Genomic DNA, 72,089 nt, shown 5'->3' on the forward strand with positions numbered 1-72,089 from the left:
TAACTAAATATTTACAAGGTTTATTTTTTCATTATCTTTCTTTCAAGAAAATAAAACTCACGAAATAAAAACATCACAAAGACAATATCAACAGAATCTGCAAGTTGTTTAAAGAAAGCATCCTTAATTAGAATATTTAACTTTTGGTTTACCTAATAGAAACATTGTTAATACTAAACCTGTAACATCTTTCCATAACCAAACATAAAACAAACGGCTGAGGCAAAGTCATTCTTTGAATAACAGTTGATATTACTGCTTTAATACCTGTTCAGGAGTTCTGATTTTTACAGAATATTTCCAAATAAAACAACTATCTGGACAAAAAAATGTTATTTTGATATTGCTTTAATTCTGTAGTATTTTTTCTAATTCCTGTTTTGTTCAGTTGCAGTTCTTTGCTTGACTTTCCCCTTTTAAGATCTGTTTGTTAGAGAAGAACCCTAAAGTACTCTGGACTCCATCCTATTTGGTTAATGTGATTAATGAGGTTTATCCTGGGGGATCTTAGTGTTTTTCTAAGTTGAAAAATTAGCTACTCTATAATAAATGCGGCTGAATCACACTCTCTTTGGATGCCTGTACTAGATAACATAAAAAGTTTGCTAACACAAAAGGCTGCAAAAACACTGAAGCTTTGCTACCTAGCTGTTTGATTTAGCCAATGCAAATCTCTTATCACATTTTAGGGCCCACTAGCACTTGAGAATCTATCCAGTTGTGAGGGATCTTGCTGACTTGGATCTTACAGAAACCAGGAATGGTTGCTGGTGGGCAGAGAGGTTGCTGAAGATCACGGTTACACACTACAGCCCTGTTGTTTAATGATGATTATTACTGACACTTCTTACTTTTGTGGAATGTTGATAAGGAAAAAAAAAATCTATGATCACAGCATTAAAAAACTTGTATTTGTGCTGCATTATTATTATTATTATTTTTTAATTTTAATTTATTATTTATTTATTTATCTATTCATGGCTGTGTTGGGTCTTCGTTTCTGTGCAAGGGCTTTCTCTAGTTACGGCAAATGGGGGCCACTCTTCATCACGGTGCGCAGGCTTCTCACCATCGTGGCCTCTCTTGTTGCGAAGCACTGGCTCCAGACGCGCAGGCTCAGCAATTGTGGCTCACAGGCCCAGCCGCTCCGCGGCATGTGGGATCTTCCCAGACCAGGGCTCGAACCCGCGTCCCCTGCATTGGCAGGCAGATTCTCAACCACTGCACCACCAGGGAAGCCCTGCATTATTTAAATTACTGAAATACAACTAAACTAATGGCATAAGCTAAAGACATTATTCCCTATTATTTGCTATAAAATCACTAAAAGAACCATTTAAATTGTAAAATACAAATACAAAAGAAATAATCTTGTGGAAAGGGCCCTTATGGAAAAAGGTGTTAAAAATGCATTAATTTCAATATAATGATCTAAAACTGCTTCAAACATAAATATTTTAAAAATCTCTACTCAAGGACAAACACTGAAAATATGTAAACCTAGTTCTCTATTAAAATATATTTTGCAAGTAAAAATTAGAAAATATTGAAGTTAAAGGAATTTGTCACATTAGACACAGAATGGTAAATTACATAAAGTGTCAGGAATTATAAAATTATTGGTTTAATGATCAATCTAAGTAAAAAAAAAATCCTACTTTAATCTAAGTCAAATGGCACAACACTACCATAAACAATGAATCAAAAAATATCAGAGACAAAAATCTTGTTTTGAAGATTTTACTACTATTGCTTACCCTTAATCATATTAAATGTTACATTTACTCTCCTTATTCCATTAGAATAATCCCAAAGGAAATCTTTATATAACTGTAATAGCTGTGATAGCAACATTTCAAAAAATAAATTTCACAGTATTGTTAATGTTTTTGAAGGCTAGGTAGGTACTGAAAAATAGCCTAGTACAGAGTCGCTAAAATAATCGCATGGAAATTATTTTGGTATTTTAGATGTCAGAAATTGATTTCCTATTGCATTATATGATACACTTTTGCATCTAAACATTTTATCAAGGGCTATAAGGTTTATAATTTACCACATTTACATTTATTTTTAAATGTTAAAATAAAAAAATATGTAAGTAAAAAATACTTGGAAAAACTTGTAAACCTCTTTTATTTCAGTAGACAAAAGAACTATCTTCAATGTCCTGGCTGAAAGGCTTCTTGATACCATGGAACTGGAAGAAAACAAAAAGCACAAAGATTTGAGATGAATTAATGAAGCAGACGGATGGTACGTAATACGATAGTGGAAAGAACCCAGTTAAGTTAGAGCCAAAGAGATCAGAGTTCAAACTGCACATCTGCTCTTTACTAGCCATGGGATCCCATGAAACTTAATAGTATTGCAGTATTTAAGGCTCTCCAAAGAGTAGTTTCCTCATCTGTAAAAGAGCAATCACATCCCTGCATCTCTCTCACGTATCTTGTGAGAATTAAACGGAATAAAGGATGTAATGTGGCCCGCACACAGGGCTCTCTCAACCCTTCCTTTAGTTCCATTATGGTGCTGAATACAAGTATCATGAGCACAACAGTAGGAAGTGGGTCATAGGGATTTTCATGTCTTCAGAAGGATGTAGTTCGTTGTAATACAACCAAAGAAATAATTAAAATTTCTGAGAATCAAAGCTGGATTTGATTCCAGATAGCTTTCTTAGCATCACAAACAGCTTAATTATTAAGAACACAAGAAAGCTCAAACCATGAGACCTTTATGAAACAATTTCACTCAAGATTTCCTATTTCAAAAATTAAAATGTCTTTAATTTGTAGGTTTGCCACATCTACTATGCTTGGTGTGTTTATCATTACAGCAGCTACAGCAATATATTAATCAAAAAGGAAAAAGCAGTCATATACCCTGCCCCCGCTTTCTCTCCTCCTTTATAGTTTTTCTTCAGGCTATGATTTAGATGAAAATTTTCCAGTCCTGTTTAAACTCATTTAGTGGGGCAGGGAGGGAAGGAAAAGATACATAGATAATTACACCACCACAAAATACTCATATGTGAGAAATGCACACAAAAATACTGTGGAAGTAGAAGAGGCATTCTCACATGAGAGAACAGTAAGAAGTTCAATGTGGCTTGAATACAGAGGTGGAAGTGGTGGGAAATGAGCCTGTCTATGCAGGGCTGTCAAGGGCCCTGTGTTCCAAGCTAAAGTATTTGAATTTTATCCCATAGCTTATAGGGCACCAGTGGCAACTCCAATGTAGAGATGCTGCTGTCAATAGGTTTCTCAATTAGAAATAGAACTATACTAACAGCCTGCTTCTTGTCCAATTCAGACTAAGGAACTAATTAATTCAATTAATTTTTTCTACTTATTAGTTTGTAAGATAACCCAGGACTGAGAAAGAACTTTTTAAAAAATACAATTCAGCACATTTATTGAACTCTCTAAATATTTTAATGAATACAAAACCTTGTTGGTTTTAATAGGTTTTCTTCCTTCTTTTATATTGCAGTTAACACCAAGTTGAGGCAAAAAGCCAAATCAAAGCTTTAAAAATATTTTTTGGCTGAAATTGCATGTGGTATTTTTCACCTTATATATCTACAGACACACACAACCTACAAAACTGATTTTCCTTGAGAAACAACTTTTCAATTTAAAGAAATTCCTTGCATTTCTCTGTTTAAGACATTAAGAGATGATTAAATTTATACACAGTACATTTTACCTCTGATGGTAGACTATTTGGGTGCTAATGTAGTTTTTGCAGAATTATTAGTAATTGTTTTAAAATTTTGCTTTAACTATGGTAAATATACATGTCAATTAAATTAAAAATTATATTCTAATCATGATATTCTATAAACAGAATTGTGTTTCAGAGAAAAAATTTCAAGTCCCCGTGGCAAACTACCAAGTTGTTCTACTAACACATTTCAATTAACTCCATTCACTTATGCCAAGATACTATATTAAAATACTGTTATTAGATACTATATTATCTGATTGAAGTTCCTTTTTTCCACTTATTTACTCTATTTTTTTCCTTCATTTATCGAAAAATGTATGTTCACAATAGGAAATCTAGAAAATAAGGAACAACACTCTCCACAAACTCCAAATTTTATCACTCACAGGGAGACAAGTTAAAATGTTAGTGTACTTTATTTCCGTATCTCTATGCATTTCTTTATTTACATAAGTAAATTTATACAATATAGTTTTTAAAATTGTCATTAAAAACTTTTATAAACCCTTCAATGGTTGCATCATATTTCAATAACTATAATTTACTTAACTATTATTCCTTGAAGTTGGGTTTTATTGAAGGACATATTTAGTGATATTACCAATTCTTTTTTTCTCAGTCTTTGACAACTAGTTTTCCACTGACAATGTAATTCAACTCTGCCTGATTTTAAACAATTCTACAAGTCTACACAGAAAAATGTGCCATCTATCACCACTTGTTGTAAATTCCACTAACATAAATGTACAAAGATAAAAGTGAAAACTCTACGAAGCAAGTACTAAACTTGTGAAACTCACCGTTAAGTCCAAGGAACTTCTGGAAGCACACCCAAATCAGGAGAGCAAGGGTATGCAGCGACCGATTGATGGGAAACATACTGTGAAAAAATTGGCTGCTGAAAATTGTAAACAGGCATTTGAGATGGAAAATGTCCACTCACTGGCACAAAGTCATTTGCTTGTCGTTCCCCAGCAAAGTAACCAAAATATTGAGAGTACAACAGATTAGAATGTGTATTTTGAACAGTACTTGTAACTGCAGTCAACATTCCGAAAGGAGGTGGCTGTACTTCATAGGATGTTATTCCCTGGTATGTCTGGGTAATGGAACTGCCATTGCTGCTGCTGTAACGATAAACACACCAAGCAAAGTAAGGATATGAAGTTCCAAATGACTGCTCAGAAGAATTATATACTGGGGCACATGCAGACTGTGGAATTTCATTCCAATATGTGGCAGCATTCTGAGTTAAAACTTTTGAATTCTATTGTTCAGAAAAAGAGTATTCTACTGTTTGATTCACATTAAGGGTCATGTTCTCAGATGCTTCAACAGGTGTTGTATTGGAACTCAATGTACCCTTCCTATATTTTTCTTTTGACTCAGTTTTTGCAGGTTGTGTTTTATTTGCAGAACAGGAATTTTGTTCTGGATACGTATGGGTTCTGGAGAACGGGTGCACGTAGAATTTTTAATGGATGAATTTAATATTTCATTATCTTGAGGTTCAAAGTCAGTGTCATTCATTTCTAAATTGGCATCGATATTCCTCACAAAATAGAAAATAGGCTTTGAGAGCACTAATGCATTAGGCAGAAGAGAAGCATCAGTTTCTGGTTTTATGTCTGAGGGACAAGATTTCTCTGCAGGATCTGAGGAATTCTTAAGAAATTTCTGAGAAGGTATCTCCTGGTCTTTTGAAAATGTGCCATCTACACGTTTTTGGTCAAAAATTGCCAAAGGAGAACAATCTTATCACTTTTTGTTTCAGCAACACTAAAATTTACATTTCTTTCCTTCATGTTATTTAAGTTTCCCTGTTGTCCACTGAAATCTTCTGAAGTAGCAGATGAAATATTAGTTAAATCTATTTTGCCCTTTAACTTTGACATACAAGTGTCTTTTAGGTTCTTTAAAGGTAAAAGTGAGCCAGGTAGTGATCGCTGAATTTCAACTTTTTTTGGAGAGACATGGTTTCTTTTCAGATTGTCAGATGAACTTGGTCCTATATCATTTTCACTTTCGGGATGAGATCTCATAGTCCTATTAAGTGTAACACACATACAAACAACTTTAAATATAGAGAGTCACAAAATTTCAATATAAATATATATTTGAAAATTTTATTTAGGAAAAGAATTCTTAAGATTCACATTTTCCTCTTTGTATTGGCACTATACAAGAAACATATTTCTCCAGTTTTCCTCCCTTGGTTTGAATTTAGATACTTTTCTTGCTGAAGGTGATATATTCCACGTTTCAAATATATTTCCAATACATCTGAAAATACAGAGTGCTGCCAATATTCTAATAAATTATTTTATGCTTTGGACACTTCCTGATTTCAATTTTTTTGCAGTAGTTTCTAATTCATATACCTCCAACCTATTGACAATCTTCTTTACTTGCAAATGGCCATATATAGCTGGTGAAACCACTAGCTGTGACCCCTACCCCCAAAAGACTATCTTGTCACAAAGTACTGAGATATTTTGTCTGTTCAAGGTCGAGAATAGGAAAAGCAGACTTCCAAAATTTCTTGCCAAGGGAATATCCTTGGCATTCCTATCTAAATTTAGACAGTCTCAATCAGGGTGAAGGAAGCATTCATTATTGAAGGTCTAGAGCCAGACAGTTAATACAAGTCTCCAGGGCAATTATATTTTTTGGTGTCTCATCAAATTCTTCGAATTAAAAGTGGAAAAGAACATGTTGAAAGAAAAAAGTAACCATTCCTCCACAGTCGAGAAAAATTAATCTTTGGCCTGGAATTTGCATATCCCACTCATGAAACTAAAAGCCCCTATTTTACTTAATCCAGCCTCCTTAAAAGGCACTTGAATGACAACCTACATCATCATCCAACCCAATATAATACTTTGACAGTTTCCAGAAAGGACAATTTTGACTCTATCACATTTCCAATGATGTTTCAGTGATGTCTCAACCTTATAGATTGACAGCTGCCTGTATGATCTGTCCTTTTACCCACTCTCTTAGAGGATGTTCTTCCATGACCATGGCACCTTATATTAACCTTATATTAGAATTCATTTTCCTGCTAAGTGAGGCACAGTTTGATTCTTTGAGCAGCAAATACTACCTCTACTTACAAAACTTAGTTTTGTAAACTAAGTAAAACAAATCATCTTAGTTACAAAACTAAGATGATTACAGAACTGGTTTATGTTATGCCTCTGATAGCCTATTCATCCTTATGCCACTACACAATTAAAGAGTCATCTGTGCCAGGAAAAAGATTCTAGAAATGTAGTAAATTAAAGATCATATTTAATTTTTTAAAAAATTAATTATTTATTTTTGGCTGTGTTGGGTCTTCGTTGCTGCGCACGGGCTTTCTCTAGTTGTGGAGAGCGGGGGCTACTCTTCGTTGTGGTGCGCGGGCTTCTCACTGTGGTGGCTTCTCTTGTTGCGGAGCATGGGCTCTAGGCGCACGGGCTTCAGTAGTTGTGGCTCGCAGGCTCTAGAGCGCAGGCTCAGTAGTTGTGGCGCACGGGCTTAGTTGCTCTGCGGCATGTGGGATCTTCCCGGACCAGGGCTCGAACCTGTGTCCCTTGCATTGGCAGGTGGATTCTTAACCACTGTGCCACCAGGGAAGCCCTAAAGATTATATTTAGAGAAGCAAAACCAAATAAGACAGAAATGAGAATGCTTATATTTTAGTTCATATTATCCATTTTCCTTCATAGGATGGAAAAAAGATGGTAAAAAATGAAGCTTGTCATAAATTGAAAATCTTACAGAGTTGAATGAAACAAGAGATGGTCAACAAGTCCAGTGGTGCCACTTCATGTCAAAATGAGAAAAACATAAATAAGGTAGTGGGTTTTTAATAAAAATAACTAATGCAAAAAGAATTTAAAGAACTAGCCTTTATCCTGAAATCATGTCCTTTCTACATTGTGGTGTTAACACATCCTTTCAGGAAACAGTAGTATACTTATAATATGTGAGTGTGTTTGACTAAGCTCCCACTTAGGAATGTAACTTGTCAATTTTTATCTCGTTAGCCAGTCTTGAAATTTGACAGGTCTATAAAATCCACAAGTTTAAAAAAATCTAATCACTTGCCCCATTCTATGCCCTTTTTAGTAATAAGCCAGTCACTAAGCCCCATCAATTCATTAAATAATGTCTGTCAAATATGACTTCTACCTTCTTATTCCGTAAAGCATCACTCTTTTCTAAGCCCTGGCTGACTTACTACTTTTAACTATACTTAGAATCTCCTTACCCTTTAAATCACTGTGAAAACGCATTTCACAGGATATTACCTTTCAATCCTTACAGAATGAAATTCAAACTCCTTAGGCCTTACCTAAGACACTGCATAATCTGAACCTTCTTCTCCCTCCTTAGCTAACTCTTCTCCCCTAAGTTACATATATAACCCAACAGAGGTAATAAATAAAGGTTTTAGTCTTGTTCCTTAATATGTGCTCAATTTTGTTTAGTTTTTCTTCAGACAGGGCTGATGGCAACTCCTACCTTGGATGCTTGAATGTTGCCTTTTCTCTGTTGATCTTTGTGACATCTTTCATGCTAACCTATGTTTAAAAAATACAGAGAAAACCTACATTGTTGATCGTTTAAAGTACAATATTTATTATTTTACTTTTCAGACATTAGCAATTGCTTGTTCTGTCATCATCTAAAATGCACTGTCTGAAACTATATTCATTAATGATCCTCGCCTTCAAAACTCAGTGACTCTGCTGGACTTCCCATATTTCATAAATGTTTGGAGAAACTTTTTAAAAAAGCAATCTGCAACATTCTTTTTACCCACATCTTACAACACGTCTATTTATGACTGCTTCCTATTTTATGCCCTTTTTAATCAACCAGTCACTCAGCGCCACTGTTAAGTAATGTCTGTCAAGTATGGATTTTCCTTTCCTATTCTGTAAAACAGCACCTTTTTCTAAGACCCAGATGACTTACTACTTCTAACTATACTCAAAATCTCTGCTCTTTAAAATCACTGAAAAAACACAGTTTACAGGACACTACCCTTCAATACGTACAGAACGAAGTTCACACTCTTCAGGTCTATATTTAGAACATTCTGTTATCTGAAACAATATGCTTCTCCATCTTTAGCTTACTTCTGTCCACTAAGTTAAAATGTTTGTTCCAGACTTAATTTTAAACTCATTTCTCAAATAATGTCAATAAGCATTGTGTCTTTGGTCACATTATTTTCCATAGCTTGGATACCCTCTTCATTTTTTTACCTTCATCTGATAACATTTTTTCCTTTAAGGCAAAGCTTTGATCTGTGTCCTTCTATGAAATCAATAATAAATCTCTATTTTAAAAAAATTTTGCTTTTCTTCTCTACACTTACAACACCTTTTTAGTAACACCCTCATTTTACTCTTGATGTGGAGTACACAACTTGTGTTGTTCTTGTGTTTTGGAAGTATGTTTATAAACTGGTTGTTAATTAAGCATTTTCCCACAAACACAGTGCAATAAATGATTTGTTTCCTAGTCTCTAGAACTAGAGTTTAACTAACGAATACAATTAGAGTAAGCTGAGAAAGAATCCTACTTTCCATTTTGCGTATAGGTCTCTCTTTCTTCACTTCTGAAATGAGAAATTCTCAAAAAAGTTTGAGTAGTCTCTGAGGGTTGAGTAGGGGCAATTATTAATATGGGCTCTGGAGCTAGACTGCCTTGTTTTATATCTAGGCGCTTCTGTTTACTAACTTTGTGACCTTAGGAAAGTTATTTAACCTTTCTATGCCTCAGTTTCTGTACTTTTTAATAAGATAATAACAGTGCCTACATCATAAGCATTCTGTGAAGAATAGAAAGAGTTAATGTTTGTACATTCATTAGAACGCTGCCAAGTATTTAATAAATGTTATATAAAATTTGTTAAATAAAATGTACTTATGCAGGACTAACTCCTTCACAATCGTCTATTTTAAAATATCTGTACTATTTCTCTGTGTGGATGATAATGGTCAAGAACACAGAATCCACTGTCAATTTTTAATATCCACAACATTAAGTATAGCCTCATTATATAGAAGCTACTCAATCAATACTTGGTCACTCGCTTAACTCACATTCATAATAGGGACTTTTCATTCACACCCTTCCAAGAAGTGTTTTCTAAATAAAATAATTAATTTGTAAGTTTAAAAGTAGACGTTCGCAAGGTTATCTCTCACATATACAAATCATTCATATCATTTTATAGATAATATGGATTGTTTAATCCAATAGTTCAGTTAGTAAATTCATTTTGCAAGGCAGTATTTAAAGCATTCTCAATTTTTACAATTCTGCAAACTACGTACTTGTTTGCTTAAAGAGTAGACTTGTTCTCAAAAAGAATACCTACATAGGTTTCGCTTAAAACATTTGTTACCTTTTGTTTTTTACAACTGGAAACGGTAGTATATTCCTCTTGCTCCTGAGGGTCTTCACATTTGTCTACAGTGAAAGGCCGTTTTTTAGAGGAATTTGAAACGTTTTTCATTATGCACTCTGAAATTGAGGGCACCTTCACACAAGTACTGGACTTGTTGATATTCTTCCTAGGTTCTACATGAATATTCATTTCTTCCTTTCTCTCCAGGTGGAAAGTCTTCTTTCTGTTATGTCGCATTTGGCACAGGATAAAGGAAATGGTTAATTTAGCATCTTTAGCACATATTATCTTCATATGTTCAATAGTTTTCATGACTTTCGTAATATGGGCCATTTTCCCTAAGTCCTTCCGAGGGACAGCCATTACATTTTTGAGCAGGGTGGAAAACTGATTGTAGTTGTATTCTAACTCTGTCACAGTGCTTCCGTAATTTATGGATGCTATACAGGGCACAAAGTCAATGTATGTGGAAACGGAATACTTAGACTCCTTTAGAAGTTTTTTTATTTCTGAAAGTTCTTCAAGTTCTCTTGAGAGCAAATGAAGAGCATAGGAGCAATTAACAGCTTCATTATATTTGTAGATAATATCCAGATCTTTCTTAAGTTCAGAAATAGCAGTCTCTATCACTTTCCAAAGACAATCTGTTGAATCATCTTTAAGAAATGAGAAAGAAGTCATTTTTTCTTGGCACTGAACCAGTTCAGGAAGAAGTGACAAATCAAACCAAAGCATACCTCGAAACCTCTGTTTGTCTAGTTTCTTTGCCATTGAGTTTTTAAGAAAGTGAACTGTTTCTGAGAGCATGACGATTTCAATATAGGTTTCAATGGCCGCAGGTTTTAAAATTACTGCCCCATGGTTCTGGTTTTTCACCATGTCCAAAACATTTTCTTGTGTGATAAAAATATTATCTATGTTATCTTCTTGCAGCAACTGAAAGTATTTTTTTAAAATTTCTAAGTGATCGGTACATCTCAAAGTGAGTTCCCGTAGTTTTTTAAAGTCTGCAAATTCAGCTTGATCCAATATTTCACTAATACAACAGATATCTGGATGTGAAAGCAAAGTACTGTTAAACCTAGAGTTTTCTATGCTAATTGTTGCTTTGTTTACTAGAGCATTTGACTTTCTGGAAGCAATCATAGTCTTCTCAAGCCCAGTACTGGAAATGCGTTCACTGCTTAAATCTTTAGACAACGTATCACATATCTTCTGCAACTTAGAAAAAGCATGTTGATTCATTTTGAGTAGTATTTCTTTGCTGTTCTTTCCTGAGTATTTTTTGCAGAAAGACTCTCTCTTTTCTTTCCAAACGAGACTTTTTGCAGCATCAAAAAAGATATGTTCCAGACCATAAAGAGATATTTTAATACCTACTGCCTCATTGCTCTTGATAAAATTAACTTTTGAGGAGATCATTTCTATAATAATCCATAGATGGTCTTGTTTTCCTGGACAGGAATCATTTTGGGGAGAGTCCCCATACATACTGATCAGATTTAATGTACTTTTTCTCAAGGATTCTAGGTCTCCTAAACTATCTCCAAAGTTAACTCCACAGGTAAACGGAACAGAAAGAGAAAAGTCAAAGCAATCAGAACAATGTTTCATTATTGCCTCACACTCATTAATCTGTCGTTTGTATTTTAAGAACATGTAGTATGAACTGTTTTCCCTTTTGGTTTCTTCAAACACTTCAACCAACTGATCATGATAGTTTTGCAACTCACAGAATGCATGATATTTTAACCTGCCTTGAAAAGCAGGATAGAAACTGGATTGTTGTTGAAACCCACGTGGTCTGCCAAGCAGCTCACTGTACAATGTCTCATCATACCAAAGCAAGCTTCGGAATGTTGGCTCACCTCCTAAGAGCCTTGTTTTGTTTTCAATGAACTGAATAGTTTCCATCATCATTTGGAGTTCTACCAAGGAGTCAACAGCACATGGTTTTAATTTGTGTCTGCAGTTATTCCACAGGTTTTGTTCTACCAACAGGTCTCTTGAAATCAAGATTTGTTTAAATGAACATTCTTGTTTTCTTTCAAAAGCTTCAACAAATAAAGGGAGAATATTTTGACAAACTTTAGTTTCTTCCTGTAGAATCTGCAAAGATGATGCTTCATCTGCCCTCTTCAAAATTTGAGCTATCTTAGCTATAGAAGCCAAATTATTAGTTGAGCAATGTTCTTCTTTTAATTCATTCATGTATGATGTAGGCATCTTCGGAGGAGGAGAGACGCTGGAGGTTTCAGAGTGGGCATGTAGAAGAGGCATATGATTCATTCCTGTAATGCCTGGTTTGGAATTACAGGCTCTTCCTGAGTGCATTGTGGAGTCAGACTGAGAGTCATGACTAACTTTTCCCTCCTCTTTCTCTCTTTTGTTAAGCTGATTAGAAGCAGTGTTACTCAAAGAGACTGCCTCAGTAGCATCTTTAATGCTTAAATGAGAATCAATCAAGTTGTTTTTAACTGTTTTCTCACTTAAGTAGGCGGATTCTTCTAATGTCTTATTCTTTTGATTTTTGTACTCAGTCTTAACACTTGATCCTTCAGTCATGTTTTTATGAAATGAATCTTTTGCTTTCTCTGCTTGTTTATCTTTCCACATTTTTCTGTCCTGAATGTCTTTCTTTGCAATACATTTTGGGGAAGAAGAACCCTTTATGTTATCTTTTAAGAGCAGAAAACTATCATTGGAAAATAGTTTCTTCATCATATTGTCCTTACTTTCTTCAGTTACTGATGTGAAATCCAACTCAGAATTCTCAATAACATTTGTTCCATTCCTGTCTATGTGGAAGCAATTACTTGAAGAGCAATGTTCTGTCTTTAGCAGCTGCTTTCCAGCACATCCTCGTTGACAGTGTGGTACAATGGTAGACATTGCTGAAGAATCTACAGCAAAAATGCTCTGTTTATTCAGGTAAGATTGTGAAGATTCTCCCTCACTGTCTGTCACTAGAGTGGCTGATAACAATTGAGGAATACTGTTACACTTTTTGCTTTTTATCAGAGTTAGATTTAATGGGTCCATAAGGAAGTTTTCTGTTATAATGCCTGGTTTGGAGCTCTCATTAGGAGGTGTCCATTTTTCTACAGGAAAATTTACTTCCAGGTTTCTTGTATAACCAGATAAAATAAGGCTTTTTGGCTTGTCGATATCAATGTTAAAAACATGCGTCACACTTGATTCTAAGACTGAAATAACTATATCAGTTTTCACCTTTGTGTGGGCTATACAAGTTGCATCATAATTTTTGTCCACGTTAAAATTTACGTTGCTTTCTTTTATGCAAGTTAAAGATACTGAATTCCTTTTACTTATTACTTCATTAGCTTCAGAATTGTTTTCTTTTGTTGTACCCTTAATATTACCATGTGCTGAATGGTTCTTAAGCTTTTCATATTTACTAACGTTAGATAAAAACTCTGCATCGATTTGATTTTCTTTTTTAGTTAGTTTCTCATCTGGGCAGTCTGGGGAAGAGAGACACCCAGTTTTTCTAGAAAAGGGCTGAAGTTCTGATGATCTGGGATTTCTCAAACTGCTAGTGCTATAAGCTGACTGACTTGCACTTTGGGCCGTGGAACAGAGGGCTAACTGTGATTCAGGATACTCTCGATCACAATATCCTCTCACGCGAATAGTGGTGGGACTTCTGGAGACACCGGACACATTTTTCTTAGAAAGGCAATTTGTGACTCTCTCGCCACTTGTTTTATAAGACTTGTGGTTTGATACATGAGTTAATGATTTATCAACTTCAAATCCCAAAGCCCTGTTCTTTCCAGGTTTGTCGTATTTTCTTTTTGACAAAAATTGCTTAGTGGAGTAATATCTTCTTTCAGACACAGAACTATAACCTTGAAGGTCACAACTTTCCCAGAAATTATTGCATATTACTGCATATGCTTTTGGTAAAGGGCCCTTTCTTTTTTCTCCCACTTTAGCTATAAGCTGCAAAGACGTGTGAACTCTTCTATGAGCTTTTTTTAAGTGAAGAACAGCTCTGTCAAGTTTTCTGGAAAGACATCTGCTTTTGCATAAAGATGCTTCGCTAGTTAGAATATCCAGGACACTCCTAATGTGTTTTTCTGACCGTGAAAAGGTTTCAATTCGTCCTTGGGATAACGAAGAAAAACGTTCCGACGAGTCCTGACTGGTTAGCCTCCCCCTCTTCCCACAAATTTCGTGATGTCTTAAATCTTTACGTGGTATATTCTGGTCCCTAAAAGGTGTATGTGGCTTTCTTTTGCTAATTCTTGATTCTGTGTCCTTTTTACTTCTAGTATCATTACAATCGGTTTTTGACTTTGTAAAGGAACGCCTGCTTTCGTTATTTACTGTTGTGACATCAGAAGGTTCAGTAAGCAAAGGTCCCTTGTTTTGCTTTTCAGACACATGATTCACGTGTGTATTATGACTCAAGTCAAAAGAAAGTGAGGTTTCAGATTTACTCACTAGTCCTGATTCTTGCCTTACATTACCAAATTCACCTTCAGATGCATGATGTGAATTTTCACCAGAACACTGGGAATGAATTTCAAATCGTGGAACTTCCTCCTCCTCCTCCTTTATTTCTGATTTTATGGCTTCAGTTCTATATTTGCAGAAATTATCTTTCAATGCAAGGGATTCAACAGCAGGACTGAATCCTTGCATAAATACATTAGTAATCCTAACTTCTAGATCAGGAAGTAAAATTGGGTTGAAGAGCTCTGCTTTGTTTTTTGCTGTAGAGAAATAAAAACTACTTTCCTCAGAGCAATGCTGATCGCTATTCTCCCTCCTTGTGGTGCTTTTCAAAACTTCTGTCTCCCCATTAGTGCTTCCTAACAGACCTTCCCAATCGATGCGAGACTTCAGAGCCTCGTATGAAGCCCCGAAGTCTTCATAGAGTACATTTCCATGGCTATGAGCGTCCTGTTGAAATAGAAAAGCATTGTCACTCCGTTCTGATCCTACTTCAATCTCATTATCCAATTTGACGCTTTGAAGAACTGAGTTGTCACTTACTGACTGACGAAATGAGTTGTGTAATTGATTTTTATCCATATCTGTTTCACAATCAGAAACCCTATATTTTACTAACAAACCAAAATCTGGACTCTCAGAAGAACAAGTTTCTTTAAACTGGTATCTTAGGTGATCTTTGAGATTTGTGCCTAACGCAGGCACTGGAGCATCAGCTATCTGAACTGCAGCATGTGAGGCTATATGCCCTGAAGAACCTGCAATTTTGGGAAATGTTGTGGAAACCAAATGCTCTACAGTCCTTCCAGTATTTTGAATATCTTTTTCTTTTATGGCAGTTACAATATCTTCATTTTCTAATAATGTAGATTCTGTGGACACATATTTTTTTCCCCAAGTCAAATTAAATGTAGTAGAAAATTCTTCAGAACTCAGAATTTCTATGCTATTGTAATCTTTATTCTCCCTCCTTTCATCTACAGTGGTAAAATTTTTGTTTGCATGAAAACTCTGCTTCTCATCTCCACGTATATCCCTTATGTTGTTTTCCGTAGACAAAGCAATGTCTTCCACTTCAGCCTCATTCTGGTTTTCTTTATCATTATCTCTCTGTTCTCTGCAATCAATATTCAGGTGCACATCACTGTTCAACTGTGAATTACAGAACTGAGTGTGATCTTGACCTTTATTGTTAACTTGAGAATTTTCTTTGCAGTCTCTTTCACTGTTCTCTAAGGACACTGGATCATTTCCATTTCTCCTTTTAACACATATATGTTCTCTAGCTATGCTGCAATTTGCATTATGAGCTGTTTTAATGTCATGAGATGAAGTAACAGCCGGCAGTTGTTTGGCCTGGAGAATGTCTTTTGCTTCCTGGAAAGCATCAGTCATAACACTAACACAGTTTTGACCTGGTTTTTCCAATTTCAGTTCCATTAGTTTTTGAGAAATGGTAAAACTTGTATGAATGTTATCTTTGTACTCTAAAGAGTGCTGAGGATGCTTTTGTGGAAGGTTCTCCAGTCTTGGAGTAAGATGATTTTGTATTCCCAATACTAGATGATCTAGCTCATACTTCTCCTCTGTGGTAGATGAGAAAGATTTTGGCTTTTCTAACCCTTGAGTAATTAATATTTGATCACAATTTTCCACCAAATAATCAAGATTCTCATTCTCTTTGTACTCTTGATGCAAAGAAATGTAACTATCTACTGGACTGATTTTTGTTTTATTAGTAAAAGAATTATCACTTTCTTTCCATAAATTTTGCTTTTCTTCATGTTTGGAATCGTCTTCTGGCCCAGTGAAGTTTCTCATCTTTCCAATATCTTGAATGTACTCACGTATGCTTTCTTTGCTTTGGAGTGGAAAAAGTGTAGGCATCTGGTGACCAGTCTGATATACAGTTTTAAAATTAGAAGACTGTGATTCTGGAGAGATGTGACTATTACACCCTTTGGTACAAGTATTCACTGATTCGTAAGAGTCATGTGGCTCACTATTTTGTTCAATTAAAAGTGGAATGTTGCTTCTCTGCTGGGATCTCTGAGCTTTTTCTCCACTGTGTTTTTGGGTTTCAACTTCTGAGACTACATTTGGCACACACATTGGGAAGGAAAAATTATCCTGGCTCTTACACTGTTCTGCCATGGTAATTTTATTGGGAGCTGTACAATCATAGGTCTTAGAGCCCATGTTGTGAGCCTGGGTTTGTGAATCATTCAAAGAAATTTTGAAGCAAGGGGCATCCAAATAATTAGTAAGAACAGTCTGATCACCAGGCATGACTTCAGATGACGAGGCAGGACTAGTTGGCATAGATGATAGGTTTATTTCTGAATTAGCAAAATCTAAACTCTTCTCAAATGGCAAAATCTCATTTAAACCTGTAATAGTATTATGTTTTCCCATGCTTTCTTCTCTCTTCATCAGTCTTGGGTCTTTGATGAGTTTTGAAGTAATAACTGTGCTTGAGCCAATATTGTTATGAAGGGGAAAAGCAGCAGCCAAACCACTTAAAACATCTTTAAGATGTGTCAAATTTAAGAGGTCACCATTATTAACACTTTCTCTGGTATCACTGGGAATAAATGAAAGACCTGAATCATATGCATGTACTTGAGAAGTGTCTCTACATTCTGCTGAATTGTGCTCCATCTGTCCCCTGTATGCTTCAAGCACAGAAATGTTTTCATTTTGCACATTTCCATAGGAGTTAGAAATATTTGAGTTGTAAGGATTTATCTCTGAATTTAGTGCACTGCATGAACAGTTTTCCTGAACAAATGGATCTATAGGTTTCCCGAAACGCTCAAAGGTGACAGTAGCATCTTTTCCTTTTCCAATTCTTTTGGCCACTGTACAGTTTTTCAGAGACCATGTTCTTTCTGTGGAAATAATAAGAAAATAAGGAAAAACAGGAACAAAAAGTGCTTCTTCAGGCAACTCTATTAATGCAAGTAAACTATGTCATGAGCGGTTTTAACTGAAAGTCCATCAAATAACCTAATGATGATTAAAGTATGTTCTCAGCAGAAAAAGCAAGAAGAGAAGAGGATGAGTAACCGACCAATAGAGTATAAATGACGTAGCATGAAATTCTGCCCTATAGACCCATTATAAGTATTTGCCATAAAAAATTTGAATTTTGACAAATACTAAGAAATAGAAAAATTAAATAGGAATAAAACCATGTTGCTCACAGACTAGGTATTTCTTATATTAATTTCCTATATGCAGATATTTAATAATAGAATCTATATATTATTAGGTAAAATTGTCTCCCTCCAACTACTGTTACCTTGCTTCTTTTCCCTCTACCACAGGAGAACAAAAATGGAAAGGAAAGAGGAATAAGGTAAAGAAACGGCGGGGGAAAGATCAAAAAGGGTGCACAAAATCCTTCCCAGGAGCCAAAGCAAACCACTACCCCTGCTCCATTATGAAATAAATATTCTGGCAAATAATAAATATAAATAAAAACCTGGAAAATAGAAGCAAATTTTCTTTTTATAATTTATAGAGATTTATTCCTAAAATTTCATAAACCACTTCATGTAATAACAAAGGAACATATAAAAACACATATTTAGCAAGTAAAATGTTCACAAAGCATTCATAGCTAAGTAATACCATGAAAATACCATTGTTAAAACAGATTATTAATGAGAGGTTGCTCATGAACAATATATGAAGTTATAATCATATCACTGGGAACGTACCATGAAGTTCTTTTTCACAGAATGTTAAAAAATAGCTCTGTTGAAGATTTCTAAATTATGTAACTATTGTGATTATCCTTTTAATTACAGTAAGCTATAGTGGAAATATGTTTGAAAATAGAGATGTGGGACTTCCCTGGTGGTGCAGTGGTTGGGAATCTGCCTGCCAATGCAGGGGACACGGGTTCGAGCCCTGGTCCGGGAAGATCCCACATGCCGCAGAGCAACTAAGCCCATGCGCCACAACTACTGAGCCTGCACTCTAGAGCCCGCGAGCCACAACTACTGAGCCCACGTGCCACAACTACTGAAGCCTGCATGCCTAGATCCCGTGCTCCGCAACAAGTGAAGCCACCGCAGTGAGAAGCCCGTGCACCGCAACGAAGAGTAGCCCCCGCTCGCCTCAACTAGAGAAAGCCCGCGCGCAGCAACGAAGACCCAAGGCAGCCAAAAATAAACAAATAAAAAGTAAAATTAAAAAACAAAAAAGAAAATATAGAGATGTAGTGCTTAAGCTGGAGTGGACAGAAAAAAAGGGAAGGTGGATCCCTATACCTCCTTATACTGAAATAAAACAAAATTCATTAAAAATTAAAGCCATAAAAATACTGGAAGAAAACATGGAGGGATAGTTTTATAATCCTGGGGGTAGGAAAGCACTTTTTAAGCATGGATGGAAGCCAGAAAACCAAAAATGAAAAATGATGTCAATTACATACAAATTAAATATTTTAATAGGTCAAACCCATGATAAAACTTAGAAAAATAAACTGGTAAAAAGAATATTCTGAATGAGACAAACTTAGTACATAATTACACATATATTGGAATACATAAAGAATATACAGATATCTTCAAAAGATTAATAAAAAGACTATGCAATAGATAGTTGGGCAAAGTACTTAAACAAGAAAATCACAGGTTAAGTAAAACTTGTCAACAAACACAAAAAGATGTCCAACCCCACTAAATACACAAGAAGATTCATATTAAAAAACCTTTTAGATGGCAAAGATTCTGAAGGATAAGTAATTACCCTTTTCAAGATAAAAACACTCAACAAACTAGGAATAGAAGGGAACTTCCTCAGCAGGGTAAAGGACATAAAAAACCCCACAGCTAACATCATATTTACTGGGGAAAGATGAACACTTTCCCCCGAGGTTCAGGAACAAGCTATATACCTAAGAGCAAAGAAAACACATGTCTACACCAAAACTTGTTCAAGAATGTTCTTAGCATAATTATTCATAATTGCCAAAAGGTGGAAGTGACCCACATGGTCAACTGATGAATGGATAAACACAATGTAATGTATCCATGTAACAGAATATTTTTCCATAAAAAGGAATGAGGTACTGATACATGCTGCAACATGCAAGAAGTCTGAAAACACTGTTAAGTGAAAGTCACCAGTCATGAAAGGCTACTATTTATGACTTCACTTAATGAAATGGCCAGGCCAGGATAGGCTAATATATAGAGACAGAAAGCAGATTAGTGACTGTGTAGGGGTAGTGGGGGGCTTAGGGGAAAAGGGACATGAGAGCTTTTAATGGGTAAAGAGTCTCTTTTTTTGAGGTGATAATGGTAACATATCACACTCACTAGGCTGGCAGAAACATTTTTTAAATTTAATTTTTATTTTATACTATAGTTGATTTACAATATTGTGTTAGTTTCAGGTGTACAGCAAAGTGATTCAGTTATACATATAAATATATCCATTCTTTTTCAGATTCTTTTCCCACATAGGTTATCACAGAATATCGAGTAGAGCTCCCTGTGCTATACAGTAGGTCCTTGTTTATTATCTGTTTTATATATAGTAGTCTGTATATGTTAATCCCAAACTCCTAACTTATCCCTCCCCCTTACCTTTCCCCTTTGGTAATCATACATTTGTTTTTGAAGTCTGTGAGTCTGGCAGAAACATTTTTTTAAAAGTATATGGGGGCTTCCCAGGTGGCACAGTGGTTAAGAATCTGCCTGCCAATGCAGGGGACACGGGTTTGAGCCCTGGTCTGGGAAGATCCCACATGCCGCGGAGGAGCTAAGCCCGTGCGCCACAACTACTGAGCCTGCGCTCTAGAGCCCGTGAGCCACAACTACTGAGCCCGTGTGCCACAACTACTGAAGCCCGAGCGCCTAGAGCCCGTGCTCTGCAACAAGAGAAGCCACCGCAAATGAGAAGCCTGTGCACCGCAATGACGAGTAGCCCCCGCTCACCGCAACTAGAGAAAGTCCACCTGCAACAACAAAGACCCAATGCAACCAAAAATAATAAATAAATAAATAAATTTATTAAAAAAAAAAAAAGAAGTATATGTACTGGCAATGATGTAGAGTAATTAGGTAACCTGACACAACCACTTTTGAAAACTGTTTGACAATGTCTTTGGATTAAGTTGCACATTCCTGATGTATATGTATACGCTATAGAAAAACTCTTGCACATATGCACTGAGACACGTACATGAACGTTTAAAACAGCAATATTTGGAATATGAAGAAAACTACAAAATGTCAAAACATCCCCAGAGGAATAGTGTATAGTCACAAAATTGAATAACGTGTGTGTGTGTGTGTGTGTGTGTGTGTGTGTGTGTGTATACAAATATATGAGTGAAAATGAAGAAACTACAGTTATACATATCAGTGTGGAAGAATCACACAAACATAACACTGAGCTAAAGAAGTAACAAAAATAGCTGCAGTGTAATTCTAGATACATAAAATCGAAAACGGGTACAGAACAACTATTTTGCTTAGATATTCATAATGTATTAGAAAATCATATTCAGAAGTTGTAAGACCAGCACAAATGCTATTGAAGTAGAAAAATATATGTATCTTACCAGCCCTCTTAGGAAATCCTGTTGAGAGGAATCTCAAAGATGTCATAAGGTGTCCATTATCTACTTTTTGACCAATAAATTTTACTGTTACTATTGCATATGGAAGACACTGCCTAGGTTTATCTACTGGCTTTGAAAGATCATCATATTCATAGAGGTATACCTAAAAGATAAAGAAAGAAGAGAACATTTTTATGCTGATTAATTTTTTCAGACTTGAATAAGCTCCTATTTTAAAAAATCTAGATAACTGCATGTTGTTATTTATTAATCAGCTTCCATACAGCCCCACTCTCCCTGCCTTCTTCAACCCTAGTTTTCCTGAAGAGGAATTTTTTTCCTCACAGCATATTTTTTCCTTGATAGGCTTCCAATATCAGCAGAAACAGACACAATCTGTTTTTAAATAAAAAAGTATTTTTTCATTAAAACTTCAATGTTTTGCTTATGCTGGGAACCACTATATTTTATTTGGGAGGAAAAGTCAATTAGAAAAATAACAATAGCTTAATATATCTTACATGTGGGAGCATATATATATTTCTAAAATATTTATCCTCATTTAATCATATATATGATTATATATAGTATGTATTACATAATTTAATCTTCTATAAAAGATTAAAGGTCTACTAAGTGTCTCAGTAACATATGACAGAAAATTACTGTGTAGGAATTAGTCTACCATGTAATGACTAATACATAAGCCTTTTCTCCTTTTGCGAAGATCAATAACATGTCAAAGTAGCCTTGTTTGTTTTGCAAGTTAGGAATTAATCTATGAAACATCTAAATAAAAGCAGCCACTGTACTTAGAACGAAGTTAAATGTAAATCTGGAAGCCTCTTTATTAATGTTCCCAGATCACAAATATTAAAACAACTTTTACTATCTATTTATTTAGGTCATATTATGGTGAATGAAGTAAGAGATTTCCCTTTAATATTTTGGGCAGTTGTTTTAAGGCTTGTATCATACAGTGTGAGGCATGCGACTTTCAAGTTGTCAAATGAACCAAGAAGTTAACATACTGCTGAACTGTAGGCTTGTAGTTCAATGGTATCTTTCAAAGAGGGTATACTTCTTGACATATGGCAGTCAAAGTTAGGAGAAGGATCCAAAGAAACTTTGTTTTTATCCACTGAAGGCTGAATTTTCTTCACTTTTCCAAAAAGAACCTGGAAAAAAAAAAAGGCAAAAAGAAGGTAAATAAAAATATTCCAAAACGCTTTAAACTCTCATACTAGGAAAGTAAAGCTAGCTTTTTTTTTAAGGAAAGAAATTCGAATGGAGAGATAATCCATGTCCCAGATGAATGGCATGACTTATTGTAATTATGTCAATTCCCCCTTAAATTAAACTCAAAGACTATAGTAATTCCAATAAAAATTTCAGAAAATCCATTTGTAGAAATGAGTTTTAGTTTAAAAACTTCCCTGGAAGACTAAACAAGAATAACGTATAAAATTTTGGAAATAATTTTTTGAAAAAAAATTTGGGTCAGAAATAGAGAATGATGGAACAGGAAAGGTGACATACACTTCCAGATATTAAATACTTTTTAAAAGAACGGTACTACCACAAAAAAGGCAGAGGGGAAAAAAGCCGCACAAAATAAAAAGCCCAGATAAGTCCAAGCATCTATAAAAATATAGTATGATATTAAAAGCATCATTTGAAATAAATGAAGCAAAACCAGATTACTCAGTAAATGGTGTGGACTTGAAAAAAACTAAATTCCTCTCAACCTATAAACCAAAATAAATACCAAACAAGGTAAACATTTAAGTAATATAAACACTGTAGAAAGAAATACAAGCAAATATTTATCTAACCTCCAAGTGAGGATTCTTTTCTAAGCATATTGCCAAAAAACCATGAACTAAAAACAAACTTCACTGTAAAATATTCCAAAGCTTCTGTACATCAAAAACAAATGAGTATAAAAATTTAAAAAACCATGAACTAATTAAGTGATAAAAGGTGGGGAAAAAGTGCAATTAATATGAAAACAACTACAAATTTTATTTAAGTCAGCAATTCTATTACTTTTATTTTTTAATATGCTAATAATTCATTCAAAATTGAAAACAATACTAAATGTAACGTGGTACCCTGTACTTGGATACTGGAAGAGAAAAAAAACATTAGTGGAAAAACTGGCAAAAGCTGAATAGTCTGTAGTAAACAGTACTGTACCAATGTTAGTTTCTTTTCATTTTATTTTATTATTATTTTTTAAATTGAGATATAATTGACATACACACTGTTAGTTTCAGTTTCTTAGTTTTAACAGAGGTGCCATAGTTATATGAAATGTTAACATTAGGGGAAGCTGGCTAAATTGTATACAGGACCTTTCTGTACTACCTTCATAATTTCTCTGTAAATTTAAATTTATTACAAAATAAAATGTTTATTTAAAAAAGAAAACAATAAGTGATAAAACATTATACACAGAAAAGCCTAGCTCTGAACATTCACTTTAATGAATTGATAATGCTTATGAATCAACTAGAAACAAAGAAAGGAAAATCCAAGAATCTAGCAAAGGATATTAATAGGCAGTTCACTAAATACTGTCAATGAATATACGCAGAATGTTAAGCTCAGCAATAACTATGAAAAAGAATAAAAAACTGAACCAACAATGAGAAACTATCACATATTAAGACTGGCAAATATTTTTAAAAAAATATAATACACAGAGTTAGTGATGGTGTGAGATAAGAGACATCCCCCACAGGCTGTGGAAAGGAATGTCAATTAGTACAACCTTTCTCAGGACAACTGGGCGTTACATATCGAAAGCTGTGAAAGTGTACACATACCTCTGACTCCTAATTTGACACATAGGAATTAATTAATTCTTAGCAAATAATCACAGGTGTGTGTAAAATGTACCTACATGAATAATCAAAGTAGTATTTAAAAGTACAAAAATAAGAAAACCAAGTAATTTATATCCCAACATTAAAAAATGTGTTGCACAAATTTATGGTAGAGTTGTACAGTGGAATACTATGTAGTCGTTCAAAAGGATATTACAGAAGAATATTTATTTAATGACATGGAAAATGTTGATTTTATAATCAATGAAAAAAGCAAGTTACATAATATATAAAGAATGTATTTTAATGACCATTATACAATGCATATCCATATATATGAGCAGGAGACTAAGTATAGGTATACAAAAAAATTGTGTCGTTATTAATGGGCTTTTTGGAGCTTCTTGGTATGTTCCAAATTTTCTAAAATCAGTATGTATTATTTTTTAATATAAAAATAAAAATAAATTATGCTTTATGAATTTGATAATACCTGAGGTCTAAAAATAATTAAATTATACCAAATGAACCGTTGGCTTTATGTGAATGTACAAACATCCTAAGTTACACAACTGAGGATCCTGCCTACTTACTGTGATTTTAGTAGTCCTGGCAAAGCTGCAATTAACAAAAAAGTATATCTTACCCAGTTTGTTGATGCTTACAATTCGACTGTAAGATTTTTTTTTTTTTCAATTTTGAGTAATTTTAGACTTTAAGAAAAGTTACAAAACAGTTCAGAGATCCCATATACTCTCTACCGTGTTTTTCCTAATGTTAACATCTTATATAAGCATGGCAAAATTATCAAAACAAAGAAATTAATATTGTATAACACTATTAAGTAAAATAAACAGTAAGAGTGTAGCAACTTTAGCTTAAGTCAGAATTATTAATACCAATGTTTTGAGGAAAGACACTTAGAACACTCTGGTATTAATTATAGTCTGAACAAAAGAGAGAAAGATAAGAGGGTCAGTTAGGAGAGAAAAAATATACATTAGGAAAACCAATATGATAAAGGCTGCCTTTGTTTACTTGAAGACTTTTATGCTGCACACCCACTAGAGTCAAAAATAGGGGAAAATTTCAGATGATGATAGTAATAAATAATTATTATTTATTTTATACAATGCAACTTTAAAACATCAATAATTCATATTGAAAGTAAAATACATTTAGGTCAATTTAAAGCAAACTGAATATAATATTTAGTATTTGTTTTGTGCTACCAACCTTAAAAACTGTAATACTTTCTACAGTAATGCTTCTACTATGAGCAAAATTCAAGGCCACATCAACATGTCTAAATATATAAACTCCAAGAAGAGGGTTGCCTAGTATCTTCAATGTAGATGTTTTGGTACTTATTCCATTCTGATATATCTCAGCCACATCACTCTGAGGAAGTGCTAAAAAGCAGAAATGTTCTTCAAGTTCTCTGCCGTGTCTTCCACTCCCACGCATCTCTGACCTAAAGCAAACAGCGTGTAATTAAGTGAGAACATCAACAGAATTTTCAAGGAGAAGATGAATACTTGAGCTAGCTTGCTACAGTTATGGTAACTATCCTATGGTAACAAGTTAGGCTGAAAAATCATCTAAGGAAAGAATTCAGGAAATAGTTCAATAACTACTTGTGTAGGATTATGGTCTACATTCCGTATAGGCCAATGGAAATAAGGGCTAACATTTCCTGAATGCTAATGTCCCCAGCACTGTTAAGACTTAACCGTTATATGCCTTTTGTCATTTTGTTCTCAAATCCCCAAGAATTGAACTACTGCTGTTATTATTACTTATTATTGTCATTGTTGTTACACACATTTTTCAAATGAGAAATATGAGGTTCAGAGGGTTAAAACTTGCCAAAATAGTAAAGTGACAGAGTCGGAAATATATATGCCAATTCCTGTCCGTTAAGTTCTGGAGCTAAAGTTCTTATTTGTGTTACAGAGCGAAGGACATGCATTTCTTAAATATACACAGAGAGAGACACATACACAATACACTTATATATGGTCAGTTATTAGGGCCATTCTCTATTCTCCAGGGATCTAGGTCACAGCTGGGAGAAGCAAGCTAGAATTTGATTACAGGTTCCTATCTTGGCACTATGAAAATTATGAATCATTCTCAGAAAAGGTTATAATCTAAAGTTGAACTTTTACCTACATTCCACGAGAATCACTGCAACATATAAAACACCCATCCTTCTCCTCCAGTTGGTGGACCGGGGAAGGGAGTCCTACGTGGCCTGCTCAGGAGCAGCAGCGGCGGCAGCAACTGCCACAGCAGGTGATAACGACAGAGAGCTTCAATCACCGTGACAGAAGTGTGATTCCAAAAGACTATCAGCAGTGGAGAAGCTACAGAACCTAGAAAGTAATGTGCATACCACAAAAGGAAAACTGCTCTTGAAAACCACATGCTACCTATATTTGTTATTTCCTGGAACACCACTCAAAAGAATTTGTATAAGTATACTATGCACATTAGTGTATTAATATTTACTTGCAAAAATAATTCACCTTCAACAGTAGACAGGCCCATGGCAACAAAACACACGGCAACAATAACAAGCAAGACTAACCAATGAGATCATGACCATTTCTCTCAGTTCTGGAAATGTCAGCCTTAACTTTCAACTCCACCGTCATCATTTCCTGCTCTTGTTTTTAGCTTGACGTCAGACTCTGTAAACCACTAAGATCTCTATGTTGATTGTTAAGGTTTAATGCTCACAGAAGAATTACAATACTTTTTTCTGTTTTCCTAATTTCTCATGTGGTTTTTCTTAGGATCTGGAAGAACTCCCACAACAATAGCACAAAGCATGAGAGGGAGGGAGGAAATCAAAATATATTGTTGTAAGGTTCTTACAGCACACATGAATCACATTATGTGAAGATGTGTTGTGATAAAGATGTATACAGGTATACCTTGTTTTATTGTACTTCACTGCATTGGGCTTCACAGATATTGCATTTTTTATGAACTGAAGGTTTGTGGCAACCTTGCGTCAAGCAAGTCTATTGGCAGCATTTTTCCAACAGCATTTGTTCACTTTGTGTCCCTGTGTCACATCTGGATAATTCTCACAGTATTTCAAACTTCTTCATTATTATTATATTTGTTATGGTGATCTGTGATCTGTGATATTTGATGTTACTACTATGATTCACTGAAGGCTCAGATGATGGTTAGTATTTTTTAGCAATAATGCATTTTTAAATTAAGGTGTGTACACTGTTTTTTTTAATGCTGTTGCACACTTACACTATAATGTAAACATAACTTTATATGCACTGGGAAGCCAAAAAATTTGTGTGAATCTCTTTATTGTGGTCTGGAACTGAAGCTGTGATACCTCCGAGGTATGCCTGTAATGTAAACCCTAGAGCAGTGGTGCCGTTGACATTCTGGACCAAATAATTCTTTGTGTTACCTAGTCATCTTATTGGCTGAACATTATATCCTGTTAATGGACTGAGTAGAATGAAAAAAATACAACTTAATAAAGATCCGATCCAGGGCTCCAAAAACCTGTATAAATTCAAGTAAAAAATATTCCCTGGAGGTTTCTGTTAGTAATAATACTGTTAAAAACTTTGTACTTTTCAATGTATATTCAGAATTACGCTTGAAAAAAATTTAGGACTAAATATGATTTACATAATCAAAATTACCAATTAAAAATTAGCCTTTAGAACTATTTCTAGGTCTAAAAAGGTTTGTAAAAGGTTGACTTTCAAAGTTATTCAGACACTAGGATCTATGTTAACTCGTTAAATGACAGCAGCTCTGAGCTTCAACAATTCCATTTCAGAGACGATAGGTAAAATGAATCCAAATAGTCTTTTGTCTTTTTTTTTTTTTTTTTTGGCCATGCCACCGTGCGTGCCTTACAGGATCTTAGTTCCCCGACCAGGTACTGAACCTGCACCCTCGGCAGTGAAAGCACGAAGTCCTAACCACTGGACTGCCAGGGAATTCCCGTACACAGAATATTTTCAATAAATATACAGTTGGCTCTCTGTATCGGTTGGTTCTGCATCCATGGATTCAACCAACCATGGACTGCAAACTTAACTTACAATCCATGATTGGTTGAATCTGAGGATGCAGAACTCGTGGATATGGAGAACCAACTATGGGACCTGAGCATCCGCAGATTTTGGTATTTGGGGCAGGTCCTGGAACCAATCTCCCATGGGTACCAAGGGACAACTGTAAATGTAAAAGACTTAGATAAAACTCATATTGATGAGAAGTTATACAAGTTAGCAAAGCACAATGAATGAGTGGTAGAGCTGTGCACTTACACCTGTCACCAACCTAAATTCCTATGTGTGCACCATGGCAAGACCCTGCTGATAACCAAGGCTCTACAGCAGCATGTAGGCCCAGCCCTGTCTTCTCTCACTGGCCTGCACCACTAGGCTCACCTGCAGCTAGCCCTTCCACAGTGATGGATACCCCTGGCCTCCATCAGGCCTCCAAAGCTACATGTCCATGGCAAGATCCAGCAGTCACAGTAGTGCACACCAACAGCCAGGACCCCCCCAAAGCTGTCAGTGCACCTGCCATTGGCACTTGCCTTGACATCTGCCCTCGCCCCCATTGTTACATGTGTGTTTATTTGATTTTTTTTTAATCATAGAATTCTAAGTATTTAATCACATTTTGAGATAATTGTCTAGTTACAGTAAATACTTTTTGCTTCCATTTTCCTTTCTTTATTTTATTCACTGTAAGCTATCTTATTGTTCCCGAGAGTATAACTTTAAAATGAGTTAACATGTTACATTACATTTTCCTAACATGAAATTTAATTATATTGCATTTAATTCACGTAAGTGTTCATCTAACAAGTGGATTCTTAAATATTTTTTGAGTTACTAGAAACAGAAATTCTCTTTTTCCTCCGTTTTCTCTTTTCCTTTCCTTTTGCTCCTCTTCTTCCTTATTCCTCTTTTTTCTCAAATAAATTCCTCAGCATTGTCTTCTGCTCGCAGATTCACAAAGCTGAGCCCACCAGAGCTGGAAGAGGCTGTAACGATCCTCCTGTCCATGAGTTCCTGACCTGGGGTTCACTTACACAGGAAAAGTCCCAGGTTGGCTACTGTGGGGAGCCCAAAAACCTTAGAATTCTGAGCAAAGCTCTGTGTTCATGTGCACTTCCCTGGGAAGAGGGGCTATAGCTTCATCAAATTCTCAGAGGGGTCCCTGACCCCAAAGGTTAAATAAGTATCACTGGTGAGAAAAACAATGGCCAAGATGTCAAAATAGCTCATCCAGGATCACGTAAGTATGTAGTGGCAGAACCAGGAGTAGAAATTAGGTCTCTGGCTTCTAGTACAAGGCTTTTTCTGCTACACTAAGAAAGCGGGCCTAGCTTCAATTTTTATGGGGTTGTTGATACACAGTTTATGTCTTCTTTTTTTAAAATTTTCTTTCTTTTTTAAAAATTTTTAACAGAAAAAACCTAAATGTCCATCAATAGAGGAATGGGGGCTTCCTTGGTGGTGCAGTGGTTGAGAATCTGCCTGCCAATGCAGGGACACGGGTTCAAGCCCTGGTCTGGGAAGATCCCACACGCCACGGAGCAACTAGGCCCGTGAGCCACAATTACTGAGCCTGCGCGTCTGGAGCCTGTGCTCCATAACAAGAGAGGCCGCAATAATGAGAGGCCCACGCACCACGATGAAGAGTGGCCCCCACTTGCTGCAACTAGAGAAAGCCCTCACACAGAAACGAAGACCCAACACAGCCATAAAAATAAATAAATAAATAAATAAACCCAAAGTTTAAAAAAAAACAAAAAGCACAGTATCTTCTGCTTATATTTAAAAAAAAAAAAATAGAGGAATGGATAAAGAAGATGTGGTACATATACACATGGAATATCACTCAGCCGTAAAAAGGAACGAAACTGGGTCCTTTGTAGAGACGTGGATGGACCTAGAGATTGTCATACAGAGTGAAGGGAGTCAGAAAGAGAAAAACAAGTATCGTATATTTGTAGAATATACGATAATGCATATATGTGGAATCTGAAAATACTCGTATAGACGACCTTATTTACAAAGCAGAAATAGAGACACAGATGTAGCGAACAAACATATGGATACCAAGGGGGAAAGGAGGGGTGGGATGAATTGGGAGATTGGGATTGACATATATACACTGTTGACACTATGCATAAAATAGATAACTAATGAGGACCTACTGTATAGCACAGGGAACTCCACTCAATGCTCTGTGGTGACCTAAATGAGAAGGAAATCCAAAAAAGAGGGGATATATGTACACATATAGCCGATTCACTTTGCTGTACAGGAGAAACTAACACAACATTGTAAAGCAACTATACATGTGTGTTTATAACCAGCCCTGTCACAACTCAGGCACCTGCAACTGGCCCGCACAGCCAAGTGTGTGCATACAAACAAGCTTGGCCACTACTGCTGCTTACTCTGGTCCTCTCCCTAGTTTATGGACCTGGAGGTGCTGCTGAGAACCCCAACAGCCATTGTAACCTCTGCAGACCCCTGGCAGTGCTTGCCAAAGACCACACAAATTGTCGATGTTGTGGATCCCAGTGGCCTGATCTACTGAGTTACACCACACTCCCCAAGACATGGAGCCACCACATGCCCCTCCACTTGGCACCCTGCAGCACTAACCCAGGGTCACAGCACTCTCTGGCATGTCCCCACCCCAGGTGAAGGTCTTTTCTTAGCAAAGTTAGTCCATAAAGTCTCTTCTTTAAATGTGCAGACACCTATGCAAGGCTAAAGGACCATGAAGAATCAGGGAAACGTGACTCCACCAAAGAAATACAGTAAACCTCCAGTAAATGGCCCCCCAAAAATGGAGATACAGGATTTGCTCTACAAAGAATTCAAAATTGTTCTAAAGATGCTCAGGGAGCTATATGAAAACACAGATAAATACTTTAACAATATCAGGAAAAGAATATAAGAACAAAATGAGGAAAGAAAGAGAAAGAGAACATAAAAAAGAACCAAAGAGGAATTTTGAAGGTAAAGAATACAATGACTGAACTGAAGAATTCAACAGAGAGCTTCAACAGCAGACTAGACCAAGCAGAAGAAAAAAATCAGTGAGCTCAAAGACAGATTGTTTAAAATTATCCAGTCAGAAGAGCAAAAAGAAAAAAGAAAAGACTGAAGAAAGCCTACATATCTTATGGGACACCATTAATAAAACAATCTATACGTTGTTGGATTCCCATAAGAAGGATAGAAGGAGAAAAGTGAAGAAAGCTTATTTAAAGAAATAATGGCTGAGAACTTCCCAAACCTCAGGAGATATCCAAGTTCATGAAGCTAACAGGTCACCCCAAAATTTCAATCTAAAAATGATCTTCTCTAAGACACTATAATTTTATTTAAAAATTTTTAAATAAAAATTTTATTAAAATTAAAATTTTTTTTAGACAGTTTTATTAAAAACTGTCTAAAATCAGAGACAAAGAGAAGATTTTAAAAGCAGCGAGAGAAATTTTTTTCTCTCATTCAAGGGAACCCCCAATAAAGCTATAATCAGATTTCTCAGCAGAGATCTTGCAGACCAGAAGAGAATGGAATGATATACTCAAAGTACTGAAAGAAAGAAAGTGCCAACCAAGAATACTTAACCCAGTCAAGCTGTCTTTCAGAAATGAAGGCAAAATAAAAAGTTTCCCAAACAAAAGCTGAGGGGGTTTATCACCACTAGACCTGCCTTATGAGAAACTCAAAACGGACTTACTCAAGGTGAAATGAAAGGGCTGTAACTGTTAACATAAAATGTATGAAAATAAACAACACACTAGTAAAGGTAGATATATAGTCAGATTCAGAATACTTTAATACTGTAATTTGGTGGTGTTAACTCTAGATAAAAGGTGAAGTACAAAAGTATTAAAGATAGCTATAGCTATGATAATTTGTTAATGGATACACAATATAAAAAGATGTAAAGTGTGACGTCAAAAACATAAAATGGAGGAAATAAAAAGGTAGAGTTTTTGCATGCAATTGAAGTTAAACTGTCATAAGCTTAAGATAGACTACTATACCTACACAATGTTTCAAGTAAGCCTCAGGGTAAACACAAAGCAAAAACCTACAGTAGATACACACAACATAGAGAAGAAGGAATCAAAGTGTACCACTACAGAAAATCATCAATTCACAAAGGAATATAGCAAGAGAGGAAGAAAGGAACAAGAGAACTACAAAACAGCCAGAAAACAACAAGATGGCAATAGTTGGTTTTTACCTATCAATAATTACTTTAAATGTACATTGTCAAAAAGCACAGAGTGGGTAAAAGGATAGAAAAACAAGATACAACTATATGCTACTTATAAGAGACTCACTTCCAGGACACAAATAGACTCAAAGTGAAGAGATGAGAAAACATCCCATGCAAATGGAAACCAAAAGATAGCAAGGGTAGCTACACCTATAATCAGACAAAACAGACTTTAAATCTAAAACATTAACAAAAAACAATTATAAATTATAAATATATAATTAACAAGAAACAATTATATAATTATAAATTATAAATGATAAAGGGGTCAATTCACCAAAAGGACATAACAACTGTAAATAAATATGCACACAATATCAGAGCACCTAAATATATTACGCAAATACTAATAGAGCTGAAGGGAGCAATAGAGAACAATACAATAATAGTGGGGGATTTTCAAACCCAAGTCTCAACAATGCATAGATCATCCAGACAGAAAATCAATAAGGGAACATTGGACTTGAACTATATTTTATATCAAGTGGATCTGACATATACAGAACATTCCATCCGACAGCAGCAGAGTACACATTCTTCTCAAGGGCACATGGAACATTTTTCAGGACAGATCATATGTTAGGCCACAAAACAAGTCTCAGAGAATTTTAAATCACTGAAATTATTACACCAACGATCTTTTCTGATCACAATAGTATGAAACTAGAAATCAGTAACAGGATGAAAACTGAAAAATTCACAAATATGAGGATATTGTACAATACGTACCTGAACAACTGATGGGTCAAAGATGAAATCAAAAGGGAAATAAAAAAACATCCTGAAATAAAGGAAAATGGAAACACCACATGCCAAACCTTAAGACATGCAACAAAAGCAGTACTAAGAGGTAATTTTACAGTGATAAATTCCTACATTTGGAAAAAAGACCTCAAATAAACAACCTAACTTTATACCTCAAGGAACTAGAAAAAGAACTAAGCCCAAAGTTAGCAGAGGGAAGGCAGATAACAAAGTTAAGAGTAGAAACAAATGAAATAGAGAATAGAAAAACAATAGGAAAGGTCAATGAAACAAAGAGTTGTTTTTTGAAAAGATAAGCAAAATTGACTTTAGCTAAACTTACCAAGAAATAGAGAGGACTCAAATAATTGAAATTATAAATGAAACAGCTGACATTACAACTGATATCACAGAAATACAAAGGATCATAAGAGACTATTATGAACAATTATATGCCAACAAATTAGATAACCTAGGAGAAATGTATAAATTCCTAGAAAAAACAACATACGAAGTCTGAATCATAAAGAAAAAATCTGAACACACCAATAACAAGTAAGGACATTGAAACAGTAATCAAATATCTTCCAACAAAGAAAAGCCCAGGACCAGATGGGTTCATGGGTGAATTCTACCAAACATTTAAAGAAGAATTAATGCCAATTCTTCTCAAACTCTTCCAAAAAACTGATGAGGAGGGAACACTCCCAAACTCATTTTATGAGGCCAGCATTACCTTGATATCAGGGCCAGGTAAGGATACTATAAGAAAACTAAAGCCCAATATCTCTGATGAAAATAGATGCAAAAATTATTAACAAAATACTAGGAAACCAAACTCAACAACACACTAAAAGGATCATACACCAAAATCAAGTGGGAATTATTCCTGGAATGCAAGGATGGATCAACATATGCAAATCAAGAAATGTGATACACATTCATAGAATGAAACATAAAAATCAAATGATCATCTCAAAAGACACACAAAAAAAGCATTTGACAAAACTCCACATCATTTCATGATAAAAACTGTCAATAAATTGAGTATAGGAGGAACATACCTCAACATAATAAAGGACATTTTGACAGACTAACAACTAATGTCATACTCAGTGGTGAAAAATTGAAAGCTTTTCCCCTAAGATCAGGAATGAGACAAGAATGCCCACCATCACCATTTTTATTCAACAGAGTACTGAAAGTCCTAGCCAGAGTAAGAAGGCAAGCAAAAGAAATAGAAGGCATCCAAATCAGAAAGGAAGAAGTAAAATGGTCTCTGTTTGCAGATGACAGGATCTTATATATAGAAAGTCCTAAAGTCTCTACCAAAAAAACTATTAGACCTAACAAACCAATTCAGTGATGTTTCAGGATACAAATCAACATAAAAAAATCACTGCATTTCTACACACCAACAGTGAATTATCTGAAAAAGATGTAAAGAAAACAATTCCATTTACAATAACATCAAAAACAAAATACTTAGGAATAAATTTAAGCAAGGAAGGGAAAGAGCTATACACCTAAAACTATAAGACACTAATTGAAGAAACTGAAGAAGACACAAAAAATAGAAAGATATCCCTTGTTCACGGATTGGAAGAGTTAACATTGTTAAAATGTCAATACTACCCAAAGCCATCTACAGATTCAATGCAATTTCTATCAAAATTCCAATGGCATTTTTCACAGAAACAGGAAAAATGATCCTAAAATTTAAATGGAACCACAAAAGACCCCAAGAGCCAAAACAATCTTGAGAAAGAAGAACAAAGCTGGGGCATCACACTTCCTGATTTCAAAGTATATCCCAAAGCTACAGAAATCAAAACAGTATGGTACTGGCATTTAAAAACCATATAGACCAATGGAACAGAATATCAAGAGCCCAGAAATAAACCCACGCATATATGGTCAAATAATATTTAACAAGGGGGCAAAGAAAACTCAATGAGGAAAGGACAGTCTCTTCAACAAATGCTGGGAAAAATGGATATTCACATGCAAAAAAGTGAAACTGGACTCCTATCTTACACCACTCACAAAAACTTAACTCAAAATGGATTAAGGACTTAGAGGTAACACCTGAAGCAATAAAACTCCTGTAAAAAAACACAGGGAAAAAGTCCTCCTTGACAGTGGTCTTGGCAATGATTTTTTTGGATATGACATCAAAAGCACAAGCAATAAAGAAAAATCAACAATGAGATGACCTCAAACTAAAATGCTTCTGCATGGCAAAAAGAAAGAGTCAAGAAAAGGAAAAGAGAACCTACAGAATGGGAGAAACTATTTGCAAACTATACATCTGGTAAAGGGTTAATATTCAAAATACAGAAGGAATTCATAAACTCAACAGCAAAAACAATCTGATTAAAAAATGCAAAGAAGACTTGAAGAAACATTTTTCCAAAGAAAATGTACAAATGGCCAAGTACTTAATAAGGTGCTACATATCACTACTCATCAGGGAAATGCAATTCAAAATCACAGTAAGGTATCATCTCACACGTGTTAGACTGGCTATTCTCAAAAGACAAGATAACAAGTGCTGGTGAGGACGTGGAGAAAAGGGAACCTGGTGCATTCTTGGTGGGAATGTAAACTGGTACAGCCACTATGGAGAACAGTATAGAGATCCCTCAAAAAATTGAATATAGAGCCACCATATGACCCAGCACTCCCACTCCTGGGTGATGTCTGAAGGAGACGAAGTCATTGTGTCTCAGAGATGCCAGCACCCCCACACCCACTGCAGCGCCATGCACAACCGCCAAGACGTGGACGCAACTAAGTTCGACAGATGAATGGATAAATGTGGCATATATACACAATGGGATACTATTCAGCCACAAAAAGAAGGAAATCCTTCCATTTGCAAAACACAGATTAATCTAGAGGACATTATGCTACGTGAAATAAGTCAGAGAGAGAAATACCAGATGATCTCGCTTACATGTGGAATCTAAAAACATCAAGCTGATAGAAACAGAGCAGAATGGTGGTTTCCAGTGTCTGGGGAGTGCGGGAAATGGGGAGGTGGTGGTCAAAGGGTAAAAACTTTCAGTTATAAGATAAGTAAGTTCCAGGGATCTAAGGTACAGAGTGGTGACTATAGTTTATAATACTGTATCATATGCTTGCAAGGTGCTGTAAGAGTAGAGTTTTAATCTTCTCACTGTAACAACGACAACATGGTAATTGTGTGAGGTGAAGGATGTGTTAACTAACCTTACTATGGTAAACATTTCCCTATATATGTGTATCAAATAATCACGTTGTACGCCTTAAACATACACAGTGTTATATGTCAAACATATTTTAACAAAACTGGAGGGAAAAAAAGATATTTTCTAACTCACACAAAAGTCCAGAGATAAGGCAGTATATAGCTGCTCTAAGAAATTACCGCACACTTAGTGGATTAAAACAAATCAAGTTTATTATCTTACAGTTATGTAGGTCATAAGTCTGACATGGGTCTCATGGGGCTAAAATCAAGGTGTCATCTAGACTGCGTTTCTTTCTTAGGCTCTAGGGGAGGATCTCTTTCCTTGTTGGCAGAATTCAATCACCTGCAGTTGGAGGACTTAGATCCCACTTCCTTGCTGGCTGTTAGCCAAAAGCGATCCCCAAATTCCAGACAATACCTGCGTTCATAACACCTTTCCTGCATCTTTAAAGCCAGCAAAGGCAAGCTAAATCCCTCTCATACTTTTCTTTCTTCCTTCAGTCTCTCACTCTTCTGTCTTCCTCTTAAATTTTTAAGATTAAGAGCTCATATCATTAAATTGGGCTCACCCAGATTACCCAGAATAATCACCCAAACTCAAGGTCTGTGACCTCAATCACATTTGCAAAGTCCTTTTTGTTAGGTAAAGGTTGTGGGGATCGGAGTGTGGGCATCTTTGGGGGAGCATTATGCTGGCTACCACAGGAAGAATCTGAACTTATTTAGTCCCTCAACAATATTAGGAACTCAAGTTTCTTTTCCTTGACTCTCTACACTGCTGTCCATAGCTTTATCTTTATCTCTGCCTGGCTCCTCTTGTGGTCGTAAGAGAGCTGCCAGCAGCAACTAGGCCTACCTGCTCCCTTGCCCACAGACACCAATAGAGACACTGACTTCACCTTCCCAGGATTTCCAAGAAAGCCTCATACTGTGTTATACTGAACCATATTGACTATGCTTGTACATCATTAAACCAACAAAGGCAAGGGGAATGGGACAAAGAACAGTTTAGACTAATTATATGAGACAATCTAGAACTATTAGGGAGACTGCAGTCTACTCGTTTGGTTCCCCTTTAGACACACCCTTCTTCCAACACTTATACTTTCAAAAATGCTCATGCTCACACCGAGCAAGGTCAATCCACCTCACAAAAAGGGAACAATCCAGTCTCATCGAGTTACTGCATCTAACTTCAGATCAATGATGTAATACGCTTTCCCTTAAAGTGGGTCTGGAGGTAGACTCATACAGTCAAACATCCATTTAGGCAGCATATGGTTACAAGGTTAAGTTACCTACACGAAAAATAAATTGGTGAAGAAAACGTAGGTAACCACAATTAAATTTAGAGAAGTGAAGAATGACACAATGGTCAGTGTTAACTGGCCCTTAGCACAAAGTATATCCTTCTAGAAAGAAACAGCTAGGATTCTTGGCCCTCAAAATTCCGAAGGCTAGGAACCATAGCATGATCTTGTTTAGACAATGGTTGCTATTAGGAATTTCAGTCTCCTGGCAACAAGCCTCTGAGACCCTCCCATTTCCCAAGGCCCTGAATTTAGAATGGTCTTTACCCACTGCATTACAATTTGAAACTATCCATTTCTTTCCCCAGACTGCATTTAAAATATATCTTTATTGCATGAAGTTGAGTAGTTCCATTTACCAGGTAGAAAATGCTTAAAAGGAGGTATCTGGGAAAGGTTGAAGGCAACAGATTTGTGCTTCATACTTACTTCAGATTTGCCTCATACTTATCTCTCGTTAAATCTCCTTTCTTTTAAACCCATATTCACACTAACTTTGGAAAAGATGAATTCTTTACTTCACGCTAATCTTGCAAAGCTGATCTGTGAAACTAGGCCATAAGTACAAAGGATTTTTTTTTTTTACCAAATCTAAATTTTAAAGGCCTCTTGGATCTAAGCAGGAAATGGGCAGGGCACTTCAATATCCTGAATTTTTTTTGTACAAGTTCCCCCCAAACCACAGCCTCATAAAATATATGGTCTGTGCCCCCACGTATCACCAACTTCCCATTTAGGAACAGTGAGGGGTCCTTATTGCCCTCTTTCCAAGTTAAATCCATATCTTAGAATCTTCCACTAGCAAGTGGAAGTACCAAGTTCAACACCAGTACCAAGTTCCTAGTACCAAGTTCAATACCAGTTTAAAGGCTATCGACTTCAAGTATGGAAAACCATTCAAACTGGCTTAAAATTGAGTTAACTTCTTCTTTTTTTTATAAATTTATTTATTTATTTACTTATTTTTGGCTGCGTTGAGTCTTCGTTGCTGCGCGCGGGCTTTCTCTAGTTGCGGCGAGCGGGGGCTACTCTTCGTTGTGGTGCGCGGGCTTCTCATTGCGGTGGCTCCTCTTGTTGTGGAGCACGGGCTCTAGGCTCATGGGCTTCAGCAGCTGTGGCACGCAGACTCAGTAGCTGCGGTGCACGGGCTTAGTTGTTCCGCGGCATGTGGGATCTTTCCAGACCAGGGCTCAAACCCATGTCCCCTGCATTGGCAGGCAGATTCTTAACCACTGCGCCACCAGGGAAGTCCCGAGTTAACTTCTTACAACAAGAAATTCAGAAGTCAGGCAGCCTTTATCAGTTGACCTATTCCACAGCTCCAGATGTTTTCAAGGATTCAGGTTTTTTCCATCTCTCTGTTTTGCTGTCATCACCTCGAGGGTCATCCAACTGGTGTCGTCATTATTCCAAGAGTGCTGCCATCAACAGGTTGAGCAACATGCTTCCTTGTTCACAGCAGATTGGCTTCTCTTTTCCAGAGACTCCCCCCCCCACCCACAAGCCAATCTGTCCTCAGTGTGTCACTGGCCCAAACTGATTTAGTTCTGCACCCTCTCCCCAAACCAATCATTGATAAAAGTAGATGAAATTAAGCATGGATGGCTCAGTCTACTCATCTGGGGTAGAATGTAAACTGAGATGCCAAGTACAAATTTAACCACAGTGTCAAGATAGATACTGACAATTTTTAAATTTCACATAAATTTGAAATGTTTAAAGGTAAGTTATCTTAAAACAAAACGAAAAAGGGTCAAACTGATACAAATAGCACAATATACTTAAGAAGAAGTGAATTCAGTTCTCTTTTACCCATTAAGACCAGCTCAAGTTCTTAACTCTTCAGAACATCTCTCAAGACTCTTACGAAGAATACTCAATCCCTCATCTATGCACCTACCTCTTACTATAACATTATTTTATATTTAGCTGTATGTCTTCTCCACTGGAATGTAAACTCTTTAAGGCTGAGGAGAAAACATTCCTTTTTCTCTGAGGGTATCAAATACAACATCTGACACAGTAGGCACTCAAATGTTCAATGAATGACTTAATACACAGATGTTTAGATGATTAATGTGTTTTTGCTGATTTCACACTTAAGAAGTGGTAGATGCAATGTGGATAAAAAGTGGAGACTGGGGAGTTCCCTGGTGGCCTAGTGGTTAGGATTCTGGGCTCTCACTGCGTGGCCCGGGCTCAGTCCCTGGTTGGGGAACTGAGATCCCGCAAGCTGTGCAGCATGGCCAACACAACAACAACAACAAAGAAGTGGAGATTGGTATCTTTTTGGAGCTACTTTCTTTTGCTGAGATCACAGATTTATAAACTACTCTAAGGGGAACAATAAAAAGAAAAACTAGAGGCAGTCAATGTTATTAATACTTTCTCTTTTCATCTCTCCATCCTATTTTTCTCTTCTGCTAACCAATTCTGATTTTTCCTTTTATTTTTTTTTACCTGTGCCTTAAGGTTACTTAAGGGTACTTTCTACCTTCATTGATTTAAAACAATGAAATAAAAATGTAACTTAATTTAACAGTTAAGTGCCCACTGTGTTGCCAGACTCGGTTCCATACTATGGACACAAAAAACAAATAAGATAAAACTCATAATGTAGTAAGGGAATCAGACAAAACCAACATAGTGTGGTAAGTCGTGTAAAACGAGTATAAAGTACTATGGGAGATAAATGAGTTTGTCTAATTGGGCAAATACCTAAGAAACCAATAAATCCTATACACATTAGTCATTCAGAATGTTCTATCAAGTCTTGTATTGTTGGGTAGTTGTTCTAACTTTTCTGTAATGTTAACAGGGAGAAATAAATGGGTGAAAGTTAAGTGTCAGGGGGCATTATGAAAAAGGATACAATTTAAAAATGCCTAATATAACCAAAATCAAGGAACAATGCAGGAATTCATTTTTGATCAAACTACTATTTCAATCTGGAAGGGGCAGTGTACAGCCAGTCCATTCTACTTTTGTTCAAAACTGTGATTTTTAGATGAAAAAATATGCCATCAACTAATTCTGTCATTCTCACCAATTCTCCCCAACAGACAACAAGTGGGGTAGCATGTCTGAGTCAAGAGGAATTGATTCGAAAACAAAAAAAAAAGAGACCAAAAACATTCCAAAATGAGTTCTAAGTGTGGGTCCATCAAACTATAGTTATGTTCTAAGTTAAAAATGCAAAATGGTGAAGGAGGCAAGTTCAGAAGATGAAAATGCTAAAACTGTGTTCACACAAGATCCAAACGTATTAAATACAAAATGTTTACAATGAGAACTCTGCATGTGCTCTTATTTTTTCTTACTAAGATAACATAATGGGGCTTCCCTGGTGGCGCAGTGGTTAAGTATCTGCCTCCCAATGCAGGGGACATGGGTTCGAGCCCTGGTCCGGGAAGATCCCACATGCCGCGGAGCAACTAAGCCCGTGCGCCACAACTACTGAGCCTGCGCTCTAGAGCCCGCAAGCCACAATTACTGAGTCCGTGTGCCACAACTACTGAAGCTCACGTGCCTAGAGCCTGTGCTCCACAACAAGAGAAGCCACCACAATGAGGAGCCTGTGCACCACAACGAAGAGTAGCCCCCGCTCACTGCAACTAGAGAAAGCCTGCACGCAGCATCGAAGACCCAACACAGCCAAAAATAATTCATAAATTAATTAATTAATTAATTAACATAATGGAATGTGCCTTCCCAAAAACCAGAAGGGGTACTTTTTAAAAGTTAAGTGTCAGAAATTGTGGCTCTAGTGGAGTAGTTGGAAATAGCCAGATACAACTCCGCCAAATTAAAACATCAACTCAGTCTCTGAAGGATTGAGTCAAGAAAAAAAATTCCATTCTAGGGGCTTCCCTGGTGGCGCAGTGGTTGAGAATCTGCCTGCCAATGCAGGGGACACGGGTTCGAGCCCTGGTCTGGGAGGATCCCACATGCCGCGGAGCAGCTAGGCCCGTGAGCCACAACTACTGAGCCTGCGCGTCTGGAGCCTGTGCTCCGCAACAAGGGAGGCTGCGACGGTGAGAGGCCCGCGCATCGCGATGAAGAGTGGCCCCCGCTTGCCACAACTAGAGAAAGCCCTCGCACAGAAACGAAGACCCAACACAGCCATAAAATAAAAAAAATTAAAAAATTAAAAAAATAAATAAATTAAAAAAAGAATAATTAAAAAAAAATTCCGTTCTAAATACTTTAAGTGCCATTTTATATTATGCAGGAGGCACAAGGATCTACAAAATAGCTCCTTAATAAATGTGCTGATGTATGCTTCTGAAAAACTTACAAAGATTAAAAAAATTAGAAGGGAGTGTCTGAAGTCTGGCTACATTAATGTGCAGGACTTACTAACCAAATCTCACACTTAGCTTTTTACTATTACAAAAGGCTATGAGATGGCAACAAAATAAGGAATAAAACACCTCTGTACTTATTTTCTTAGTAATACTTATCAAAGCTCAAATGGCAGAAATAACAGATTCGTATAAAACCTCAGAGCAAAAACAAACAAAATCTCAAACTTCCTTAGGTCACAGTAACTTACCTCTTAGAAGCAAAATTTTTTTCCAGCTCCTCATTGTGAATCAGTTTTGTATCACCAAACTGCCATGAAGACTGTAGATCACAGCTTACATCAAGCCGGCACTGATTAAGAGTATCGTGTATGAAACTATACTCTCTAGTATTGGTGCAACAAGGTGACAAGTAAACTAAAAATAAAGAAAAGGGCAAGTGGTTATTTGTGTTTAAAACGACATCGTTGGGACTTCCCTGGTGGCGCAGTGGTTAAGAATCTGCCTGCCAATGCAGGCAACACCGGTTCGAGCCCTGATCCTGGAAGATCCCACATGCCACGGAGCTACTGAGCCCGTGCGCCACAACTACTGCAGCCTGCGTGCCTAGAGCCTGTGCTCCGCAACAAAGAGAAGCCACCGTAATGAGAAGCCCGCTCGCCGCAACTAGAGAAAGCCCGTGCACAGCAACGAAGACCCAATGCAGCCAAATAAATAAATAAAATAATAAAATAAAATGACGTTATTGTACATCTGCACAATGACAACTGTGTATCAATATAAGACACAAAATAAACAAATATTTGGAATTTTCTTTAACCATCTGGAGGCATTTATATTTAAGATTCTATAACAGTAATACAGACTTCCTATACCTGGTATAAATGAAAATATGAACCTTGTTTTTCTCCACATACCTATTGGGAGTTCTTAAAAGTTGACGCAGATATACTAGGTAGTACTAGAATTCAGGTGACTTGTTTTCAACTTAAGATGTACAGACTCTATAACATACAGTGCTACACAAACCTGGTAGCTACTGTTAGCGCATGAATATTTCTTGAATTTCCCCCAAATAAGGCAACCTATATACTAGTAAACTGGTTATTTTGACTTGCAAAAATACCAGAACATCTCTGTAAACTCTTGGCTGACAGGGTGGCATGACTAAGAGGCACACTTTGAGAAGACAATAAGCAGTGTTTTAAGCATTGCTATATTAAGTAGATGCATAAAAGAATAAAACCCTCAAGGAAGAGGACTCGGAGGAAACTGGGGAATACAGTTGATTCTTGTTATTTGTGGAAGGTATAATCTATTAAAGTTGCTGCCAAGAGTGAATTAGTGAATACTGAACTATTAATCTTAGGAGAAATACAGGGTTAGGTTCCTGTCAGCCTCTGGTCATTTTTGACAACTGGAATGCCACCTGCAGTAACTTTGTTTGCCAACATCCCGGTAAAACAAGCCAGTCTCATCAGGGATGGAAACTTGCCACATAACCTTTTCCTGTATAACACTTAGCAGGTGTCTTTAAAATTCTCCCCCAGCCTCCTGTTCTGCAGAACCTGCCTACCTGCATCCCTTATCACCTTTTGAAATGTGTGAGTCAGCCAGCACTAGCCAAGAGGGACCTAACATTTTCCTGGCCCTGGGGACCATGACTGTAAGTCTCTTTGGCTTTTTGCCTCTCAACAGTGCTGCCCACAAGGTTTTGTTTTTTAAAATAATTAATTAATTAATCTATTTATTTATTTATTTATTTTTGGGTGTGTTGTGTCTTCGTTTCTGTGCGAGGGCTTTCTCTAGTTGCGGCGAGCGGGGGGCCACTCTTCATCGCGGTGCGCGGGCCTCTCACTGTCGCGGCCTCTCTTGTTGCGGAGCACAGGCTCCAGACGCGCAGGCTCAGTAGTTGTGGCTCACGGGCCTAGCTGCTCCACGGCATGTGGGATCCTCCCAAACCAGGGCTCGAACCCGTGTCCCCTGCATTGGCAGGCAGATTCTCAACCACTGCGCCACCAGAGAAGCCCGTCACAAGCTTTTTATTGGTGGTCATATCATGAATCTATAAATGTAGATTCCATCCTTTCCATAGGAAAGGAACCACAGATGTTCCTTTAACACTTTCTGGAGAGGCTTGATGTACAAACTGGCAAATTTCCTCTTCCTTTTCCTGAAGGTTCCATACTGTTGGTCAACAGCACTATAACTTACCTTACAGTGTAGCTTATGTGACACATAGTTTCTCTGTAAGGCACATCATAGACTACTTGAGCTTAGGAACACTACACAGCATTTCAGCATGACATGGTGGAGACCATTTTAAACGGAGACATCACCGACAAAAATGCAAACAACACAGCACTAAGTAGATGACGAAAGGGACACTTATTTATAATGAGAGCTGGAACAAGATGCAGAGCTCCGTCTCATCTGGCCTCATCTGGGAACGTGTGCATCAAGTGACTCAAATTTTTCACCACTCACACGTGTCTGCAAATGACTATGAAAGCACTGCTGCTGAGTACTGACGCTGGGGTTACAAGCAAATTTTAGCAAGTAGGAGAATTTGCAAATATGGAATCTGTGAATAATGAGGATCAACGATATATATAATTTAAGCCAATTTCCATGTATATGAATCTAATTAACATAAACAATAGTCCTTTGTATTTAACAATCAACAGAATAAGTTACAACAATGGCAAAACTAATACAAAATATTACAATCCTGTTTATCCAAAAAAACTCATTCTTCATCCCCTTCCCATCTTAAATTCTATTATTAAATTAAAATAAAATTAATCCAAGTAAAACTAATTTTCGCTTTAATATTTGTAACAATTTAATTGTTACAAAGTTTGATCATTTCATAAGATATGAGATACGATTTTGTGCATGTGTGCCTGTGTTTAACTTCTTATTTTGAAGTGAATATAGATCACACAACATTCTTATAGAGGCCCTGTATACCCTTAACCCAAACTCCCCAGTGGAAACATTTCACATAATTATAATAAAATATCAAAACCAGAAAAATGACACTGGTATAATCCATAGACCTCATTAACATTGTACCAGTTTTATGCGCAGTTATGTGTGTGTGGGTAGTTCCATGCAACTTTATCACATGTGTAGATTCATGTAACAACCACTATAATCAAGATACACAACTTTTCCACCTCTCATGCTACTCCTTTACATACAGTCATACTGGTAACCCCATACCTCTTCTCTTCCTCTCAATCCTGGAAACTACCAATCTGTTCTCCATCTCTATACCTTTATCATTTCAAAAATGTTTTGTAAATGGAATTTTGTACTTGCAACCTGTGGAGACTGGCTTTTTTCATTCAGCATATTCCCTCTGAGATCCAACCAAGCTGTTGTTGTTCCAGTAACTCATTTTTTAAAACTGCTGATAAGTATCCCATGGTATGGATGCATCATACTTTAACCACTCACTCACTGGAAATCAGGGTGATTACCAATTTCTGGCTATTACAAATAAAGGTGTTATAAACATTTTTGTTTGGGTTTTTGTGTGGACTTAAGTTTTCATTTCTCTGGGATAAATGTCCAAAAGTGCAATTGCTGGGTCATATGGTAGTTGCATGTTTAGTCTTTTATGAAACCATCACACTGTTCTTCAAAAAGTGGCTCAGCTATCTTACCTGACCATCGGTTGCATGACTGATTTGGCTTCTCCATATTCTTCCTAGCTTTTGGCATTGCTATTCTTATTTTAGCTGTTTTAACAAGCATGAAGTGACACCTCGCTGTGGTTCTGATTAGCATTTCCTTAATGGCTATGATGTTGAGCATCTTTTTGTGTGCTTATTTGCCATCCATACCTCCTCTTTAGTGAAATGGCTGTTCATGTCTTTTTCCTGTTTTCTGCTTGGATATAACACTCTCTTTTCTCTTACTATTGAGTTTTGAAGGTGCTTTATATGTTCTAGATGAGAGTTCTTGGTTACATTTATGATTTGTAAACGTTTCCCCCCGCTTGTAGCTTGTCTTTTCACCTTCCTAACAGAGTCTTTCACAGAATAAAAGTTTTAAGTTTTGATGGAGTCCAATTTACCACATTTTTTTTTGGATTGTGCTTGTGGCATCATGCTAAGGACTCTTCATCTAACCCTAGATCCTGGAGATGTTTTCTTCTAAAAGTCTTACAGTTTCACATTTTCCATTTAAACCCGGGATTCATTTTGAATTAATTTTTGTGTGAAGTTAGGGTGAAATTCTTTTTTCTTTTTGCCTATGGATAGCTTTCAATTGCTCCAGTGACATCTGATGAAAAGACTACCTTTCCTCCACTCAATATACCCTTGTTAAAAATCAACTGAAAGGAAACCAATTGAGCATATTTGTGTAGGTCTATTTCTGGAATCTCCATTCTGTCCCACTGATTTAAGTGTCTATCCCTTTGTCAATGCCACAGTGTCTTGATTACTGTAGCTACACAGTAAGCCTTAGTATTGGCTACAGTAATTCTAAACACTTCTATTTCAAAATTGTTTTCGCTATTCTAGTTTCTTTGTCTTCTCATGTAAAATTTTTTAATTAATTAATTAATTAATTTATTTTTGGCTGCACTGGGTCTTCGTTGCTGCGTGTGGGCTTTCTCTAGTTGCAGTGAGCGGGGGCTACTCTTCCTTGTGGTGCATGGGCTTCTCATTGCAGTGGCTTCTCTTGTTGCAGAGCATGGGCTCTAGGCGCGCAGGCTTCAGTAGTTGTGGCTCGCAGGCTCAGTAGTTGTGGCTCGTGGGTTCTAGAGCACAGGCTCAGTAGTTGTGGCACAGGGGCTTAGTTGCTCCGCAGCATGTGGGAATCTTCCCAGACCAGGGCTTAAACCTGTGTCCCTTGCATTGGCAGGAGGATTCTTAACCACTGGGCCACCAGGGAAGCCCCTTCTCATGTAAATTTGAGAACAAGCTTATTTATTTACAAAAGGTCTTGCTGGGATTTTGATAGAAACTGCAATAAATCTACAGATAAATTTGTGGAGGACTGACATCTTCATTATGTTGAGTCTTCTAATCAATAAGCACAGTATACCTCTCCAGTAACTTAGAATTTCTTTGCTTTCTTTCATCAGCACTTTGTGGTTTAAAGCATAAAAACCCTGTATATATTTTATTAGTTTTATACATAAGTATTTCATGTTTTGAGCTATTAGAAATGGTATTATCATTTTGATTTTCATGGGTTCTTTGCTAGTATATAGAAATTCAATTTATTTTTGTATTTTGATTTTGTATTCAGTGACCCTGCTGAACTTGTTAGTTCCAGGGTTTTCTTTTCTTTTTTTGTAGGTCCCTTGGGATTGTCTATGTAGACCATTGTGTAACCTTCAAATAGGAACAGTCTTATTTCTTCCTTTCTAATTTCTATGCTCTATGCTTTTTATTTCATTTCCCTGACTTTTTGTGCTGGTTAGAATTTCCAGTACTATGTTGATAATAAGAGTGGTGAAAGAGAACATTCTTGCCTTCTTTCCCTACAGAGAAAACATTCAGTTGTTCATCATTAAGCATGATGTTAGCTATGGGTATTTTTTATATACTTTTTATCAAGCTGAGGAAGTTCTCTATTCCTAGTTTGCTGAGTCTTTATCATGAATGATTTTTGTCAAATGCTTTTTCTGCAAAAATTGATATGATCATGTGATTACTATTATTTATCCTGTGAATACAGACTGACTTTCAAATACCAAACCAGCCTTGCATCCCTTGAATAAAACTCTCTTGGTTATAGTATATAATTGATTTTATACATTGCTAAATACAATTTCCTTATATTTTGTATAGGATTTCTGTGTCAAGGTTCATGATGTATATCGGTCTGTAGTTTTTTTTTTTTATATTACATTTATTTAGCTTTGGTACCAGGGTAATACTGTCCTGATAAAATTATTCTCTCCTCTGCTATTTTGTGGAAGAAATTGTAAAGAATTTGTGTTAGCTCTTTTCTTTAATGTTGAGTAGAATTTTCCACAGAAACCATCTGGGCCTGGAGATTTCTTTTCCAACAGTTCCTGTGGGTTACTTGAACATTTTTAAAATGGCATTTTGATTTATTTATCGTGTTTTTATAAAAAACTTTTAATTCTGAGATAACTGCAGATTCAATATGAAGTTGAATATGAACTTCACAATATGAAGTTGTGATGTATAATAGAGAGAGATCCTATATCCTATTCACCCAGTTCCCTTCAATGGTAACATCTCACTTTATAATTGCCTTAAATACCTCCTCTACATATACTGAGAATCACATTGAAGAATGTCATAATTTTTGTTCCAACTGTCAAACATAATTAAAACACTCAAGAGGAGGACTGTCTATTATATTTCCCTATATTTTTACTCTCCTTCGTTCTTCCTTCATTACAAATGTTCCCAGCTTCTTTCTTTTGTCATTTTCTATTTGGAGAACTTTGTTTAGCCATTCTAAACTAAGATCTACCAATAAAAAATTCTTAGTTTTACTTCATCTGAGAATGTCTACTTCAGTTCTATTCCTGAAGAATATTTTTTCTGGGGACAGTTCTTTTCTTTCTGCACTTAAAAAATGTTGTGCCACTTCCTCTGGGCTCCATGGTTTCTAATGCGCAATCTCCTGTCATTCAATTTTTTCCCCTATAAATAACATTTAGTTGCTTTCAAGATTTTTTCTGTTCTTAGTTTTCAGAAGTTTGATTATGATGTGCCTTGTCATGGACTTCTCTGGGTTTATCGTGTTTAGGGTTTATTCAACCTTTTGATTGTACAGGTTTATGTCTTTTGCCAAGTTTGGGGAATTTTCAGCCAGTATTTATTCAAATACTCTTTCAGCTCTATGCTCTCTTCTACTTCTGGGGCTCTGAGGACAAAGACATTAGGTCTTCTATTATTATTCCACAGGTTCCTGAGGTTCTGTTAATTTGATGTGTTCTCTGTTGTTTAGGCTGGGTAATTTCTGTTATTATATCTTCAAATTCACTGCTTCTTTCCAAAGTCTTCTTGATTCTTCTCTGGAACCCATCCAATCAGCTTTTTATTTCAATTATTGTATTTTTCAGTTCCAAAACTTCTACTTAATTCTTTATTACATTTTCCATTTCTTTGTTGAGATTTTCCATTTTTTCATTTGTTTCAAGAGTGTTTGTAATTGCTTGTTGAAACATCATTACGATGGCTGTTTTAAAAGCCTTGTCAGATAATTCCAACATCTGTTTTATCGTGATGTTGGCATCTGTTGATTCATCTTTTCTCATTTGAGTTGGGATTTTACTGGTTGTTGGTATGATGAGTGATTTTTTTAATATCTTGGTCATTTGGGGTATTGTTAAGAGACTCTAGATCATATTCAATCTTGTGGTTTAACAAGCCTCTACTAAAACTAAGCCAGCAAGGGACTGTGCCAGTAGGGAAAGGCTGGGAGTGGGGAAGACTCTGACTCTTTACCACCAGGACATCCTGGCTCTCCACAAGGTCTCCACAGACACCCTGGGTGGGGGGGCTGTCTTGTTACCATGAGAAAGGGGTACAAGTCCATGCTCCTGACTCAGCCTCCACTGACACCGTGGGAGGGGGACAGATGCCTTGTTACTGGTGTGTGTGACAGAGTCTAGGCTCCCCACTTGGCCTTCACTGACTCTACTCCCACTGAGAAGGGGCAACTCATCACCACAGGGCAAGAGTGGAAACCCACTGACACCGAAGGGGCACGGGATAGCAGAGAAGGGAACGTATGAAGTGGAAGGGGAGAGGCAGAGGTGGAAGTCTAGGCCCTCCACTTAGCCTCTGCTGACAAAGGTGTAGGGCCTATTTCTTTTTTTCCCCCCTAGTGTTTTGCAGGAATAGCATGTTCACTGTCAAATAGGTTTCTGTCATTCTAGGATACCCCATTCCCAGTCCCTGGCAAGACAGAACAGACTTTTCTTAGGGCTTTTTGTGTCTGTAAAAGTTCGCATTCCTGGGTTGTGGTCACTCAATCTGAGACATGGAGGAAACAAACAGAAAATCCAGAGAACTTAATGCTACATCACTCCTTAACTCCCAGGGTCCCATACTGATCCATCTTCTTCTCTCCTCCTTTCAAAGTCTTCTTATGTTTGTTTTATGTATGATGTCCAGTGTTTTTAGGTGTACTTAGTGGGAGGGATAGGAGACATGTGCCTATTTTATTTTGTGTGGAACCAAAAGTACATGTGTATTTAAGGAATTAAAAGCCTGACTTAACCTAATTTTATGTAGAGTCAAAATAGAAGATGAGCATAAACTAAGAATCAGAGAAATGTAGTAACAGTTATGAAATAATCCCATCTTCCATAGAAATATTACCTTTCCCAGCTGTCCTCCTGATCTTGGGAATGGTGAATTTTTTCATAGGATTGACATCTATACCAGTAACAAATAAAGGTTCAGTAGTTGAGTTCATTTTCCATAACGTCTTATATTTAGCAATCTCTTTCATTTCCATTTTGCTGGTGGCCTAAAATCAACCCAAAGTTATTAAACAAAAGGTCAATAAATACATAAGAGGCAATGGCAGTAAAACTATTTAAAAGTTCTTACATGAAATTGAATAAAGATATATTTTTGGTCACACTCACAACAGATTTCAATCTCAATTTGCCAGGTTACCCAAAAGAGAAAATGAATTAACAATTTTGGGTTTTATATAATATAAAAATATTTATTTTGTAGTTTCTAATATACATTTTTCTTGCAATTTAAAGCCTGTGTGTTTCCAAAAAGCTTAATAACATCCAAACAACAATTTCTGTTAACATTTGGTTAAGCTCTTGCCAAGTATCTATGTTTTAAAGTGTTTTTCCTATACACTTCTGTGAATTGAATGATATTCTCTAAATTAGAACCTTTGGCTTTGGGAGAAACTTATGATAGCTTTAAACCAACTATTGCATGGCTATCCCTACAACTGATAGCCTAAAACAGTCACTATCACTCACTGGCTATTGTTCCACAGTATTACTACCAATGGATTAAGACATCATATATTGTTATACTACTAGTAACATATTCCTTTTCCTTCCTCCTCCTTTCAACCCTTTTCCCCAAACATACACACACATTGATTAACCTTTCAAGTAGAACTCATACTGGATATCAAAGGAAAGCTATGGTGCCCACACACAGAGAAATATATGCAAAGATATATTTTTCATACCATTTCATAATATGTTTCCTGGGCCTCCTGATACCTATCAACTGCTTAGTTCAAGCATTAGATCACAATCCAAATTAAGAGGTGCCAAAATTCTACAGAAGGGTCACAAAGGAAAAGATTCTAGCGAAGGTTCACAAAGGATTATTCGCCACAATCCCCACTCCTTCACCCTTTATGAAAGGTGATCTTGCAATCAAACATGGATCAGAACAGGGAACGGACCAAGACCTCTAGAAAGAGAAGAAAATCAGCCTTTCTCTCATCCAGTCACGTGGACAGACACTAGTGGTGTAGCCTACTAACAAGAATACCCTTAACATATACTAGCTCCAGAGATATCTGTCAAGACTGCCATGTTCATGTGGAAGTTTAGTAAGGTGGAAAAGGGAGAATAATTTACTTAGAATAACTTTTATTACAAAAAACTCTTCAATTCATCATGTTCTATAGCTACTGCACACAAAGGTATACAGCCATCAGTTAAATATACTTTATACTTGAAGAGTCTCATGCTGTGACAATCAGTATTTTCTTTAACTACAGTAAGATGGGTGATATTTCAGCTATATGGTTCCTTAAAAAATGTTTCTCTAGTAGAATTTACTAATAAAGACTTCTGAAATTGACTCATTTTGTTCCTCAGTGCTCAGGATAATACTTAGCCACAAAGTAGCTATGTTAAAAATTGTCTGATGAAAGATGAATATTCAGGGAACAATGTATTCAACGTCCTTCATTAAGTAAGTTGTACCCAGCAAGTTTTCAAGTATAATCTTTCAAGTAGGAATAATACCCCTTTTACTTAGGTCCAAACAAATCAGCCACATTAAAGTGGTAACAAATGTATATATTTCTTCACGCTTATAGATCACAGTCCCAGAACCACTTACTTATATTATTTATTTTTATATACATGTGCAAAAATATATCATGTTATATACTGCAAAATATATACAATAGTCCTATAACCATTATCTATGTATTTATATATATTATTTATTTTTCTACGTATAAAAATGAAATCACAAAGTTTGAATCCAGGGAGTTCATGCTATGGCTGTGCTATGGGGTCCTGGATTATTCTAGGTGAGAGTAAAGAGAAAAATCAATACTAAAAGCTTCAAGAATAGTTAATGCACAGGACACTGAACTTAGTAGGTCCTTAACAGATATTAAAATGGATGAATGAACTAAAGATCAAACAAAGAAACCAAAAACAGAAAGCTTCCCCAACAACTAAAACATCTATTCATATAGGTCCTAAGAGTACGTATATTATGAACAACTATAAGTCAATACATTAGAGTACACAAAATAATAAATTCCAGGAAAAAATTTACTAAAGTTGATTCAAGAAAAAATTAAAATAATGCATCATCCTATTACTACTAAAAGGAAGTTAAATTAGTTACAAATTGATTATAAAAATAAAAACGATGATATTACTATATCATAAATAAGCCAAGTACATCCCAGAAATGCAAGAGAGATTTAATAACAGGAAATGGGTTTATTTCATTTACTACATAAACCTATTAAAGGAGAAAAGAATCAAGTGATTATCTCAACAGATGAAGGGAAAGCACCGAATCAAATTCCAAATTCACTTATGATTAAAAATATAGTCTTAGTAAAGGAAACATCCATAACTTGATGACAGGTATCTGCCGAAAATTTATAGCAAACTGGTAAATGTCTGATGCACTACCTTTTAAATTTAGAATAAAACAAGGATACCACTATCTCTGCTTCCTTTTAACAGTGTCCTGGAGGTACTCACAAGGGCAGAAGATAAGAAGTAAAAGGTATAAAGGAACTAAAAAACTAAAGGGGAAAGGAAAAGGGCTTGGGAATTTCTGGGAGTGACAGAATGTGTCTAAGCTTGTAAGAGAAAGCTTAGACCCAAATAACAGATGAAGAATGAATTTTACTTAGGTAAAAAATCACAATGATTCAAAGTTTGGTTCTACTATTAATTAACTATGCTGTTAGGCAAAATACCTAACTTCTCTGAGACTAACAGTATCCATACCTCACATGATTGCAGAAGCCGGTAAAAAATAACTGCACATTATGAACTGTTAGTGATATCCTGAAGCCTATAATGTGCACCCAACTTACAGAGTTTGTCAAGAAGCAGTATTGTAAAGATAACTAGGTTATAAGTCAAGTGATATTGGTTCTAATTCTCGATCTGCAATTAACCAATTAACCTTAGTTAATCAACATGTCACTAACTTCCTTTGCAGTGCATTACTCTGCTTGCATTATGAATGCTAATACATTCTTCAGAGGCAAGTTAGCAGCAAAGGAATAAATCCCTTTTATGTCAAATAGCCAGTCTAAAGACTTAAGCTTCTTAAAGTTTATCTTAAAAGAATATTTGTACTGAGTTTCCTAAAACTATCATTAAAAATTAAGGACCTGAATGCTTGAGACCACTGGTTATGGATTAGAGATTACTAAATAAACCTGCAAAATCTTTTACCCACTTACTATCAAAAAATCTTTAATAACAGAACTTGGTGTTTCAATAGAACAACTTAGAGAGCCCTAGAGTTTCTTTAATAAGACTCAACTGCTATCAGTCATGAAAAGGTTTCCTAGTATAAGGCAACTCAAGATGACTGTAGCTACATGAAGCATCAGTGAGAAAGTTTTTTTCAGTTCTCTTTCAAACTTCCACATTAATCAGCTTGTTGTTAACTTACCTTTAACATCTCTAAAAGTTTGCTAATCTCTTTTTAACAAAACAACGACTCAGTTTCAGGATTTTCTGGCAAATGACACTGTTCTATTTTTACAATTACCTTTGATTTGTTCCAAATAATACCGATTTTCTACTTATTTTCTATCCCAAAATATACTTAAGTTAAAAATAAGTCTATTATAAAATATTAAAGACACTATTCTAACGGTGATCTGCAGATATGGCAAGATCATCCCTCTTCCAGTAATCTCAGGAAAGAGTTCCTGATGAATAAATAAACGACGAATAAATAATGTTCTTGAAACCTGAGTCACAAACACATAAATTCTAAGTTCTTCAGCAGAGTTCTAAATGGTTAAGAGTAAGAATTACTTCTGATAAAAGGTTAAATCATATCATACATATGATAAACTACATACACATTTAATGAGATTAAGTCAAGAATCCCCCAGTTAATAAAAATAGAACTACCATATGACCCAGCAATCCCACTACTGGGCATATACCCTGAGAAAATCATAATTCAAAAAGAGTCATGTACCACAACGTTCACTGCAGCTCTATTTACAGTAGCCAGGACATGGAAGCAACCTCAGTGTCCATCGACAGATGAATGGATAAGATGTGGCACATATATATAATGGAGTATTACTCATCCATAAAAAGAAACGAAATTGAGTTATTTGTAGTGACGTGGATGGAGCTAGTCTGTCATACAGAGTGAAGTAAGTCAGAAAGAGAAAAACAAATACTGTATGCTAACACATATATATGGAATCTAAAAAAAAAAAATGGTTCTTATGAACCTAGGGGCAGGACAGGAATAAAGACGCAGACATACAGAATGGACTTGAGGACATGGGGAGGGGGAAGGGTAAGCTGGGACGAAGTGAGAGAGTAACACTGACATATATACGCTACCAAATGTAAAATAGATAGCTAGTGGGAAGCAGCTGCACAGCACAGGGAGATCAGCTCAGTACTTTGTGACCACCTAGAGGGGTGGGATAGGGAGGGTGGGAGGGAGATGCAAGAGGGAGGGAATATGGGGATATACATATGAATATAGCTGATTCACTTTGTTATACAGCAGAAACTAACACATTGTAAAGCAATTATACTCCAATAAAGATGTTAAAAAAAAGGCAAAATTAAAAAAAAAAAAAAGAATCCCCCAATTAAGACAATATGATGTCAAAATGAAATGTATTTTAGTCCAACTTTTCACTTCACAGATCAGGGGTTGGCAAACTATAGCCTGTGGGTCAAATCCAGCCCATTACTAGTTTTTGTAGGGCCCACAGCTAAATGACTTTAAAAAAAAAAAGGAATAATATTTCATGTCACTTGAAAAATTATATGAAATTCAAATTTAAGGGTCTGTAGTAAGTTTTACTAGACTATAGCCACACTCATTCATTTACCTATTGTCTATGGCTGCTTTCCTATTAGAATAGCATAGTTGAGTAAATATGACAGCGACCCTACGGCATACAAAGACTGAAATATTTACCATCCAGACCTTTACAGAATAACTTTGCCAACCTCTGTTATAGATGAAACAACTAAGTATCAAAGAATTGGAACAATAAAAACTAGGTCTGATGATTTCCACTTTGGGGCTTTTTCTTCTATACTCCCATTGTCTCAATTATCTCTCCACCGTATTCTGAATTTCATTCCTACCCACTTTGCTTCTCTGTATCCAGCCCTACATCATTTAAACAGACTCACACCTGATCAAGTAAAAAGCGAAACAGACAAAACCTGCCAGGGTCACACAGATTTGCCCTCATCTACATCACCTCCTACTCCCTCCTCAATCTATTTTGATTTCCACCTTCATTACTCTACCTAAACAGCAATCTTCGTCACCAATGATTTCCACGTGAGTCTCTCATCCACATAGTACATTTCTGGCTCATAACTTACTTGGCCTCTCTACCTTTGAAACTTGTGACCAATCTCTTCCTGAAATACTACACTGACTTGAAATAATGCCCTGACTTCTGTGACGTCATAATCCTGATTTTACAGCTACTTCTCAGGTGGTGTTCTCTTAGTCTCTTAGCAACCCATCTGTCTTAACCTGACCTTTATTATTGTTTTAATTAATTTTCATTTTTATAAATTTAAAAATATCCTCTTAAATTTTCTTTTAGTATTTTGTCAAACTAATCTTTGTAAATAAAAATAAAACTTTGTGTTTTTAATTTGCATTTCTTTCATTATTAGCGAGATTGAGTCATCCTGTTTATTTTTTCTGTGAATCACTTGTTCCAATCTTTTTCTCGTTTTTTTTAGGTAAAATGGTCTTCAGTTAATGATTTATAAGGACTCTATATACACAAAAATTAGTTTTTGCCTGTCATAAGTGTTGCAACATTTCTGTCTTTTAATTTTGTTGATGCAATTTTCCTCCCATAGCAAAAACTTTAATTTTTGTGTAGTCTACTTTCTGAATCTTTTAGTATACTGGATTTTTATACTATCACCAGGAGTATATATACCCTCACTGACACTTGATATTTGCAAACTTTAATTTTTGTCAATCTGATGCAAATATCTCACCGTGGTTAGTTTGCACTTCTCTCGTTTTTTATGAGACTGATCTTCTACTGGGTATATTTATTGGTCATTTGTGTTTTCACCTTTGTGAAATGCCTGATTAACTTTTTTCCCACTTTTTAAAAAAAATTTCCTTCCTTTTATTTATTTATTTAGGCTGTGTCAGGTCTTAGCTGCGGCACGTGGGATCTTTTGTTGCAGTGCGTGGGCTTCTCTCTAGCTGTGGCATGTGGGCTCCAGAGCACGTGGGCTCAGCAGCTGTGGTGCACAGGCTCTCTAGTTGTGGCACGTGGGCTCCACAGCACATGGGCTCTGTAGTTGTGGCATGCGGGCTCAGTAGTTGCGGTGCACGGGCTTAGTTGCTCCGCACCCTCGGCATGTGGGATCTTAGTTCCCCGACCAGGAATCGCACACAACTCCTCTGCATTGGAAGGTGGATTCTTAACCACTGGACCACCAGGGGAGTCCCCCACTTTTCTATAAAGCTGGTTATTCTATTTAATGTATCTGTAAGAAATCTTTTTGAGATACTAACTCTTCACCAATTATACTTGTTGCAAATAATTTCCCCTACGGTTTTTAAACTTGCCTTCTCACTTTTTGAAGAGAAAAACTTAATTTTAATGTAGTCAAAATTATGAATTTTTCCTTTATATTTGGTGCTTTCTTTTTCACTTTTGATCAACTTTGAGAAATAATTATCAAAACTGGCCAAGATGGTGGAGTAAAAAGACCCTGAGCTCACCTCCTCTCATGAGCACACCAAAATCACAACTATCTGCAGAACAACCATCGATAAAAAAGACTGGAACCTACCAGGAAAGATCTTCTACAGCTGAAGACATAAAGAAGGAACCACATCAAGACCACTAACATCAGGGACTTCCCCAGTGTTCCCGTGATTAAGAATCTGTGCTTCTACTGCAGGGGGCGCAGGTTTGGCCACACGGCGTGGCCAAAAACAAAACAAAACAAAGACCACTAACATCATACTCAACGGTGAAAAGCTGAAAGCACTCCCTCTAAGATCAGGAACAAGACAAGGATGCCCACTCTTGCCACTTTTATTCAACACAGTTTTGGAAGTCCTAGCCACAGCAATTGGAAGAAAAGGAAATAAAAGGAATCCAAATCGGAAAGGCAGAAGTAAAACTGTCACTGTTTGCAAATGACATGCTACTATGTGGGAAGCATGCAGTCTTAGCCGGAGGTAACTCCTGGAGGAGACAGTATGTTTCTCACAGAAAGCAAAGCCCTTACCCTTGACTTGGAATGCACTCTTTTTCCCAGGCCTGAGGAATGTAAAAGACATTAGCAAAGCTATCTCAAGCCAGGAGACCTCAGGGAGCTGAGAGTCCTGGTTGTTCCTTATGGCTGGGGGCTGTGTGTGTGCCTGGTTAGGGGAAGATAATGTTCAAGGATAGTTGTTGTAAACTTGTTGACGTCCATGGTGGTGACTGAACTGAGACGATAAGCAATTCTATGAGTTCATTGTCTAATAATGAGTTCCTCTTCTGTCTATATTAGATTCAGTAAATTCTAAATAAAGTGCCTTGCAACCATCAGTCGTCTTGGTCCTTCTGACCCCATACTCACGGTGCTATTCAGTCCCTTACCCCTCTCCATCAGGACCTGGAAGACACCCTGCGGTGGCTGGACCGTCGCACTACTATACATAGAAAACCCTAAAGGCACCACCAGAAAACTACTAGAGCTCATCAATGAATTCGGTAAAGTTTCAGGATACAAAATTAATATACAGAAATCTGCTGTAATTCTATACACTATGAATGAAATATCAGAAAGAGAAATTAAGGAAACAATTCCATTTACCACTGCATCGAAAAGAGTAAAACACCTAGGAATAAACCTACCTAAGGAGGCAAAAAATCTGTACTCCGAAAACTATAAGATGCTGATGAAGGAAACTGTAAGACCATACAAACAGATGGAAAGATATACCATGTTTTTGGATTAGAAGACTCAATGTTGTTAAAATGACCATACTACCCAAGGCAATCTACAGATTCAACACAATCCCTATCAAATTAACAATGGCATTTTTCACAGAACTGGAACAAAAAAAAGTTTAATTTGTATGGAAACACAAAAGACCCCGAACAGCCAAAACAATCTTGAGAAGGAAGAACAGAGCTGGAGACTGTTCCCCAACTTCAGACTCTACGACAGTAATCAAAGGCTACAGTAATCAAAACAGTATGGTACTGGCACAAAAATAGACACAAACATCAATGGAACAGTATAGAAAGCCCAGAAATAAACCCATGCACCTGTGGCCCATTAATCTACGATAAAGGAGGCAAGAATATACAATGGAGAAAAGATGGTCTCTTCAATAAGTGGTGCTGGGAAAACTAAACAGCTACACTTAAAAGAATGAAATTAAAACATTCTCTAACGCCATTTACAAAAATAAACTCAAAATGGATTAAAGACCTAAATTTAAGACCAGATACTATAAAACTCCTAAAGGAAAACATAGGCAAGACACTCTTTGACATAAAATCGCAGCAATATTTTTATGGATCCATCTCCTAGAGTAATGGAAACAAAAATAAATAAATGGGAACTAATTAAACTTAAAAGCTTTCGCACAGCAGAGAAAACCATAAACAAAAAGAAAAGACAACCTACTGAATGGGAGAAAATATTTGCAAATGATGTGACCGACAAGGGATTAATTTCCAAAATATACAAACAATTCATACAGCTCATTATCAAAAAACAAACAAACGACCCAATCAAAAAATGGGCAGAAGACCTTAACAGACATTTCTCCAAAGAAGACACTCAGATGACTAACAGGCTCATGAAAAGATGCTCAACATCGCTAATTATTAGAGAAATGCAAATCAAAACCATAATGAGGTATCACATCACCCTGGTCAGAATGGCCATCATCTAAAAGTCTACAAACAATAAGTGCTGGAGAGGGTGTGGAGAAAAGGGAACCGTCCTACACTGTTGGTGGGAATGTAAATTGGTGGTCATTATGGAGAACAGTATGGAAGCTCCTTAAAAAACTAAAAATAGGGTTACCATATGATCCAGCAATCCCATCACTGGGCATATATCTGGAGAAAACTCTAACTCGAAAAGGTACATGTACCCCAATGTTCATAGCAGCACTATTTACAATAGCCAAGACATGGAAGCAACCTAAATGTACACTGACAGATGAATGGATAAAGAAGATGTGGTATAAATATATACCATAATGGAATACTACTCATAAAAAAGGTCATAAAAAAGAATGAAGTAAATGCCATTTGCAGCAACATGGATGGACCCAGAGATTATCATATTAAGTGAAGTCAGAGAGAGAAAGACAAATATCGTATAATATCACTTATATGTGGAAACTTTAAAAATGATACAAATGAACTTATTTACAAAACAGAAATAGACTCACAGGTGTAGAAAACAAACTTATGGTTACCAAAGGGGAAAAGGGGGGTAAGGATACATTTGGAATCTGGGATTAACAGATACAGACTACTATATATAAAATAAACAACAAGGACCTACTGTATGTAGCACAGGGAACTACATTCAGTATCTTGTAATAACCTATAATGGAAAAGAATCTGAAAAAGAACAGATATATATGTATAACTGAATCACTTTGCTGCACACCTGAAATACTGTAAATCAACTATACGTCAATAAAAAAATAAAAATTAAAAAAAAGAAATAACTATCCCTAAGGTCATTAAGATAATCTCCTATATTCTCTTCTAAAAGTTTTATAGTTTTGCCTTAAAGTCTTTAATCTGACTGAAATTCATTTTTGTCTAAGGTAAGAAAGTAGGGCTCAGTTTTTCTTATGACTATCAAACTGTACTAGCATTGATTAGAACAATCTTTCCTTTCCCTATTTGTCTATCATGCCATCTCTGAGAAAAATCAACTTTCTACATACACAGGAATTCTATGGTCTCTGTTCTGTTCTACTCCGTTCTGTTCTACTGGTTGGTGCATCCTGCACCAACACCACACCATAATAAATCTTGATATATGTTGGGGCATGGCCAAAAGAAAAAAAACAAATCTTGTTCTTCTGAAGCATTTTTGCTCTTAAAAACACATTTTAAAATGAGCTTGTCTAATAAGGAATCTTGTTTAGGTTTTAATTGGAACTTCATTGAACCTACTGATGATCAATTTTAGGAGGAATGACATTGTTACATTAGTCTTCCTATCTGTGAACATGATATCTCTCCACTTATTCATCACTAATATCTTTCAACAAAGTTTTACAATTTTTTCCATGAGGGTTTTACCCATGTTTTAAAGATTTATTCCAAGATACTTTATAATTTTTCAATTACTACAGTATATATACCATGTCATGTATTTTTCAGATTTACATTTTATTCACTGCTAATATGTTTTAAATGGTGTTGATGATAATGATAATAACAAAGGATAACATTTATCTATAACACTTACTAGCTACCAGTTATCTAAGTGCTTTAGATATTGACTAATCCATTTAATCCTCATTATATCCCTATGAGATACCCTTATTTTTAAATTAGAAAAACAAGTACAGGGAAGTTAAATAATGTGCCCCAGGACACAAAGTTAGAAAGTGTTGAATCTGGAATTCAAAGCCAGGCAGTTTGGCATCAGATTGAATGCATTCAACAATGAGGCAAACTGACTTTCAGTAAAACTGATTCCTGCATATGAACTATCCAGCAACCTTGTTAAGTGCCTACTAATTCTAATAATTTGTCTCCATTAACAACTATATCCTCTATGAATAATGAAGGACAATATAATAATGACTTACAGTTGTGTTTCTTCCTTTCCATTTCTTATACCATTTAGTTCTTGTGCTTGCCTTATCTTGCTGGCTAGGAATTCTAACATATGTCAAATATGTGATAATGGCAGGCATCATTGTTTTTTCCCTTGATTTAAAATTTTTTAAGGGAATGTTTTAAATCTTCTGCAATTGAGTGATAAATGTTTTTTGGTAGACATGCTTACAGCATGTTACAACAGGTTAAATTTTCCTGGGTATAAAATTCTAGGCTGCCTGCTATTTTCTCTCAATACTCTGAAAACATTATCCCACTACTTACTGTCCTTCACTGCTCTTGTCAATGAAACTGCCTGTCATTCACTTATGGGCAATCTTTTTATCTGGCAGCTTTTAAATTCTTCTCTTTGTCTTTGGTGTTTTGCATTTTCATAATGATGTTTTAGTCTAACTATTTGATGGACTTTTTGTACCCAAGGTTTCGTATCTTTGACAGTTACATGAAATTCTCAGCAACTTTACCTTTGACTATTGTTGTGGCATTGTTCTATTTCCTTAGAATAGGACTTTTAGTTAACTATGTTCAAACTTCTACCTTTATTCTTCATGTATCTTAACTCCTAATTCATATCGTTCATGTTTTCTCCTTAGGCTGCATTCTCAGTAAGTTGATTTAAAATAAATGAAGTTGGTTTAATACACACCCACAGGAAACAAAGGTGGAGATAATATGGTATCTGAATTTGCTTAAAACATATATAGTTTATAATGGCTGAAGCTTGAAAACAGGAACATTGCAGTATTTTATTCTCAGGTATGTTTGCATTTTCCATAATAAAAATAGAAATATAAGAGTGCTTGATTAAATGTGCATAAATTATCCAAAAGAAATAGTTGCCTGTGGAGAAAGGAACATTAGATGATTTAGAAACGGGGAGGAGGGAGATTTATCAGTTTCTATCTTTATTACCTTTTAATTTTTATCTTTGTAAATGTATATCCTCTTAAAAATTGAAAAGACTTCCTTCACTATCAGTGAAGACTCCCTTCACTCCCTCCCCATAGCAACAAAAAATATAACATACCTAAGAATAAACTTAAAAATGGACTGGGCTGACATGAAGACTTGTAAAAAAAAAAAGAAAAAACTCTGAGGGTTATAAAAGTTTTGCTTAAAAGGAGAATATGCACTTTATTTTCGAGCAGAAGTACGTATTATATTGAATATGCAAAAATCTTCCCCTATTAAGCCTTTAAAATTGATTCAATCTCGAAGTTGACAAAAATAATACTAAAGGTCATATGGAAGAAAAAAACAGAATGAAATTCTGAGAAATAATTGGAGGAGGAAAACTGGCACTATTAAATATTAAAATTTATTTAATAGTTAGAGCAATTATAATTAGCTAGGTACACTACCACTCAATTAAATCCAGGTTCTATTAATAAGAAAGAAGGGATCATGAATAATAGGCAACTTGAAACTATGCAACTGACTCAATAACAAACAATGGAACACCGTGGTCAGAAAAAGACCAGAAAACCCCATGATTTTTAAGATGCTATTATTGGTATTCCAAATCAGTAGGAAATCTATGGTATTGATCAAGTTAGGGTGGAGACAGCAGATTCTAACCAAAATCTCTAAGAACCACTGCCCTAGAGATGCTCTTGCACATGTATACTTAAAGGCAAGTAATCTTCCAAGCAGCACTGTCACTGAACAACTAACTGAAATGTCTATCACCAACCAGCAGATAAATCAGCTGTAGTATATATACCAGGAAATACCTCACATGAGTGAAAATGAATGAACCCCAGCCATATGAAACAGAATGTCAAATCAAGTTGCAAAAGATTAAAATATGATTCCATTTATATAAACTTTAAAAAAACATGCAAAACTGAATTAATTTGTAAGAGTGGAAATATGACAGCAGGCAAAGCATTAGCTCAGGTGTGTTAACAACCTTGTAGAGTCTCAACAGAAAATTTTCAATCCTACAACAGGTGAACAACTGAGGCTAGAAAAAAGTACATACAGAAGGGTTTAGACAAACTTGTGCTTAACCGATCTATAGTAATATCCTTCCTCCTCGTCACCATTCATCCATGGTGATCCATTATGTAGGCATGATTGATGACTGATAAAACTAATGTATTATTTTTATTCCAGGAAACATTTTTTCAAATTCCCATGCTTTTCAATCATTTATTAAAGTCAATATGAATTGGAATGTAGTATTTTTATCTTCCCCACCAAAAGATCACTATTAGGTTAATAGTCGATATTATGTCAAATGGCTATCTATAACAGAAAAAATATGACAGACAAGTTACACAACTGAGTGGTAGCTGAAGGCTGACAAAAAAAAAATCTAACCACTAAAAATGTACTATTTTTCAATAATCCCAATTCCCTTTACCATTCCACACTGTACCTATTATACTTTATACATTTCTTCAAGTATTATACTAGCCTTCACCCTGACCAGCCCATTACTGACAGCAGAGGCCTAAATGTTCCAGGAGGAACTGTGTACAACCAGAATTATGTTAGTATATTAAAAACTTACCTTTTAATGATTTAAGTGAGTTTTACATTTTCAGATTTTTACATCAATCTTAATTCTTAAGTTTGTTAAAGAAGTAATCATAACCCTAAAAATAGTTATAATTACGCTGTGTTCATCCTAATTGGAACCATTTCAATGTTCTAAAATTCACTGATCTTGTGACATGTAGAGAAGGTAAGATCAAATCTCTAATACGACCACTGATATCATATACTGAATTATATAATAATCTTATCAATAGACAAAGGATACTTACTTTGATCAAAGACGTATTATATTGAATATGCAAAAATCTTCTTCTAATACGTCTTTGATAGTTTTAGCTATAATCACCACTGAATATGAAATTAGTATAAAAAGAGACATGGATTGTGCAACCAGAAAGCAGCTGGTCTTATTGGTAGGACTAAAGTTTCACAAGTCCAATAACATCAGAAAAAAGAGGGCTGGGGTGAAAAGAGACAGCATACTAAAGTTATGGAATCCTTAGCTCTTTTGCCCTTCCTGGCTCACAGAATGTCAGTACTACAGAGAATGCCCTTTGTAGGTATGGAAGGGCTAAAATACATATATATTTAACATGTACTCTTTTGTAGAAAGCCACCATAAGATGTGCTTTGGGGGGGGGGGGGAAGAGAATGAATCTAAAATGAAGATGACATGGGATAAAAAAAAAATGAAAGGTTCCAAACAGGGTAGTAATCCTAGGATGGATGAGAGTGGCACATAACTTCTAGGAAGCCATCGGTCTAGACTAAAGCAGAAAAATGGAGGCTCTAAGAGACAATTCTCCTGGTCAAAAAGAAAAAGGAACTTATATGTCTTAGCCAATAAAAACATGACTGACAAGTTATGGGTACATTTGCAGAAAAAAATTATTAGACTTAGAAAAGCAGGCTAAAAAAAGCAATGATTATCCTACGGAAAACAGACAGCCACAGTTGTAGTAAACAATATCTGGATCATAACAATGTGAGCACTGACTTCTAACAAAAAATTTTATGTTGGAAGAATGGGGGAAGGTAGCGGAGTGGTGGTGGCTGGATGGAAGAGCTTTGTTCTCATTGACCATAAAGACAAAAATCAGTGGATAATTTCTATAATTGATAAATCAAGAAATACTATTAAAACCATATTATTTCTAAGTGTGGAGGGGAATACCCAGAAGAGTAACTGTAAGAGTTGAAGGTGGCTGCCCCTAGGAAGTAAAACTAGGAACAGAAGAGAGTGGGACAATGGACAACTGTTTTCCAGTATACATCTCTAGTACTATGACTTTTTAAATAATTCCATGTATTAGCTTGATTAAAAGCAAAAGTTAAAAAGTAACAGTTCTTTATGTCATATTTCCATAAAAAATAATACAAATGAATATATATACAAAACAGAAACAGACTCTCAGATACAGAAAAATCTTGTGGTTACCGAAGGGGAGAGGGAAAGGGGGAGAGAAGGGAGAAGGGAAAAATTAGGGGTATGGAATTAACAGATACAAACTACTATATATAAAATAGATAAGCAACAAGGATATACTGTATAGCACAGGGAATTATACCCATTAACTTGTAATAACCTATAATGGAATATGATCTGCAAAAATACTGAATCACTATGCTGTACATCTGTGTACTATTGCTGTACACAATACTGTAGATCAACAATACTTCAATTAAAAAAATAAAGATATAAGGCTATGCTATTAGATGTGGCAGCAACTTTGATAGGAATCAGAATATCTAGGAAGAACAGTGTAACATCTTTCAGAAAGAGGCAGAGTATTCACTTTGATGGAAAAATATGAACTTTGGTATCAGATGCTGAAGAGTTCTCACAGATCCAGGTAACATCCCAAGGACTAGGGGAAAGCTTGCTTTTGCTGTGGGAGTGGTTGTTATTGTTATATAAATGTTCCAAGTCCTTTTCCAACTCTTAATGCTATTTGGCTATTTGTATCATTTAGCTTTTGTAACACACTTGACATTTTTATAAGCGATGTTTGTCTCTTGATTTGGAATTGTCTAGTTCACTGAATGCTAAATAGAAAGTAGCGATATTTTGTATATGAAAGAAAATTAAGGCTAAAAGAATAGCAACTATAAACTAGGATGTAAAAGAAAAATGTTCAGAGGTAAGTGCTTTTATTTAAGTAACAAAATCTTGAAGATACAGGGATTAGATGATAAAAGTATCAACAAAGTTTAAAAAAATCCTTTCTCACTAGAAATGTGCCTGGAAAGGAATGGTTCTTGGCATCCCTACCTGTCCACAATAAGAACTATGCACAGTAACAGCTTTTTAATGTAAATATGTAACTTCAAACTCAGTTTGAGTTGTCACACAACTCCTCACTAAAAAGAATGCATGAGGAGACAGTCTGAGACACTTTAATCAGGAAGAAGAACTGGCTTGTTTCTACTGGAAGGAAATACCATGCGTCACAAAGTAAATTCAGCAAGGAAAAAAAACCGTGGCAGATAACATAACAAAAGTTAAACAATAATTATGGCTTGGGTTATTGGTAATTTCTTTTTTACTTTCTACTTTTATATTTTCTAATATATTAAGTTCAGAGGGTTAGAGTGAAGACTGTTCTAACACCCTGTATTACATAGAAGGATAAATATACTGATTAACTTTAGACCTAAGTTACATATGCATGTTTTAATTTCTAGGCTAATAAGATGGAGGAATCATTGGTTTGGTGAAGAGTCTCACTCATTGATTTGTAAACAACGACATCTAGTTTTTCAATAACTGCTACCTCTCCCAATCTGCTGAGTAGCATGTTCTCTTACAGAGTTCATAACTTTTTTTTAGCAGTGAAATCACGGAGTCCTAACCACTGGACCACCAGGGAATTCCCCAGAGTTCATAACTTTTAACTCACTCTTTATTATTAAGTCTCATTTAATTAAGAGAAAGAAAACAAACTTATAATAGAGAAAAAGAACAAAAGACAAAAATTGTTTTTTTGTAAAAGCCAAACAAACCTTTAAAATACTTCTGCTAAGACTGATCAAGAGGGAAAAAGACAAATATTTAAGACAATTCCTTCATGAATCCTAATAAGATTTTTTTTTTTGCAGTTAGAAAAAAAAAAAAGATTTAAAAATGCATGCAAGGGGCTTCCCTGGTGGCACAGTGGTTAAGAATCCACCTGCCAATGCAGGGGACAGTTCGAGCCCTGGTCCGGGAAGATCCCACATGCCGCGGAGCAACTAAGCTCGTGCGCCACAACTACTGAGCCTGCGCTCTAGAGCCCACGAGCCACAACTACTGAGCCCAGGTGCCACAACCACTGAAGCCCTGGTACGGGAGGATCCCACGTGCTGCGGAGCAACTGGGTCCATGCGCCGCAACGGCTGAGCCTAGGCTCTAGGGCCCTTGAGCCACAACTACTGGGCTCATGTGCCACAACTGCTGAGCCCACGTGCCTGGGGCCTGTGCTCCGTGACGGGAGAGGCCACCCCAATGAGAAGCCACCGTAATGGGGCATGGCCCCTGCTCGCTGCAACTAGAAAGCCCGTGTGCAGCAACAGAGACCAAACGCAGCCAATCAATCAATCAATCAATCAATAAAATATGGCCATTAAAAAAAATGCATGCAGAAAAGTAACTGCCTGAGAATAGCCAATATCCTTAACTGTTATTAAAATTTATTATACTGTTACTATAATCAAAATGATTAAGTACTGGCTCAGGACATACATAGACAACAGGACCAGAAGAGAGTCCAGAAATAAATCTAAGTATCTGTGAAAAATTAATACATAATAAAGGTATCAAATTGTTAGGAAAGAGATGGCTTATTTATTAAATGGTGCCAACATAAATGGTTATTTTTAAGGAAACAAGACTAGATCCCTAATTGAGAACATAATATAAAAAAAGTCAAGTTGGATACAGTAGAATTAATCATGATACTCTCTAGCACTGCTAGGTATTTCAGGGGAAAGGAAATCTAGAATGTTAGGAAAATTATTAATGAAACGGAATGAGTGACCATGGGCAAATCCAGCTTCAATAATGATACAAAGTATGCCAAGAGGCTGATAAAAAATACAACCGTGAAAGGGGCAGAGATTATAGTGAAGATAAAAAAGCAGCAGGGGAGAGATGAAATGGGAGGCATGGAAAAAAGAGATTGTGGTCAAAAAGGTTGAGAGTGTCTGCAGTCCCACAAGAGTGGCAGTTTCTGGTAATGCGTTTCCAAGCAGAAATGAAGCACTACACTGAGGAGGCCAAGAGCACAAAGATCCAGGCCCATGGAAAGGAACTGGATGATGACAGAAAACTGGAAGGAGAAATCCCTTCTGATGTCACAATAAACAAACAGAACACTAAGAGGGAAAACATGAATACTGGTTCTCCCAGAGCAGAGGAAGGGACAGGCAAGAGCACCGGGCCGCCTGAGCTCCACGGTAAGCTCTGAAGGGGGTCTGGGAAGCCGGAGCCAGGCCCGGGAGGGGCACAGAGAGAGAGCAGGGGGATGTGGGGTCCACACCGAGCTGAGGCCGGTGGGAGGGGCTACCTGGAGCAGCAGGTGCCCCGGTCCCAGCCCCTTCACTCCCCACAGCAGCAACCAGGGACTGCGGAGGAAGGCCCAGGTCCCAGTGCCTCGAGGGGCCCAGGCCCCCAGGGACCCCCAGCCCGGGTAGGGCTGTGCTTGGCTCACGCCCCTCCCAACCACACTGGCTCCAAGGCCAGGTCAGGCTGCGTCTCAGCTCCACCCCGAGCAGTCGCGTGGCACAGAGCACTAACCTGGCACCCCTCCCAAGAGGAGGTGCCCAGCGTACACGGCAGGGGCACAGCCCACATACCCCGCGCACACCCCATGCACATGCACACAGTGCATTCTAGGTCATGTTATAAAATGAATTTCTTACTCTGGGTCATGATCACAACTGGACAAAAGACTGTTCTGGAACAGACAGTGGCTGTCTCTGGCCCTCCGGTCCATATGGGGCACAGGGCCTGGGCAAGCCCGCCTGCTGAGGTGCCTGCCGCAGGGTCCTTCCTACACACCCATAGAAGCACACGTTACACAGTTTGGAAACAACTGAAACATCTCTGCTTGAGAGTCTGGTCCAGGTCCAGGAAAGTGCTGCAGGTACCAGGGTGTGCAACAGTGCTGAGGAAACAGACTGCTGTAAGAAAAGCAGAACTGGGCCTGAAAACAGAGCCAATGGAAAATGCCCTCCAACAGGATTTTTAGAAGATCTCCCACTGGTCAGGTTGAACTGATCATTAGAGAATAAATGATTATGATCTGTATCATGAGAAGGAAAAAGGCTCAGACAAAAAACAAGTATAGCTTAATGACTCAAAGGTTAACACCTAACTTCATACAAACAGATTTTCAATAAATGTCTCTTGAATTGAGGTGGGGGGAGTTAGAGAGGTAAAGTCAAACTGTTTGTCTGTTTGTCACTGTTTGTCATGGGCTGGGAAACTTGAAACCAAATTTTGTTGAAGGGGCAGAGAATGCCCCTAAGCTGCTATCAGTAAAAAACCATCTGTTAAATAACTGCCTTCTTTCACTTAAAGAATGTTATGGACCTTTATTTGTCCATTAATTTGGGCAGGAGCAACTGGCTGAGCATCAGACCATTTGTTCTTATTGATTTCAGATTCAACATCCATGAAACCATTATTGTGTGTCACATATCGCATTAGATATAGTTAGAGATTATTCAAAAGGTTTAATGTCAACACTTTGTGAACATACACATTTAAAGAAAGCTCGACTTCATTGTAGTAACTTAGAAAGTTCTATTCTTAGTTCTCTCTCAAGTTCTTTAACTTGAGGTTTAGCTATGGGTGACTTGGAGCTCTGGAGGAGAGAGGGACATCTGGAATGCCTAAATGCAGAACAACGATAATCATAAAGTTGCTGTGTTTTTTTAAACTGCCCCTCAGTCTTATACACAGAAGGTGGAAGTTATTAAATAAAAAATGTTTCTGGATCATCTCCACCCTCTTCACATAAAGTTAACAGAAAACTAGAAATAAAATAGCAAAGGAGGTTCAAGAATAGTTTTATTTTGCTTCTAATTTTATTAAAAATGGCCATTAGGACTATCTTATCATTTCTTTTCCACTCATCATGTTTACTTTGCCACTGCCAAATCTCAGAATCTTTTAGAAAGAGCACCATGTGGAGGTTATCAAATCCTTTTAGAGAAGATGAGCCACCTGTTGAGTCCTAGTTCCCTGGAGGGCATTATTCTAAATCAAGACAAGGGCTTTTAACAGCTACACAGTAATTCTAGTAGGTACCTGGACTCACTACAGAAAAAAAAACAAGGAAGATTAAAAAAAAAAAAAAGAAAGAAAAGACAAAGCAACAACCCCCAGGAGAACAGCTCTGCTCTTCTCATACTTGTTTTACTTAGGTTTAAAAGATTTTAGGCAAGCAGAACTGTGTGCTTCTGAAATCAGCGCCCATCTCAACCACTTCCCCAGAAGGACACACTGTATCAAAAGAAAATACCATACATTAGAATGCACTATATCTTTAAACTCCTAGAAATTTATAGTAAAACGTTACTAACTTGAACTATTCAGGGAGAATAAAATCTTACTACCTTGGGGTGATCTTAATAAATATATTATGGAATGTTACCAAGTAAAAATCTGAGAGCTCTCAGATTTGTTTTGAAGACTTTACTAAGATTGAAAAAGCAATTTTTCCCCAAATGCAAAAAAGTCTAGAACTAATCACAGTGACCAGTTAAAATATTAGGGAAAAAAATCTAAATTGTCAGCCCCAGTTACAAATAGCTGAGAGTAACCTGGCTAGAGAGCTCACTGTCTTGTGACTTAATCCAACTTCTCACTTTCCTTCTAAATTTTATGGAACTGGTTTGAAACAGAATTTTTTCACCAGTATTTATGATATAGTATACAAGGTATCAGTAGACATGGGTTTCCTGTCCTGATTCTACCCCTCACTAAATGTCTGCTCCTAAGCTTTACTCTTCTCATCTGTGTTTCAGTAAGGCTTAAGGCTATACTGTAAACTGTACCTACCCTTCCCTCTACCACTTTCAGGCTCTATTTATTTACTTTTTCTCTGTAGTTCCATGTATATGCAAGAAATTGTATACTGTATGCAAGCTGATGCCATTAAACTTTGACAGCTTCATAAGTTAAACAGCCCTGATCCCTCCTCTAACTTGCAAGTGACAAAGAAAATGTATTTGCCTAGAGTACTTCTGTCTATGACTATGGCACTTTTGTTTTTTTAAATGTCAACAGTTGGTTCAATTTCCATCCTCTGAGATGTTTTGTTTTTAGAATCAACTAAATATCATTTAAAACCCATCTGATTAGTATGGGTGACCAAATGTGGCAATACCACTTTTGATTAAAAATACATAAAAATGAAAAAATCTGGATACCAAATAACTTTCTCATTATGCGTATGTACTGGTTCAAAAGACAATTCCAAACTTTGATTACCACAAATGTTCTAAGCAATATTTGCATACTGGCCTGACTTGCCAACTGATTCAAAAATTCAATACTTATGCTAAATTAAGGTCAGTTTTGTATGGGCCAGTCTTCTCCACTGGACTATATTACCCATTTTTCTATCTCCAGCACCAACTATAGTTCTTTATAAAGTAAGTGAAAAAATACACAGATTCTTCAGGTATTGTTTTATTGCCAATTATTTATGTCAATCATAAAGTAGAAGAGCTTACCCCAGGTGGGTTAAAAAAAAGTAAATACTATAAGTAATAGCAGTAGTGAAGCCATTACTTGAAATACCACTCTTCAATGGAATGTACCATCATATGGTTATGATCAGGACTCAGTCCATACATGAAAAATGACACAGGAATATCTACAAAAAAACAAAAAGGCAGAAATATGTAGAGAATTACGGTCAGAAGCTCCTTCCAGAATCACCTCTTCATCGTCCTCTTCATTCACTTTTTTCTTCCTGATTTCTGCTGGCCTTTCACTCCTGTTTCATTTGGGGGGAAGGAGGGGTTGATTTTCTGCATGTCTCAGTGCCTTCTCTCTTACACCCTTGCATTCTCTTCTCCTCTCTCATTCCTCTTTTCTCATTTAAGTCTTTCTCTTTCTCTTCAGTACATTCTCATCTGCTATTCAGAATCAGCTCACCACTAGCCACCTCGTAGGGAAAACGACACTGTGACACAGCAGGTGAGCAGGCTCTTGGATTTCACATACAGCACAAAACACTAAACAACATTGCTAGTTTTATACCAAAATTTTAGTTAACAGTCACTGTAAACAGTTGTGATACATGCCATGTTCTGTGTAC

General features: G+C 36.4%; 1 protein-coding gene across 1 annotated transcript; it reads right to left on the reverse strand.

Annotated features, from left to right (window-relative positions):
• Window positions 1-2,162: 2,162 nt before the first annotated feature.
• Window positions 2,163-50,433, reverse strand: TEX15 (testis expressed 15, meiosis and synapsis associated). The gene is given in 11 exon segments (XM_061177482.1): window positions 2,163-2,206; window positions 4,540-5,145; window positions 5,148-5,489; window positions 5,492-5,778; window positions 8,245-8,303; window positions 10,142-17,517; window positions 21,210-21,372; window positions 22,241-22,387; window positions 25,277-25,514; window positions 42,213-42,378; window positions 50,295-50,433. Coding segments are annotated over 11 exon segments (9,567 nt in total).
• Window positions 50,434-72,089: the final 21,656 nt, after the last annotated feature.

This window comes from Eubalaena glacialis, chromosome 20 (assembly GCF_028564815.1).
Source record: "Eubalaena glacialis isolate mEubGla1 chromosome 20, mEubGla1.1.hap2.+ XY, whole genome shotgun sequence".
Taxonomy (NCBI): domain Eukaryota; kingdom Metazoa; phylum Chordata; class Mammalia; order Artiodactyla; family Balaenidae; genus Eubalaena; species Eubalaena glacialis.